The sequence below is a fragment of the Aedes albopictus genome, chromosome 2 (assembly GCF_035046485.1).
Source record: "Aedes albopictus strain Foshan chromosome 2, AalbF5, whole genome shotgun sequence".
Classification (NCBI taxonomy): Eukaryota; Metazoa; Arthropoda; class Insecta; order Diptera; family Culicidae; genus Aedes; species Aedes albopictus.
In genome coordinates, this window is record NC_085137.1 from 293,290,793 (window position 1) to 293,362,881 (window position 72,089).

Genomic DNA, 72,089 nt, shown 5'->3' on the forward strand with positions numbered 1-72,089 from the left:
ATTTTACCCGATTTACCAATCGGAAGAAATTGATTTGCCGGTTGGAATCTCTCGTTTGGATGGAGAGAAATACAAACAGAAAGCAACACTACAAAGTACGACAGGTCCCAAAGAATGAAACTATCCGGTTTGTCGGACCTTTTTTTCCATTTCCACTGAATGTGTTTCGTTGGACCAGCATTGCAAAAAATGTCTGGTGTTTGTTCATTTACCGGATGTGGATGCAATATCGGTGAACAAATTTTGTGACCCTATTTGCATACACGTTCAATCGGCATTGATTCCCAATGGGACAGTACTCGCATTAGCATAAATTATCACCACTTCAATCTTCTTTCTGTGCCACACCGAGGCTTTAAGGATACTCATCACTTCCCGAAAAACTTTCTCTATTTCGACGGCAATTTCAACTTCTCTCGCTAATGCGGGAGTCTGTCGCATCGGGGAACTGTCAGTACCAGGCGGTTGAACGGCCACTGCGGCACAGATATTTTAAGTTTTCAGCAAGCAGACACCAATCTAGTTTTTTTTTACTCAAATCAGCTTTGGATTTCATTGGGAATGAACTGTGCACGCTGAAGCTGTTAATGATAATTTGAAATATATAAAAAAAAGTTGAACATAAATAAAAATACATTCTAGAAATTCATTACTAAAAAAATATTGGATTTTGTAGAACCTATTGATCAAAAACAATGCAAAATGATTCCTAAACCATACACGGTGTGCCAAAAACCGTTATTAACAAATAAAAATGTCCACCCAAATGGCACCCGGCATTCGAAAGATATACTATTCGAGTACCTCCTCTGAAAATTTGAAAATGTTTCAACGAGGGAAGCTAAAGTTTTTGTTATTTAAATATTTTGAGCCATTTCTATAGAATTGTCTCATATGAGAAAATATGCTAGCACGGTGTGCCTGATACCGCTATTAACAAATAAAATCCTAATTAATCCACCTAGCGGGGATGGCGCCTTTCTCGTGCCTTTGAAATCCCATTTCAGCAAAATTCAAGGGACATGTTGATTGTTGATGAATATCGCACTTTGAAACGTTTAATCCATTTCATGGCACCAGATATGATTCGCTTAACTGGCTTCTGATGTTTGATCCTTAGTCTTAAAAAGCCACTATCTTGTATTTTGAGCCACTCTTTTGGATTTAAATCCGCAGTCTGGTCGCCATTTTTGGATCCTAGCCATCTTCCGCATTCCAAATATACCCATACTGCATGGCTTTAGAGCCTGAAACTCCATTAAACAACCGCCATCTTGAACTTGGAGCCGTTATTTTTTATTTTAGACCTCCATCTTGGATATTTCGGCCCCCATTTTTGGACTCCGGACCAAAATATATAAATATTTCATGATTTTGGAGCCTTTGACAGCCGCCATCTTGAATTTTGTGACGCCATATTGGATATTCTGGTCGCCATGTTTGAATCCAGACTTCTTCCCTATACCAAATACATCAATATTGTCTTCTGGAATTTTAGGCCGCCATGTTGGATTGATCGCCGCTATCTTGAAAATTCTAGTCGCATTTTTTGGACTTTGGACATCTTCCCCAAACCAAATATACCCATATGGCATGGCTTTAGAGCCCAAAACACTATTAAAAAGCCACCATCTTGAATTGGGAGCGGCCATCTTGGATTTTAGACCGCCATCTTGGATATTTTGGTTGCCACTTTAGGACTCCAGACATCTTCCCTATACCATACATACCCATACTGCATGGTTTTAGAGCCTAAAATGCTATTCAACAGCCGCTATCTTGGATTTAATACCGCCATCTTGGATAGTTTGGTTGTAATTGTTGGACTCCGGATATCTTCCTCACACCAAATATACTCATAAAGCATGGGTTTAGAGCCTAAAACACCATACAACAGCCGCTATCTTGAATTTAGAGACCCCATCTTGGATTTGAAGCCGCCATCTTGGATTTTATACCGTCACTTGGATATTTTGATCGTAATTTTTAACTCCGGACATCTTCCCCATACCAAATTGCATGGTTTTAGAACCTAAAACACCATTCAACAGCCGCCATCTTGAATTTGGAGGAGTCATATTGGATTTTACACCGTCATGCTGGATGTTTTAGTCGTATTATTAGACTCCGGACATCTTTCCCACACCAAATATACTCATATTGCATGGTTTTAGAACCTAAAACATCATTAAACAGCCACCATCTTGAATTTGGAGCAGCCATCTTGGATTTTATGCCGCTCTCTTGGATATTTTGTTCGTCATTTGTGGAAGCCGGAAATCTTCCCCATACCAAATAAACCCATATTGCATGGTTTTAGAGCCCAAAACACCGTTAGAAAGCCGCCATCTTGAATTTGGAGCCGCCATCTTGAATATTAGGCTGCCATTTTGAATTTTGGGTTGACATAGCGGATTTTGTAATTTCCATTGTTGATTTCCGCACAATATCCGTCAACCATGCTTCAGGTTTCAAAAATCACCGCAGTTTGATGTGTCGCATGATGGGGCTTGGTTCAGTTTTATACACGGCCAGTTCTACCGGCACTGGTCCGGATCACTGAAATGGCCATAACTCCGGAACGCCTTGGCCGATCCGGACCATTTTCAATAGCAAACAATGCGGAAAAAATCGGGTTCGATTCGAGCTATAATCCGAAAAATCGGCCAATGGGAAGTGCCTTAAAAGTGAGTGAACTTATTTTATTCACAGCCATACATACATACACACATACAGACATCATCTCAAATCATCGAACTGAGTCGATTGATATATGCGACTTGATCCTCCGAGCCTTTCTTCAAAAATCGTTTTTTGAGTGGACATATAGCCTTTCCAGTACACTTAGTGTACGAGAAAGGCAAAAATGTATTCCAAACTCACACCCGAAAGATATACTATTCCAGTATCTCCTCCGAAAATTTGAAATGTTTTATCAAGGGAAACGAAAGTTTTACTGCTTGAAGATGTTCCTCTATTTTCATAGAATTACATGATACATGTGAAAATTGCCATACGGTGCTTTTCATATCATAAACAAAAAATAACACAGCTCGACAAAATTTAAAAAAAAAAAGTTCGTATTATGGGATGAGAAAAAAAAGAACATGATTTTGGAAGTGAAAAAAATCTAAAAATAGTGGAACGGGATTTCGAAGTTTATGACCGAAGTTTGAATTGAGAACCTGCGGTGTTCAATTGATATACTCATTAAGGTTTCTGGGGTCCCAAACCCCTATTCTTTTTTTCTCATCTCATAACGCGAACTAGTGTTGAACGGTGTAACGAGTTTCACAAATTCCAAAAGTGCAATATTCAAACAACTTCTCTGAAAATTTAATAACATTTCATTGCATTGAATGTAAATTACCGTGGTTTTAGAATCTTATTAATATTCTATAGTCCTACCTGCTACTCGAATACAAATAAAAATGTGCACGTGAGCGTTGATTACATAAACTTTCTAAGAGTTTGGCACCTGTTTTTTTTTTTGTTTTTTTTTTGTTTGAGCACGATTTATGTAGGTATCAGCGTGGTTCAAAAAAAACGTTTTAACTCCACACCGCTTTTTCGATTCCTAACCAGAATGTATGTCTTCTCCCCAAAATTTGAGCTCATTTGGTTGAAAATTTAGACTGCACAAGCCCTTCAAAGTTTGTATGGGAATAACTATGGGAAAATGATGTTTTTCATTCAATTGGCCGTAGCATTTACCCAAGTGCCCTAGAGAGTTAGTTGTCCATTAGTATTCCTAGGCTATTCAATCAGCTACAACTTTGCCGGAGACTGAATTCAAACCGCTTGCCTCATTAATTAGTTAATCAGCTCAAATTTTGGGAGAAGGCATACAATCTGGTTACGAATCGAATTAGCGGTGTAGATCAAAAACGATTTTTTGAACCACGTTAGTAGGTATCTTGTCGGTGAATTTAAAAACGTTTCATGGTGAAACGAGAGTTAAAGTGAATTAACAGCCCAAGGTTTTGATGTTCCTAGGAAGCTTTGTAAATCGTTGGTATAATGTTTAAGATACTGAAGCTTTTGAAGTAAACCTAAATGCTAATCGTTTTACTAGCCAGCTTTTATATGTCATGTTACATACGTGCTCTCCTTGAATTTAGAAATATTTCATTTGAATGATCATCAGTAACAACAATTTTAAGCTTTGATTTCAATTTCATTGGAGATATGCAATGCATACTATCGCTTTGACTATAAATACGTTAAAAACACCTATTGGATTTTAAGTGTAGAATTGGCATGATGTTAAAATGCACATAAATAAAAAAAAAAAAAAACTATAGAGTTTTTTAACAATATCGCAAAAAATGTGATATAAAATCCAAGTTTTAGATGAGTTACAAAATATATATTCATTGCGAGGAATGATTAACATGAGAATAATATTCTATAAAGTTACTACATTTTCAATATACTTTATCATATCTTATATTTTCAAACCACTGTGATTTGCGATCGTTTCAATGAAATGCTGTAAAATTTTCAGAGAAGTTGTTCGAATGTTGTATCTTTGAAATTGTGCTTGTAAAACTTATTAATATTTTGTTATGATTTGAAGAACCAATAAAACATCCTATGACAATATTGCCATATACCGTGGATACACAGTTATGGATCACACACGGTTACGGATCAATTCGATGTTTACGGTCGTATGTTGCAGCTTAGCATGGCATGGCGTTCAATAGTATAGTGTTTATGCTATGAAGACTATGCTATGTTATGTCATGCTGTGCAGTGAGGCGACATTTGACCGTAAACATCAAATTCATCCGTAACCATGTGTGATCCATAACTGTGTATCCTCGGTATGAGCTAATACTATGAAAATAGAGGAACATCTTCAAACATTAAAAACTTTCGTTTCCCTCGATAAAACATTTTCAAATTTTTGGAGGAGATACTAGAAAAGTATATCTTTCGAATGCCGAGTGTAAGTTTGGAGTACATTTTTATTAGTTATAGCGGTATCAGGCACACCGTGCTAGCATATTTACTCATATAAGAAAATTCAATAGAAATGGTTCAAAATCTTCAAATCACAAAAACTTTAGTTTCCCTCGATGAAACATTTTCAAATTTTCAGAGGAGATACTAGAATTATATATCTTTCGAATGCCGGGTGCCGTTTGGGTGGACATTTTTATTTGTTAATAACGGTTTTTGGCATACCGTGAGCAACAAATTAAGATCTTCAGACTTGAACCAAAGAAAGAAAGTGAAAAATAATTTCCCGGTACTAGTCGATTGGAAATTTTCCGTTTCACTTGTGAACCTTGCGTCCATTTTCGGGCCAGTCAAGTTTGAGTTAGAGCGTGAAAAAAATAAGTGTGATTTTACCCGTAAAATGGAATGTACGAAGTTTTCTCCTATCTCGGGATGCTTTTTGGTGGTGAGGCAGAAATGGGCTGTACCCGTAACGACGGCGAATAACCAACCAATCTTCTGAGTAGCTACTAGGTCTCGCTGCCGGCTCCGTCGCTCCCAGAATATTGTATGGAATAGAGCAGGCAAATCAGTGTTGCTGTAAATTGGTCATTGATTTGATTTACATAAACGAGTTGGACTACAGTTTCGGATGGGTTAGCTCGAATCTAATTGCTACTGAATGCTACTGTACAAAACTGATTTGAATTTGAGGGAACCACCGCAAACAATTCTAGTCTGGAGTTAACGAACGGAATGATAAATCAAAAACAGGTAAAAAAATACAGCAAATCATTATCACTTTCTTTCCCTCCATCATAATGTTTCAGTATGTACACTGAAACCTCAATGTACACTGTCTTTATTTGAGAAAATTTATCTCATTTTTTTATTTCTTTCTATTACTGAAATTGAACTTGAGGCTCATTTATCAAACAATACCAAACATAATTTACTTAATTTATGTGATTTGACTGAAGACTTGGCACGGAGGGGGGAGATGGTGTTTGCTTCTGATAACCTGAGCGTCTGTTCTCCAGGAGGAGCGGTTCCTGGAATTCTTCCAGAAGTTTCTTTAAGATTTCTTCCAGATGTTTCTCCGGAATGTTCTAGAAGTTTCTGTGGAAATTTCTGTAGCATTTGCTCCAGGAAATCCTCCGTTAATTCCTCCACGAGTTCCTATGGGGATTCCTTACCGTTTTTTTTTTCGTGAATTACACAAAGAGTTTCACCGTGACTGTCCCTAGAAGTTCTTCCGGGAATTCGTCTGGGAGTGCTTGTGGGAATTCGAACATCTTCGGGAACACCTTTACGAGTTTCTCAGGCAAGTTCACTACGAGTTGCTCTATAAGTTTTATCTAGCAGTTGCACTGGGTATGCCGAAGTTTCCTCCGAGAATTCCTTTAAGAATTCCCCGGAAGCTCCTCTAGAAGTTCTTCCGGAAATTCCTGTAAAGCTCCTTCAGTAATTCCTTTTGGAGTTCCTTCGAGAACTCTTCTAAGGAGTTCCTTCAAGATATCTTCCGGGAATACATCCAGGAGTTTCCTCAAACGCTCCTCTAGAAGTTCTTCCAGCAGTTTCTTTAAAAGAATTTCGGGGAATTTCTCAAGAAGTTCTTCCGGGAATCCCTTTATGAGTTCTTCCGGGAATTTCTTCAAGAATATCCTCGGAATTCTTCTAGGAGTTCCATCGAGAATTTCTCTAAAACTTCTCTCAGGAATTTATGTGGGAATTCATCCGGGATATTTTTAGGAGTACCTCCGGGAACTCCTCCACGAGTTCCTCTACGACCTTCGGGAATTCCTCAAGGAATTCTTTCGAGAGTTCTTTTAAGAGTTCGTCCGGGAACTCATCTAGGAATACCTCTGCTAGTTTTTCTACGAGTTCTTCCTTGAATTCCTGTCCGAATTTCTTCGGAAATTTCTCTAGGAGTACCTCTAGCCTTTAGAGTTAATCATACCATCTACCACGGTGGCGCCAACACACGTGAGCTGGGAACAGCTTTTATCATTATGGGCGACATGTAGAGGTGCGTGATTGGTTGGTTGCCAATCGACAAAAAAATGTACAGGTTAGGATCAAGGGCTAATTCTTCAACTTCAGCATATTAAACGTGCACAGCCCTCACTCCGGAAGCACTGATGATGACAAGGACACATTTTACGCGTAGCTCAAACGCGAGTTCGACCACTGCCCAAGCCAGGTAAGCCAGAAGGAGCATTTCAGACTGACGATTGGAAAGTTCGGCGTCCACCAACTAACGAACTAAAACGGCCTACGACTCATTTAATTCGCCGCCTCCAAAAACATGTCCATACGTAGCACCTTTTCTAACACAGCCTCCCTTACCGTTACACTTGGAGATCCCAGCAGTTACAGCAGTTACATGAGTAACAGCAGACGGAATCGCAAATCGACCACGTTCTGATTGATGGACCGTACTTCTCCGACATTATCGACGTCAGAACCAAAACTTTCGTCATCAACAATGTACGGTACCGGCGACCGCCACGGAGCGACTGAAGCAACTGGATGTCGCCTCAGCATACGCGCAGAAGGAGGAAGCGTTGCCAGACGAGGACGAGCTCGATATGATCCCTCTAGAAGACTGCTGGAGAACAGTAAAAGCAGCTATCAACGACGCAGCCAAGAGCACCATCGGGTACGTGGAAAGGAGTCGACGGAATGAACGATTCAACGAGGAGTGCAGAGCAATTTTGGAGGAGAAGAACGCAGCACGGGCGGTAATGCTGCAGCAAGGGACCCGGCAGAACGTGGAATGTTACAAACAGAAGCGCGGAAACAGCAGGCCAGCCCGGGGATAAAGCGTAGTCCGGAAGAATCGGAGTGTGAGGAAATGGAACTGCTGTGCCGTACCCATGACACACGGAAGTTCTACGGAAGCTCAGCTCATCCCGCAACGGGTTTGTGCCGTGAGCCGAAATATGCTGACATAAGGACGGAGGCCTCTTGACAGACGGACGTGAGATGCGCTCTTGCGTCTGGGGATACCGGAGTACTTGTACATGATTCTCGGAAGCTACTTTCAGAATCGCGAACTAGTTTACGACACGGAGGTGGGTCGGAAGTGCTTTCACATAACCTCAGGAGTCCCGCAAGGTTCCATCCTGGGTCCGGTGTTATGGAATGTCATGTACGACGAGGTGTTGAGGTTAGAGTACCCAGTGGGAGTGGTGATTGTCGGATTTGCCGACGATACTACGCTCGAAGTCTACGGTGAAACGATCGAGGAGATAAAGTTGACTACCAACCACTCGATCAAGGTTGTGGAGGCGTGGATGCGGTCCAGGAAACTGGAGCTGGCTCACCACAAGACAGAGGTGACGGTTGTTAAAAACATGCAGTCGGCGCAGCAGACGGAGATCAGTGTAGGAGAGTGCACTATCCTTTCAAAGCGCTCTGTCAACACCTGGGCGTGATGCTCCTTCGATATCCACGTCGATTATGCCTGTAAAAGAGCCTCCACAGCTGTTGCGGCACTGTCCCGGATGATGTCCAATAGCTCTGCGGTGCACGCCAGTAAGCGCAAGCTTCTGGCTAGTGTTGCTACGTCCATATTTAGGTATGGCGGCCCGGCGTGGGGTACCGCGCTAAGTACTGAATGCTACCGACGGAAGCTGGAAAGTACTTACAGGATTATGTGTCTGAGGGTTGCGAGCGCGTACCGTACCGTGTCACACGACGCTCTCTGCGTCATTACTGGTATGGTGCCTATCAGCATTCTTATCAGTAAGGACATGGAGTGCTTCGAAATGCGCTGCACAAGAGGCATACGCAGGACTGCCAGGATGGCCTCTATGGTCAAATGGCAGCGCGCGTGGGACAGTTCCACCAAAGGAAGGTGGACCCATAGGTTGATACCGAGGGTAGATAGTTGGATTAATAGGCGCCATGGGGAAGTTACATTCCACCTGACACAGGTCCTTACAGGTCATGGTTGCTTCCGACAGTATCTACACCGTTTCGGGCATGCGGATTCTCCCGAATGCCCAGTGTGCAATGGTTTAGAGGAAACGGCGGAACTCGTTTTGTTCGTGTGCCCGCGTTTTCGCACAATGCGTGACCGCATGCTTGCCACATGCGGGGAGGACACAACTCCGGACAACTTGGTCCAGAGGATGTGTAGGGATGAGGTTAGCTGGAATGACGTTTCAACGGCTATCACGTATATCGTCTGGGAGCTACAGAGGAGGTGGCGCGTGGACTCGGAGAATGGCTAGTCCAGATGCAGTGCAAGAGGCGGTCCAGGGGTTCGAAGTCGGCTTCGTAGGTCATACCGGTGCCATGCGGTCGAGATCGACCCTTACAGCGATTAAGTGGCCGCGGAGAGGAAGTCCCGGTAGCGGTGCTGTCGTGGCGTCGGTCTACTGGGTTGGATCCGAGCCCGCGGTTGGAAAGGGGCCCCCGGCAAGGGTCGGGGTAGGTGAGACCCTGCTGTCTGCAACCTTTGGGTGCATCTGATAGGGCCTGAAGGGTAGTGATACCCTTGCCTTCAGCAGGTCAGATCGGGTTGCACGTGGGCATCAGTTCTTGATGTCTGCCAAGCAGTTGGGCGCGGGCGGGGTAGATCCTGCCCGCCTTCCGAGGACAAAGGGAGTGGTGAGGACCACTCGGGAAACTGGCTAAGCGCCAGCATGTTACCGTGATGGACTCTCCAGAGCGAGTCATCAATGTTCGTTGCTGCTAGGCTACGGCAGCTAACCTTGAGGGTGCGATATGCACTAGCCCCTCTCTGAAGCAATACCTTCTTGGTGGTTCCGGAGAAACGTAGGGTTTGGCGACCATAGGAATGTGTTTTAGTGGGTCGAGGAGAGAGTAGTCCTGACTTTTACTAGTGTTGTAGAAGACGGTCTTAACCCCATACTACCCTAACCTTCCTGTTAGGGTGTCTGTTGAGCAGATTTATCCCCCTATGGTTTAGAAGTAAAAAAAACGGACGTGAGATCATTGAAACTTCCACCTTTCACTAGCAGCACCAGCACTTTGACGAGCATCTGAATGGTGTGGAGGACGTACGCACGGGAGAACACGACAATGGAGGGAACGACTACGCCAATGCAGCAGAGGATGGGAATGAGCCAACTCCCACGCTGGGGGAAGTTAAGGATGCCATCCACCAGTCCAAAACCAACAAAGCAGCTGGTAAGGATGGTATCGCAGCTGAACTCATCAAGATGGGCTCAGAAAAGTTGGCCAGCTGTCTGCACCGGTTTGTAGTCAGGATTTGTGAACCGAACAGCTACCGGAAGAGTGGAAGGAATGGGTAATCTACCCCATTCACAAGAAAGGTGACCATTTGGAATGTGAAAACTTCCGAGCAATCACAATTCTGAATGCCGCCTACAAAGTGCTATCCCAGATCATATTCGGTCGCCTTTCGCCTAAAGTGAATGAGTTAGTGGGAAGTTATCATGCCGGCTTCCTCGATGGCCGCCTGACAACGGACCAGATCTTCACCGTGTGACAAATCCTCCAAAAATGCCGCAAGCACCAGGTCCCAACACACTACCTGTTCATCGACTTCAAGGTGACGAAGGACAGTATCGTCCGCACAGAACTATGCTGCCGGTTCTCCAGGAAACTCACTAGACTGATTAAAGCGACCATCTCCAGAAATTGTGACAAGGTGATGGACTCTCTTGCCTGCAGTTCAATATCGCCCCGAAGGGTGTTATGCGACAAGCCGTGCTCAACAGCAGGGGCACAATTTCCACAAAATCCGGCCAATTTGTCTGTTCCGTGTTTGACGTGGACATTATTGCAAGAACATTTTGAACGGTGGCAGAACTGCACACTCGCCTCAAACGTGAAGCAACAAAGTGGAGCGGACCTGGTGTGGTGGTTAGAACACTTGACTATCACGCCGAGGACCTGGGATCGAATCCCACTCCCGACATACTCACAAAATGTGGGTTCTTCCTTCGGAAGGGAAGTAAAAAGTGGGTCCCGAGATGAACTAGCCTAGGGTTAAAAATCTCGTTAATACAGACAAAAAAAAAAAAAAGGTCTGATTGATGATGAACGAAGTACATGTTGGCAGAGCCGTAGCGTGCGGTTGGCCCCCGCCAAGGGTGCCAGCCTCAGAGGGGCGCCGAAAAGGCATAAGGCCAGAAAAAAAATATAATGATATTTTATTTTTTAGATTTTGAGTATTTCTTCGCAATTTCTTGCTAGGTTTCCTTCAGAAAATCTTTCAAAAATTCTTTCTGAAATTCTTCTAGGGATTTCTTTCAAAAATTCTCAAACAATTCCTCCAGAAATTCTCACAGAAACTCAAAACAGAAAATCAAAAATTTTTCTGAAGATTCCTCTTGAAATTTTTCGAAGGATACCTATAAAAACTCCTCAAGGGAGACATTCAGAAGTTATCTAGTAATTTATTCAAAAAATAGTTAAAGGTTTTCTTCTAATATTTTTCTAAGGATTTTATTAGAGAAATTTCCATAGTTTCCTTAAAAAAATCTTTCAAAAAATCTTTCGTGGATACATTTGGAAATTTCCTTCAAGATAACTTTGGAAATTTCTCCACAGATAAATTTTCTGGGGGTTTAAGCTTCTGTTTCTCCATACTTCTATTTCATATTTTTTCTTTTTTCCTATAGAAAATCCTTTAGAGATTCCTTTAGGAATCCAACCCAGGATTTTTTCAGATATGCCTCAGAGAAGAAATCTCTCTTATCGCATAGAAAATCTACCATTGATTTCTTCCAAAATTATTCCATGTTCACTAAAGATTTCTGCATAAATTTCTGCTGGAGTCCCTCAATAAAACCATGAGTTTTCCCATAAACTCCTCCAGAAAATCATGAACTTGGATTTTTTTCATAAATTTCCCCAGGTATTCCGTTAGAAAATCCGCCATTGATTTCATCAAAAAAATTTCCAAAGGTTTTTTTTAAGCCTTACATGGATGTCTTCAGAAATTTCTCCAGGGATTTCTTCGTAAAACCTTCTGGGGATTTTTAGAATATCCTCCAGAGAATCCTTAAGTTTTTTTTAAACAGAAATTACTTTAAAAAATCTTTCAAAAATATTTCCAGTGGGTCTCCACAAATTCTGACAGGCAATTCTTCACAGGCTGTTTTAGAATGTCCAGGAATTGAACATTCTTGCTGAAATGTTTCCCGGGTTTTCATCAGGTATTCCTCCGAATATTCCTGCAGGAGCTCCTCCAGAGTTTCAGAAGTTCATTCATTGGTAAATTTATTTGGTAAAGAAAGTTTAAATTTAAATAACAATAAAGATAAATTCAAAATTAAAAAGGTCGTTTCGAACTCCTAAAGAAATACACAATTGAAAAAAAACTCTAAGAAAAACGAAAAATTCGGGGAAAATCTGTTTCTTCGGAACACCAAAATCCAACCTTTAAAGAAAGAGCACCTTTTTCTGAGCCACTATTGTTTTTTTTAGATTTTTAGAACTTTTTTTTGGTACCAAAATTCAATTTCAGACATTTTTTGAAATCACCTTTTGACAGCTGGGCAACTGCTTGACAGCTCCGCCCCTTACAAAATGCAACGAGGGGTGATTCGACAAATCGAGCCCATACAAACTTCGAACTGATTTTTAAATAGGTTCCCGGTCACCAAAATTCATGAAAATTTTGATTTCGGCTCAGTTTGACATGCAGATTCAGGAGTCATCCCAACACCGCTAAAGAAGCCAATTGTCGTGGGGCGCCAATCTGTATGCTTGCCAAGGGCGCCTAGGGACCACGCTACGGCTCTGCATGTTGGTAGGTTGTACCGGGAACGACAGGGCAAGCCTTGGCAACAGTGTTACGACATACGGGGACAAGCTCAAGGTTATGGAAGATTTCGTCTACCTCGAATCCTTATTAATGGCAGACAACAACGTTATCCGCGAAATACGAAGGCGCACGATCAGTGGAAGTCGGGCTTACTATAAGCTCCACAAGAACCTGCGGTCGAAAAAGATTCGACCCCAATAGAAATGTACCATGTATAAGACGCTGATTAGACCGGTGGTTCTCTACGGGCACGAGACCTGGACTATGTTCGAGGAGGACATGCAAGCACTCGAAGTGTTCGAGCCGCGGGTGCTAACTACAATCTTTGGCAGTGTGCAGGAGAACGGTGTGTGTGGCGGCGAAGAATGAACCACGAGCTTGCTGCCCTCTACGGCGAACCTAGCAACCGGAAGATGGCATAAGCTTGAAGAATACGATGTGCAGGACATGATAATGCTGAAAATCATGCAAGATGGGCGAACCAGGTACAGAACGATCTGGCAAATGTGGAAAGCGGCCGAGGATAGAGGACTACCAGCCACCAACCGAGTATTGTGGCGAGGCTTTATTGATTCAATTTTATTGAAATAACGATCACCGGCAAACAGACGTAACACTTCGGCCATGTTTCTATTCAAATCATAGTCACGGAAATATGTTCGCCCAATGATAAAACAAACATAAACCAGGTGGCGGTAGAGAGCAAACGTCAAACGCCACGGGTGGGCAGTTGGCCAACTATCAAATATTGAAATAGATCGTTAAATCGGTGTACGATGGGAATTCTAAAAATGTAACGTCTGTTTGTCTGTGCTAAATGAATTAAATGATTGAATGTGTAAGTAATAATGATTGTTATACGAGAAAGGCAATGTATCGATAAATGAAAAAAAAAGAATAAGGAAAAAATTGAACGAATATGAGGCATACAAAATGTGGAGATAATTGAAATCAAATTACGACTTTATCAATCGTTGATTAAGAATGTGATCATGATCAACTTCAGCGTTCTTTAAAAAACTAATACAGCATTACATCACGAACCAAGCACATGCTCATATCATATTCCATGTTAAAATTTACAAGTTATTTAACAATCAATTAGGCACTCCCCACAGCGGAAATTAATTGAAAAATACATGGATTGATCCATAATTACCTTCATGATGTGAGCGCATGATGAAATTATTATTATTATATAAATTATCTGCGCGCAGTGATTAAATGCTGTCAGTTTCATACCACTCTTCAATTTCATCACACATCATTGAACAATAAGTATGGAAGAGAAAATAAGTTCAGGTGCATTATGTGATTGATTGATTGATTGAAGTGCAATTTTAAACGTTTGCAATTAGTTCCAATATATTGAGAATCATTAGTAACAGGATACAACGAACTCTTCAGATATGGTTTTTCTTTCGTTTCCTAATTGAAAACGTTTATTGCAAAATATGTAAACATGTTTGAAAAAGAATGGACCGTTGTGGATGTTCCCTTTAAAGTTTAGTAGTTGCTTAGGCCTGAAGTACACAGGGTCAAATGTTTGACAAGGAAAGAACTCAGTTTGACGATGATGATGAACCTGGACTTGTTATTGGAATGCCTGTAAGTAAAAAGAAAATCGGGTGAATACTGTTCCTTTTAATTCCACTAAGGATTTGCATCTTTTGGCAGATACGTATTTAGACCTTACAGTTGAGGTCGAAATACGTATCTTTCAAAGGAAGCAAATCCTTATTGGAATTAAAAGGAACAGTACCTAATCCGATTTTCATTTTACTTATCAGTTTGACACTAATGTAAGTTCGATCGAGTCAAACAAGATGTTTGAGCATTGGTTTCTTTTTGGACAAATATTTGAATCTGTGTACTAACAGCTTATAATGCATTGAAAAAGGGTTAATATTTTGCTATGTTGGTAGATGCAAGAAAGTATAAGGCATAAGTTATTTTTGATTTGGTAGGTTGTTCGTCGGAACAGTGAACTAAGAAGACATCAGCATTCAGGATCGACAAACCGTACACATTTTCGGGTATATGCCAAAAAAAAAAAAAATAAAACAGAACTTCGAGTACCATATTTTTGTCAGCATGTGTTGATAACAGTTTGCCTTTTCCTCAACTTTGATTCTTTGGATTGATATAAAATCCCAAAAATCTTTTCAATTGGCTTTGACAACACATCACATTGGTCGTTTGTTTCGTCACATTCGCTGGCACGGAATGAAATATTTCGCTATAGAGCAAGACCTGCCTTGCGTTCGTCCCAGAAGATTGAGAACGTTGCTCAGACAGTCGTAAAATCCTGACAATAAATTCAAGGCACGTCTCTGATTCCTCTTGGGCGGATACTTTATTTTCCGTCGTCCTAGATCGGCCATGCCAACAGCCAACACAATCGAAAGCGAATAATGGAACGGCAAGCGTTAAAATATTTAAACGACCACGGTTTGCAATATTAGTAGCTGTACAGCTGGCGGTTGCATACCATGCGGTACGGGATGAAACAGCTTTTACCATTCTGGTCATCGTTGTCGTGGCTGTGTTCGGTTGGCAGAAACAATCATTCCACCATCGTGTTTGGGAGAAGATGATGCGTTGATGACAATCCCGTAAAATGTTTTGGCCACAAAGACACTGTCGGCATACGCAATGAACTGCTTTAAACGTGGTATAATAAAGTGACTAAAAATATGATCCGTGTATTTTTTAATAATTCAATATAATTTTTGAAATTTACTACTGCTTGAACAAAAATTATTGAGGTGGAAATTTCATTTTTCCAAATAGCTTAACAGATGAAAACAAATAAATGCCCATGTAGTGATTCTCCCAAGTATGTATAGGCTAATGATTTGTCCAAGACAGATTATTGGAGTTTGGTTTGGTAGGTCAGAATTTCATCAATTATCTTCAAGCAGAGGATTAGGAGGACCACTTGGCCAACCCAATACTCATGCAAGAGTTACACAAAAAAAAACATTATGAGCATTCATTGACACGGACATTGAAATCTAATGTAACGTCCCATCATGTAAACGCATTTTCAATTCCATATTCTGACATATGTAATGAAATTTACCAAAGCTTTGCATCATACTCATTATTCAATCCAAATTGCAGCACTGCAAAGTTTTCATCGTATAGAAGCGCTTCATTCAACGTGAAATTATGTTGAACATTGAGATTTGAAGAATTCAGTTTGACTTTGACCCTATGACGCCATCCATGTATGAATGCTCTACAACGCGGTGAACCTTTTTTGAAAATTCTCCATAGTTGTTCCCATATAAACCTATTTTGCTGTTGAGCCACCTTTAAATCACCACCAAAATGGGTGAAAAGTTGACCGGACTTTAGTTTTGCACCGAGGATTGTAATGAACATATCCCTTTCGGGACGGAGCGCAAAAAAAGTTAAATCTCCATACAAATTGCTCAACTTTGGCTCTGCAGAACTCTTAGATTTCCCAACAAAACAACAATTGTTTTCCCACATTTAGGCCGAAGGCCATTCGGCCGAAGGTCATTAGGCCGAATGGTCATTGGGTCTTATTTTTTGCCGTTATGTCCCCACTGGGATAAAACCTGCTCTCAACGGCCTGATGACCATTCGGCCTAATGACCCAGCATCATTTTTACCATGATTGAAATCTGAACTGCACTAGCCTACAGTTTACATGACAATGAAGTTTATGCGAAAGAAGCAGATGCCTACAATGAAAAATAAAACGACCTGTAATGTTACATTTGATTGATTGATTTGTCTTTATTAAAGAGACTGTAATGTTACAGCTTATGTCAACTAACGTACTCATTTGCTTAGGGTGTCCATTATGCTCCCAATCCCCCTAAGTTCTGTTCATTTTAGTTTTTTTTTATGAATTTTTATAAACAAATCTAGACGAACATGTGAAAAGGGCGTACTTCCAAAAACACGGAACTGAGAAAACAACCAACAAAGATTCGGAATACAAATTTAAATGCTATTTTAAGAGCAACGTCTTAACTAATATTTTTGAATTTTTAAATTGACGATAGGAAAGTAATTCAAAACTTTACGACGAAATATTTTGAAAAATATTGATTTAAGCTTAGAATTTAATGGAAAAGGAAATACACCCTATTGATATGTTAAGCGTCATTACGCCTAGTGAATTTGCCCGATAACATGCAGCACTGGAAATTCGCCGCGGAATTATGTCGTGTTGTGTTTATGTTTTGTTGTTCCGCCAAGGTTCTTCTGCCTCTCAAACGAATTGTAATGGAATTACGCCGGAGTTGTTTTTCATCATGTTTATTTGCAATTCAACGGTAAGTATTGATTTCTATAGCTTATCCAATTAACGAATGCTTGATTCCACCATATTATGCTATTTTCAGGATTGTAAAATGTACCTTGGTGTGATGATTGTGGATTGACTTCAACGATGTACGTGTCATATGTCAAAATGTGCAATTATGCTCAACGAACAATAACTGCATCATAATTACATTATGCTACATGTAACATGTTCCGGAAATGTTAGATTCTCCTACAAAAATATGTGTGGGATACGCGTATTGTTATGCAAAGGTATTGAAACTTAAAAACGTTTCAACTGAGCTATATACACATGAAAGTTTTGACCCTAAATGCTGACATTCTGTATCTACAACTGATGTATTATCTTACATTTTAAGCGAAGTTTGCTCAAGAAAATGATTTTACATAGCAAAATACAACAAAATTTATTGAACATGCTCTTGTATTTTATTGTATTATCTATACACTTACTTAAGTCCAGAGAATTTCTGAAACGGAATGATCTTAAACAATACTGTGAATGGAAGTCGGACAGTTTCAGCACAAGTTTACTGCAACCAATACCTCATTTCTCTGAGTCATACTTCAAGTCCAAGGAAGTCAAGAAAGTTCCCGTTACAAAAAGTTTCTGATCCTACCGGGAATCGAACCCGTCATCCCCAGCATGGTCATACTGGAACCCACGCTGTGGCTGTATATGCCCTTGCAGGCCTAATTTATTGAGCCTCTCCTTATTCTTGGCGTAGCGTGCCAACTAGTAAAAAGCATGTACTATGAACACTTCTACCACAGACAAACAGATTCTACTTCCTTCCCATCATTTATCTTTTTAGAGTATATTCCTAATAGTCAGAAGTTCGCTCTCAGTGATCGCATAGTGTTTGCTTCTGTTTAAAGCTAGCCTTCTAACGCCATCTTGTCTTTACGAAATACAGCGTGATTGGTGTTAGGCGATTATGCTTCTATGACGATAATTTAAACATATACTAAATGATGCGTCTGTTTGTATATGCTTCCATGGGAAGGTAATTTACTCTTGTAATGACCAATTTGCAAAAGTGGCATGCATGAAGATACTCAAAGCCCAAACAAGTAAAGAAATGAAAGACTCAAAATAGTCAATTGTTATTCTAACTGAGCATCTTCGTTTTTTTATTGGAATAACGTCCCAACTGGGACAAAGCTTGCTTCTCAGTTTGGTGTTCTATGAGCACTTCCACAGTTATAACTGAGACATTCTTCTGCCAATGGCCATTTTGCATGCCTTTGCAACTGTGACATTTTTTTAAAATCTAGTCGGACAATCAGCGAAAAATAATATTGTTTTAGTCAGTTTTATTTCATTTCTCTTTCTTTTTTCTCTCCATTTCTTTCCATTGCGTTCTTCTATTTATGTTACCATTTAATAGCAGCGTATACTCTATGAGCATATATTTTAGCGTCGTTTATTTGTTGACATTTATAGCTTAACTTGGTGCTTTTCTTCTGCAGCAAATTTCTGAAATAAAACATGCAATGAGTGAAACTGAGAACTTTGTATCCGAAGCTTATACTTACATATCAATCATCTTCGTTTTCGATATCGAGATCATCATCAAAATTTGTATCTTGGGCATCGGTTTTGGCCTTTCGTCCACGCTTTGGAACAACTAATGTCTTCAACATAGCTTCATAGTACGTTTTGTTACTAACAAATGGCATCAGCTTCTTTAAATCCATTAGCTTTTCGTACGGCAACGGGATAGGCTCAGTCTCCAAAGGGGCTAAAATCGGCAACGGTTCATCATTAACTACACCGTCATCGCAAATTCGAAAATGCTTGTAATCATTCGATGTCAAATCTGCTTTATAGGATACAACTCCAGGGCATTTGGAGCAGTACTCGAACATAGCTATGGTTTTGAATTTCAGAGGTTCGCCAGCGGTATTTAAACGAGGTTTTTTGTACCTGTTAGAGAGACTTTTTAACGACAAGATCTTTTGTTGGTTTAGCTCTATCACCACAAGCGGCACCTTCCTTTTGATTTGGGCAATAAACACTGCCCAGTCCCTGGGGGTTTCGATGTCTACTGTGGTGCTTTCCTAGCTCTCTCGATAGCTCCGTGTATGGTGTCGACTTCCATATGACTATGGCCACTTACTATAAACTTGTGTCTTATTGTGACGTCTCGATTGTTCTTGAAATTCTGTTCAGTTAGGTAGCTTAGCATCATACACACAACGAAATTTAAATTTTGCCCTCCACAGCGATCTGAATATAGATTGATTATCTTCACGTCCGGATTCTCGCTTAAGAATGTTTTCAAATCTTCTAGTAAACAAGAGCCGATTTCATTTGCCCCTCGTCTACCTTGCGACTCATCCCACATGTAGCAGAAACCCTTATTCTTGCCACTATAAGTTTCGAAAATCGTGAGATTGTAGGTGTATAGTTGTCGCTTGTAGAAGGCCACTCCATTTCGCAGGTGAGGCGTTGCTAAGCATTTCTGCAAGTCGAAGGATATAGTGCGAACTGCGGGATCGGTCCTTGCCGCCTGAACATCCTTCTTCTTTTCGGTATACACGAGCTGGGCCTGATTTTGATGGGAGGAACGTTTATCTTCGGCTTGATTTTTTTCATCTTCGTCACCCGATTTCAAAAGTATTTTCAAACGATCGCATTCATTACAAGTGTCCGCTTTCGGTTTCCGGAAGCCGAGATTGCATCCATTGAAAATAATGCGATATGAATTGTAGTGCACGAGACGCTGTGAATCTTCTTTGCACTTTGCAGTGTACAATTCATACATTTTTGTGATATTTAAATCACTCGATAAATATTTCTTACTACTTTTCTCTCTTGTGTAGTGAGAAAAATATGCGGGAAACGACTTGATATGCTCTTCAATGTAGGTTTTTTCTTCGCTGGAAATCGGGCAACGATTGGTATTCAGAAGACGCATATCGTCAGCGGAAATACCCAAGCCGGATACCTTTTTCGAGACCAGAATTCGGATTTTTTTCTCCGTAACGTCAAAAGTATTCAAGAACATCTGCACACACACTCGAACCTGGCCACCGTGTCCGGGAAGGTAATACTTGTATGTAAAAGCTCTCCTGGAATTAATGACCTAAAATTTGAAAAGACATTGATTTCCATATTTCTGAATTGATGGATTGAATAAAAGAATATTTAAACAACTGCAACTACAACTATAAAATGGCCACCATGTAAGAACATAGACAAAATGATCGGAAAATTCAAAGTATTCATTCAAAATAAGTTTAACTGGTGTAATAGTGCACATTTGATAGTACTGGTTAGATAAGGTATACATGAAGTTTTGGCGGTTCTAGTAAAATGTTTAAAAATCGTGAAGATATTATTTTCATATTGTTTCAAATAAATTTCAACCTTTTTTATAGGGTATTGTACCATTTAGGCAGATGTACAGTAGACGTTTTGCAACATGTTAACGTTTCACTTAGCGTAAAATTCATTCAACTGTTCATTTGGGCTAACTTGGCGCATCGATTTAACAGGTAGCGGTGCGATAACTGCAAATTTGTTGCACTTACCGGACTTGCAGTTAAAAAGCATTGCAGTTAAACCACTTGCACCGACCGAGCGTCTACTGTACTTATTTAGAGCTTTTGTCGCTATAACTAAGCCAATCCTATACAAATTTATTTGATTTTTCGTACAGGGTTAGATACTGCACGTATCTCACTATGTGCCAAAAATTGAGTTTTAAGGTAAAATTAACTTAGTTATAGCGACAAGTGCCAAAAATAGGTGCAACTGCCCAAATGGTGCAAGACCCTATGTATTTTGAACTGAAAAACTGTTTGACCCAACTTGAATTTGGACATGGAAACAGGTAAATTTGAGAGTTTCTGGGTAAACTTTTTTAATGAAAAGATTGCCTATCCCGATCCCTTTTGTCAGTCTTTTCCCTGTAAGTAGATTCTACCCACAATTAAATTTAACCCCAGAATGTATAATATTCAATAATCATATACTATTTTTGCGCCTAATTATATATATGTATACTTACACGATGACGTTCTACGAAGGTCACAGCAACATGTTGGCTGAGAAATTGATTCTGTCCCGAGCTTTTTAACTCAAGCAGATTACGCAACAATTTTTCTCGGAGTGCATCGTTAAATTTTTGATAACATTTACGCTTCATGCAGGTGCACGCCTTTCGCAGCTTTCGTGCCGCCACTTCTGTGCCATTTTTTCAAACATATGACAAGCCCTTCTCCTTGCCCAGCTTATTGGACAACTTTTTCGCCACATTGGTGGGAACCTCATCGCCCTCTCTGTCGAGATCAGCAAAACCCATTTCATCAAATTTTTCGTAATTGTTTGCAGCATCTGTAATCAAATCAATAATACGTTAATCTACAATGTTTCACAAAGCATCATTATTCTTATTTTTGTTCAACATCATATTTTTTTCATTATACACTGTGGTGCAAAAGTGTTCGGGTAAATGCCGATTTTCATACAAAATTGAGAGATTCCACACTACAACTATGGTTTACTTCAATGAAATAATTTCAAATTTGTACCCAAAACTACAAATATATTTATTTTGTATATACGAAGTATACGCAATGTTTTCGATCACAGGTCTGGGCTTGACAAGGCATTCCAAATCTGCAAAAGTAATCGGACAGCCGTAGGGTCTGGGACCATGTGGGCAGGGGGACCTGTTTTGGGGACTTGCTGCTATAACTCAGTCAATTTTAAACCGATTGACTTGATTTTCACGACACGATCAGAAACGTACAGTACCTAGCCTTGTTCAAAAATTTAAGTCAATCGGTTTGAAATTGACTGATTTATAGCAGCAAGTGCCTAAAATAGGTCCCATGCCCAAATGGTCCCAGAGCCTATCCCTTTGATTTACATGTGTGCCTCTATCCGAACAAGTTTGTACATTTTGGTTGCCTTGTCACGCTCAGCTCAGTCATCGGAAACATTTGTACTTAGTATGTATATACAAAATTCAGCATATTTGCAGCTCCGTGTCACAATTCGAGCACAAAGCAAAGCATAGTTGGTCTGGGACCATTTGGGCAGGGGGACCTATTTTGGACACTTGCTGTTATAACTCAGTCAATTTCAAAACGATTGACTTGAATTTTTGAACAAGGCTAGGTACTGTACGTTTCTGATCGTGTCGTGAAAATCAAGTCAATCGGTTTAAAATTGACTGAGTCATAGCAGCAAGTCCCCAAAATAGGTCCCCCTGCCCAAATGGTCCCAGACCCTATAGTTCGATGCGCAAGGAATACTTACCCGCCGGATTATCTTCGTTCTCGTCTTCGTCGATGATGGATTGATTCCGGAATGACTCGAAGTATTCGAAAATTGAAAAGTCGTCCAACAAGCTCGCATCTCCTTGTGGCACAAAGTCCTCATCATCTTCATCGTCGTCATCATATTCGTGAGTCACAAGCTCTGCCTCATCGAAAGTTGAGCGTTCCTTACTGTTAACGTTTTTCGCTGCACCAGAGACTACGTGGTGTACAGATGGTGACGGATTCAACTTATCGAAATCCACCTGTGAGTTCTCCTTATCGCTATCGTCCTTCAATTCACCGAATTTGTCGTGGCGCTGGTGATGTATTGGATTCGAGATGTTCAAATCGGCCTGCGACAGTACGAGTCTGCGCTTCGCACCAGGCCAGACGACTCCTACAGGTAAAAGTTCAATTTAAAATAGGTATCACGCAAAATCTGATTTCGAAAGTACCATGGTTTTCCTCGGTTCGCTTGTGGTATCCATACAGTGATTGTCTTGCAGACGATCTGACTGTAATTATGAGTACAAACCTTTTTCAGGAGTTCGTCTATCTATGACATACGAAGTTTAATGCACCGTATGTTGAAGGCAATGGTCGTGTTTCTCGTGGTATCTTCACTACCAAATTCATTGGCTCAATTTCTTCGTTGCGCAAGGAACAATCGAGAGGCGATTCCTCGGAGCAGGATACCGATAAGTCCAACGGTTGCATGTTCCTTGGATCGCCATAGCGCGAAAGAGGCGTCGACGAAACGATCTTGGAAAACGATATGCACGATGTGTTCATAAGCGACCAGTTCAATGGTGTTACATTGTGGGAGCGTAGTTCAGATGAAGCAAACGATAGTTTTCGCTTGGGAATCGAATGTTCGAATCGGCCAGCGTTCCTATTGGATACGGGGGGTTTCATTGCAACTTCATGTAGCTTGTATCTCGTAGCTCGTTCTGGTGGTGTATACAAGCGTACTCCAGGATTCGAAGAAGAACGATTGGCTGATTCTGGGTTCTTGCCTGCAAGAGAAGATTCGAGAAACAAATTGTGGTGCATACTCCATGCATGGAATGTATTAGTTAAAAATACCTGTCACATCTGAGCTGGAAGCGTCTCCAAATGAACGGCTGGATATTTCAAGCGCTGTATCCGTGCGGGAGGTGTCCATGGATGCACATGTTGAAACGGATTGACTTTCTGGAGAATTTTGGGCACTGGGGTTCGGACGCAGGTTTTTGATAATGCTGTTGTAAGCACTCAGCGTAAACTCGGTTCCATCGATGAATTCAACTATAAAAATGTATTCTTTGACAAATCCATTTCAAAAGCAGAATCAAAAGCAACTTACTTGGCACAATTCCTTCCGACATCGCGACATTGATTCGATAGAACTTGTAAATGAATGGAAATTTTGCTCCGCGATGCTACGGCGTAACAACACACGATGTAAATAAACAGTAATAATTGCACGGCGAAATTCCAGTTTTGACACTTTAGCGGGCGAAAACAATCGGCGAAATGGCAACCATTTATTTGAAAAGGGCGTTTTTTTTTTCTAATTTTTGTATTCACTGTACGCGTGTGTTTTATCGAAAATGAAACTAATAAAATAGTCGAAAATGAAAAAAAAAACTATTGAAAATATTTGCAAGCTTCTTTACTCTGCATTTTTATCAAAATTACATGGATTCAAAGGGTGGTAAATCTGAAGGTCATAACAACAAAATAATTGGTGCTTTTACAGATCTGGAAATACGTCATTATTTTAAATTCGTTTTTGAGTAATATAAAATCGTTTTTGGTGTGATTTTGAAAGTAACACAAGTTTACAAAATAAAACGAAAGTCGTGAACTTTTGTCAACGACCAAAATTTTTTAAGCACAATTTAGTGCTGATTTCGAAACCGACCTTCAAAAAATTTAAAGTAGAACAGTTTTTGAGTTTTAGCTCAATATCGAGTTTTGCAACTTTTCAAAATATGTAATTTACTGAAATTCAAATATATTGCGTTTTGTTCAACCAATTTTAAATCTTTTTCCATAAATTAAAAGCTAAATACAATACCATTCGATCATCTGAATACAGGGTTTGCGTCAGATTGATGAAATTCAAGATATTGGCGGGTTTTAGGGACGATCTTCTTAAATTTTGGCAAAATTCCCAAAAATTTTTGAAGAAATGTATTTTTTTCAATAAGAAAAAAACAACTAAAAAATTCTTTCTCGACGTTTATTTGACATTTCATATGTAGGTGAGTTACAGTAAAAATTTCAGCTCAATTGGAGCATTGATTACGGAGAATGAGATGTTTGAAGTGAGCGACTTTGCTTAAAAATAGAACAAAAATCGATTTCAAATCATCAAGCTTGTATGGAAAGTCGAAAAAATTTCCGCTCTACTGTAATTTTTTTCCTTAGCGTTTTCAAACTCAGGGCATGATTCTACACCAAAAATGATCATCAGCTTACCGAGTTCAAAAATGCTGTAAACTAGTGTAATTAGAAGGATTTAAATAGATTCTTTTCAAATATGAAGTAAACTGATTTGTTGACATTTTGGCTCTTCCGCCCTTTTCACATGTTTGTCTAGAAATTTTGAAATCAACAGTTCTCTGATACTTTTTCAAAACGACGTATAATACACGCAAATCCTATGTTGATACGTCGTTTTGAAAAAGTATCCGAGAGTTAAACAATACGTAAATACAAGGACATCGCATAATTTAAGGCGTTTATCGGTGTATGGAGATTTCTGTTCCAATTTACAAAATTGGTCAACAGAAAATGGTTAAACCAAATGTGCCAAGTGCACATAACCAATTTTGCTTAGGACTGTGTCCGATACGTTTCGTCTTCGACTCATCAGTACAGAGCAGTGCCACTTGCACCGCTAAGCAGACGTAATGTTTAGCAGAGCCTAGTACTCAGTGGTAGGCCAGAAAGCCGCCTCAAGCTTCGATCTCGTTTGATCTCATCAGAACGACATAGTGCATTTTGGAAGGCAACCCAGGCTGCGGCTTATTTTTCAAAAGTTGTTGAAACCTGGAATTCGTAAGCTCTTTTGGATTCAAATGACACAAAAAGAGAAACCTCTGAGTTTAAGCCAAAAATATTGAAATTTAGAGGTCGCGCAATCGCTTCAAAGCCGAATTTTCGAGTAATAAAAAGGTGTTTTCACTTCAAGTGCCATAACTTTCTCAATTTTCAACCGATTTTCAATCTTTTTTTATGAATTTCTCACAAATTGAATTTCGAATAAACTCGTAGACCATTGCAACAAACCGCTGAATTGAGATTCAGCTATTTATTGCCAAAACGATATTTTTTGCCATTACTCGGGAATGGGGCGTACGCCACCCTTTTCCCCGATCATTTGCAACAATTTTGCATTTTTCGCTCATGCCGAAATAAGATGATGAACAATGCACAATGGTCCGAATCCACGTTTTAGCAGGAAAAAAATCCGTATCTCTGTTTTCGTTAATTTTAGGCGTTTGGTGTCTTCAGAGAAGTTGTTTGTATTTGTTTGCTGCATCTTTTCCAAAAATTTTTGATTAGGGTGGTCCTCGTCCTAACTCAAATCTGGAGAAGATTTTTTTAATTTTAAGTCATACGCGATCGAGTTCTTCAGAAAAGTTGTAGGCAATGCTATTTCGAGCAACTTTGCTGAATACGCCGTTTATCTAGCTCTTGATTTGAACATAGTAGGTCAATTTTAAGTTTTGACTTAGGGTGAGCCACCCAAAAACGGTTTTTTCGCAATAACTTTTTTATTTGATTTTTTTCGACGATGAGAGCTTCGGAGCATTTGAAGAGCAAGTAATGACGCATATTTGTTCTGAACATTGCACGCTGCTAGGTCTTATCATTCAAATGTTATGGGCAATTTTGACTTAAAATCAACGATGTCTTCAAATGCTTATATCTCGAGGAGCTGGTAAAATAAAAAATGTTCTTTAAGCAGCATTTGGAAGGTCACATATAAAGCCAAATTTGGAGCAAATATTACAAGAACGTTATTTTTTAAATTGGAATAAATCGACTCCAAAAATCCCCTTAAAAATTGAAAAAAACTACTGATAACTCATACAATTTCAAAGATAGGGTCAAACTGTCTTCGGAAAAAATGTAGGTTTTTGCCATGCCTACAAGTTTCCCATACACGTTTTTTTTTTGCAAAAGGTGAAACAAAAGCTTGACATTGATAATTTGATTCTTAGGGGTACATGCTATGTTTTTCTAGGAAATCAGAACGATTATATTCTCTAAAAACAAATTATCAATTTCAAGCTTTTGTTTCACGTTTTACAAAAAAGTCGTGTATGGAAAACTTTTAGGTATGGTGAAAACCCACATTTTTCCCGAAGACAGTTTGACTCTATCTTTAAAATTGCATGAGTTACAAGTAGTTTTTCGATTTTTCAAGGGGATTTTTGGAGTCGATTTATTCCAATTTAAAAAATAACGTTCTTGTAATATTTGCTCCACATTTGGCTTTATATGTGACCTTCCAAATGCCGCTTAAAGAACTTTTTTTTATTTTACCAGCTCCATGAGATATAAGCATTTGAAGACATCGTCGTTTTTAAGTCAAAATTGCCCATAACATTTGAATGATAAGACCTAGCAGCGTGCAATGTTCAGAACAAATATGCGTCATTACTTGCTCTTCAAATGCTCCGAAGCTCTCATCGTCGAAAAAAATCAAATAAAAAAGTTATTGCGAAAAAACCGTTTTTGGGTGGCTCACCCTAAGTCAAAACTTAAAATTGACCTACTATGTTCAAATCAAGAGCTAGATAAACGGCGTATTCAGCAAAGTTGCTCGAAATAGCATTGCCTACAACTTTTCTGAAGAACTCGATCGCGTATGACTTAAAATTAAAAAAATCTTCTCCAGATTTGAGTTAGGACGAGGACCACCCTAATCAAAAATTTTTGGAAAAGATGCAGCAAACAAATACAAACAACTTCTCTGAAGACACCAAACGCCTAAAATTAACGAAAACAAAGATACGGATTTTTTTCTTGCTAAAACGTGGATTCGGACCATTGTGCAATGATATCAATTGTTGGGAATATTGAGAACTAGCGACAAAAAGGGAGAGAGTCAGGAGGTCAAGAATGACTCGAGAAAGGGAAACCAACATTTTGGGATCTCGGCTTATATTTTATGGCATAAACATTGGGCATGGTTTTCAACATATGTTGAAGCCTTCTGTGCCTGTATTCTGGGTGACGAAATTCAAGTACATACAGGGTCGTCTTGATGAAATAAACAATTGCTTGGAAATCCGATCGTAAAATGGGTTGAGAAGAATGATCTGATTGTTTTTGCAACAAGAAAAAACTTGGAAATGCATAACCTTCCCCGAAAAGAAAGGTAATCACAGACGACGATCATAATTGGACATTGGCGTAACTAGGATTTTTTCCTGGAGGGGGCCCAGGGGGGGCCTGACTTGAGATGAATTTTAAGCGGGATGGGCGCCTGATATGTGAATATGCAAATCAGTATTGTAGTGTTGAGTAATCAAAATGACTGTTTCAGATTTGTTCATAAACTATATGAGTACGAACAATTCCTCCAAGATTTTATTCCATAACTTAATTCATTGATTCCATCTTGGATTCTTCCAGAAATTCAATCAAGGATTCATCTAGGGATTCCACTAGACATTTTTTCGGGGATTTGTCCTGGGATATCTTTAGAGGTTCCACCAGTAATTGTTCCAGTGCTTTTTTCGAAGTTTCCTTCAGGAATTTCTCCAGAGATCCTTTAAGGTATTTCTGCAGGTATTCAGAGATTTCTACAGGGATATCTCCATATATGCCTTCCAAAATTCCACTAGAGATTGCTCCAATAATCACATCTGGATTGATTTGAAGTATTTCTGCAGGAATGTATTCCAGAAATTCTTTTAGAAAATTTTAGTAAGAGATTCTTAAAAAAAAACTCAAAAATTGCTTGAAAAATTTGTACAAAAAACCTTTGGGGATCCTAGTTTTTTTATGTGTATTAACGAGATTTTTAGCCCTAGGCTAGTTCATCTCGGGACCCACGCTTTATTTCCCTTCCGAAGGAAGAACTCACATTTTGCGAGTTTGTCGGGAGTGGGATTCGATCCCAGGTCCTCGGCGTGATAATCAACCATCCCACCAGGTCCGCCCCACTAGGGATCCTAGTATTCCTTCAACAATTACTGCAGACATTGATTTCTTCATTTTTTTATCCAGGAATATTCTTACAAAAATTCTTCCAGGTATTCGCTAAGAAAGCTCTTCTGAAATTCCATAAAGAGTTCCTAATGGGGCTTGCTTCCGGAATTCCTCATCGGGTTTCTTCAGAAATTACTTCAAGAGTTCCTCCAGGGATTCACCGGAAATTTCTTCTGTTATTCTTACAAAAAACGATTTCCGAGACTATTTTAAACATTTTTAGAAGAACTCTTATTGGGATTCCTTCAGAAACTCCCGCAGGAATTAATCCAGGATTTCAGAATTTCCTCAGGAATTTCAGCGGTTTCTTCAGTATTTCCCCAGAGAATTCTTCAGAAAATCCTCCTGGAGTTCCCTCAGAAATCGAACTTTGTATTTCATCAGGAATGAATCTTGAGATTCCTCCAGGAACTTCTTCGGAAATTCCTCCCGGATTTTTTTTCAAGAATTATTCCAGGTATTCCTCCTGGCATGCCTCTAGGATTTCATTCAGGCATTTCTCCAGAGGCTTCTGCAAGAGTTCTACCAAGAATTTCTCCAGGTATTACCCCAGGTATTTCCTCAGGAATTACTCCAGTAATTTATTCAAGTTTGGATCCAGGAATTCTTCCAGGAATTTTTTCTCTAGGGTTTCCTCTGCACATTCCTCCAGGATTTATTTCATGGATCCCTCCAGGAATTCCACCGATGATTCCTGCAATAATTCCTCCAAAAAATCCTCCTGGAACTCCACCAGAAATTCCTTTCTGAATTCCTCTAAAAATTTCTCCAGGAATTCTTTCAGAAATTTCTCCATGGATTCCTTCCAGAATTCCTCTAGAGATTCTTCCAGGAATTCATTCAGGGATTCTCAAGATATTCATTTAGGGATTCCTCCTGCAGTTCTTCCATGAATAGTTCCACGGATTTTCCCCAAGATTTCCTATAGAGATTTGTCCAGGAAACCCTCCTGAGGTTCTCCCAGAAATTGTTTCAGGGATTCCACCAGGTTTTTTTTTGCAAGAATTCCCCCAGGGATTCTTCCAAGTAATTCTCTAGAAAATCAGGAATTTGTCCAGAACTTTCCAGGCATTCCTCCTGAGGTTTCTCCAGAAATTGCTTCAGGGATTCCTCCAGGGATTTTTCAAAGAATTTTCCCAGGGATTCTTCCTAGAATTTCTCTAGAAATTTCTCTAAGGATTCCTCTAGGAATTTTTCAAGAGGTTTGTTTAGAAATTTCTCCTGGGAGTTTCTCCGTGGACTCATTCCGGGATTTCTCCAGCAATTCATCTAGAGATTGCTTCGGGAGTTCTTCTTAAAACTCCAAACTCCACTAGATTGCTCCCAAAGTTCTTCTGAAAACTCCACCAGGAACTCATCTTGAAATGTATCCAGAGATTACTTCAGGCATTAGTCCAGGAATTTCTCCAGGGATTTTTCAAGGAAATTCCCCAGGGTATACTCCAGGGTTTTTCTTAAGGAATTTCTCGAGAGATTCCTCCAAGAATTGATACAGGCATGTCTGCAGGAATTTATCCAGGGGTTACTCCAGGCATTCCTCCAGAAGTTCCTCCAGAGATTTCTATAGGGATTCCTCCAGGTAACATTCCAGGATTCCTTCAGAAATTACTACCGCAATTTCTCCAAGAATTTATCTGGAAAATCCTCCAGGGATTCATTTAGAAAGTACCCCAAGAATTCCTCCCGGAGTTTATCCAAGAAATATTCCAATCATTCTTCCTGGGATTCCTGAATGATTTCCTCCTGAGATATCTCTAGGAATTCCTTCAAATATTTTTTCAGGAATCCTCCAGGAAATCCTCAACGGATTCTTTTAAAAATTTCCCCACAAATTCTTTCTAGAATTTATTCAAGAATTATTCCAGGTATTCCTCCTGGCATTCTTCCAGGATTTCATCCAGGCATTTCTTCAGGGACTCGACTCCTCCAGGAGTTCTACCACGAATTTCACAAAAAATTACCCCAGGTATTTCTTCAGGAATACTTTCGGTAATTTATTCAGGAATGGATCCAGGAATTCCTCCAGGAATTTCTTCGGAAATTCGCACAGCAATTCCTTCAGGAATTGTTCCGGGAATTCCTCCAGAAATCCTTCCAGGGTTTCCCCCAAGAATTAATCCAGGAATTTCTTCTCCGAGGTTTCCTCTACACATTCCTCCTGGAATTATTTCATGGATTCCTCCAGAAATTCCTCCGATGATTTCTCCAGTACTTCTTCCAGAAATTCCTTCTGAAATTGCTCCTGTAAGTCCTCCAGAAATTCATCTGGAAATTTCTCCTGGAACTCCATTAGAAATTCCTCTCAGAATTCCTCTAGGAATTTCTCTAGGAATTTCTTTAGGAATTTCTCTATGAATATATTCAGAAATTTCTCCATGGATTCCTTCCAGAATTCCTCTAGAGATTCTTCCAGGAATTCATTGAAGGATTCCTGAAAGAATTGATTAAGGGATTCCTCCTGGAATTCATCCATGAATAGTTCCATGGAATTTCCCCAAGATTTCCTATAAAGATTTGTCCAGAAATTCCTCCTGAAATTCCACCTGGAACTTGTCCGGAAGTTCCTCCAGGAATCCCTGCTAAGGTTCCTCCAGAAATTTGTTTCAGGGATTTCTCCAGGGTTCTTTCCAAGAATATCTTCAGGGATTCTTTAAAGAATTTTTGTAGAAATTTCTCTAAGAAAGTATTTCTTCAGAAATACTCCAGGAATTCCTTCAGAAAGTCCTTCAGGAATTCATATAGGAATTCCTTCAGGAATTCCTCTGGGAATTCCTCAGAAATTACTACCGCAGTGTCTCCAGGGCCTCCTCAAGAAATTCCACCTCAAGATTTACCGTAGGTATTTCTTCAGAAATTCCTACAAGAATTTCTTCAGAAATTGATCCAAGAATCCCTCCAGGAGTTTCTTCGGAAATTCCTACAGCTTTCCTCCAGGAATTTCTGTAGGAAATCCTTTAGAGATTGCTTTCGATATTCTTTCAGGAGATTCTTCAGGAAATTCTATAGGAATTTTTCCAAGGGATTCCTCCGGAAATTCTTTCAGGTTTCCTCTAGGAATAAATCCATGAATTTCAACTCCAGGGATTCCTCAAGAAATCCGTCCAGGAGTTATTTCTCGGGTTCTTCTAGAAATTCCACCAGGAATTCCTCCAAGAATATACCAGAAATTCCTGCAGAGATTCCTCTAAGGATTCTTCCGTGAGATTCCTCCAAGAATTCCTCCAGGAATTCCTCCAGAAATTCCTCTGTGAATTCTTCTAGAAATTTATCTTGGAATTTCATCAGAAATTTCTCTAATGCTCCAGGCATTACTCCAGGAACTTCTCCAGGGATGCCTCCTTCAGAAATTTATCCATTAACTTTGGAGCCAAGGGCGGAAAGTCTCTTTAAAAAAGACAAATCAATCAATCAATCCATTAACTTTCCAGGGAATCCGCCAGGAATTTGTCCAAAAAATTTTCTAGGATTTCCTCCAGAAATCCATCTTGGAATTGCTGAGAAAATTTGCTTATGATTTCACAAAAAAAAAAAATGAGCCTATGATGCTTCGTTCTATGATTTTTCAAAGTAGATGGTGTCTGTGGAAAATGTTTGATTTTCACTGGAGTTTTCCGGAAAAAAGGCGACCCTGATTTTTTTCAATTTAGTTTTTCAAATATATATGATCCCTACCTAATTTCATTAACCTTCACAAACTTCATACCAATTTGAACGATAATAAAAAAAAATCCCCTAATGCTCCAGGCATTAGTCCAGGAACTTTTCCAGAGATTCCGCATGGAATTTTTCCAGAAGTTTCTCCCGTATATCCTCCAGAAATTCATATAGGAACTCCTCCTGTGATTTCTTGAAGAATTCCTATAAGGATTCCTCCAGGAATGCATCCAGAAATTCCTCCAAGGATTCATCTAAAAAAAATTCTAGTAATTTCTACAGGGATTTCTGATGCGGATTCTTCAGATTTTTTTTTCCTGAAATTCCTAGCATAATTGCTTTTTGGATTCCTCCAGGAATTCATCCAGGGATTCCTCCAGGTATACTTTCACAAATTACTCCAGGGATTCCTGCAGGTATTGCTCCCATAATGTTTTTCAGGGATTCATCCCAGAGTTTTTTTTTAGGATTACTTGTAGATTTTTTGAATAATTTGAAGAATTTCTAGAGGAATTCCTCCAGCGATTTGTATTGAAATTCTTTTAGATAATTTTAGAGGGACAAAGAAGTCAAGAAATTCTCCAAGAAGTCATCCAGGAATTCTTTCACAATTATCTCATGAATACCAAGTCTTTTACAAGTCCAATCATGAATACCTTCAAACTTACAATTACATCTTGCAGCACCAGCTTTTAAATATATTAAAACTTCCTCAATGACCATTTGAATTTGTGCGTTGTTTGATAGACGCAAAAATACCCCTGGCCCACGAAATAAAAGAAATTAATAGTGACCGACTAGAAATCACCTCCAGCATGGTTTTAATGAATACCCTTGCGTTTACGCTTCAGCTACGTAACATCTATTCTCACTAGGAATTCACAAACTTTTGCTGGAATTCCATTGCAAATTCAACCAGAGTTTTTTCCCACATGATACTTGATTTCCATAAAGAAGCACTTAACCATATTTTGCAGTAATGCTGCTAGAAAATTAAAAGATTCTTAAAGATACCTATCCAGAAACTCCTGGAAATTATCATTTAGATTCAATTTCTCAGCGATTTAAAAAAGAAGATGTACAAAGTATTGCTTTTTATATAATTCTGATTATATAATATTTCCAAACAAAACTAACTAATTACATAGACCATTTTGGACAATGATCTTGTAAAGAGTGACAAGTTGAGAATTGTCTTCAATAACTGTCAATTTAAACACATATTATGCCAAATAAATTTCTATTACTGTACGTGCAGTTGAAACCCGGAATTTTCGACTAGCGAAGTCCAACTTCGCTAGTCGAAAACTCCGATTTTCAACTAAATTGAGAATATAGATTTGTTACCACGACAGTGGTTTTTAGATTTTTTCTAATTTCCATATATAAAGTCATGAAAAATTTCTGGGGGGGGCCTGGCGGATTCTGGGGGGGGCCTGGCCCCCCTAGCCCCCCCTCTAGTTACGCCAATGTAATTGGATCGTAAAATTATGTTTTGAATCGATCGGACGACCGTCCACACATCCATGCTTAGAAGGCGTGAAAATTCTAACGCATGAGTGATCGTAAAACTGAGACGGGCGACGAAGAAAAGTAATAAACACTATAAATTTATGATCGCCCGGTGCGTTCATGAAAAATCAAGTTCGGGGATGATGATGATTGGTGTGGCCCTTGATGACTCAGCCACTAAGGCAAGAAATTTTGAGATTGAATTCGCGAGTACTTTCGCTCCCCTCAAAATTTTGATATGATCTCACAGATGTGAGAATGTGGAGGGGGGATGCTATGATGCATCGGAGATTTAGCCTTTCTGTTTTTTTTTTGGGAGAGTTTTTGGGAGGTCCGAATCTCAGAGGTGAGAAAAAATTGGCCTTTCGTTTCTGGAGGCTCAATTAATCTCGCGGATGTGAGATGGCGAAATGGGAGGCATAGGGAAAATTGATCATCCGTGTAGGGAAGAGTTTAGAATTGCTCCCACGGATGTGTGAGATGCAATGATTAGACAAGAGCGTAATTAATAATCAATTATGCATGGGGCATCGAGAAATTAATTTCTCTTTGGTCTCGGAGAGAGTCCTGGAGAATTTTTGATCGGATCATAATTATGATCAGGAGAATAAGAGTTGATGGTTAGGGAGAGGGCCCTTATATAAGGCCTAGCAGATCCAAGGATCGAGGTCAGTCAGTTTGTGTTTAGAATTTTTCCATTGTTAAGTTTGGGTCTTGAGCTCGACGCCAGTTCTGGCTAATCGACAACTCTTGTACTCCATCTTAACTTGGAAAAAATAGTTGAGACCAGTGTGCTTAGGTTTTTCCCATTTAAACTTGATAAAAAGTAGTTCAGTTCAGGCAGTTAGTGATTCAGTTTAGTGGTTTAGATAGTCTGTTAGTGTGTTTCATTTGTAGATGTTCATTTCTAATTCAGTGCACTGTGGAAATTAAAATATTTATATTCGGAAAATAAAGTAGTGTAGTTTTAAGAAGTGGTGGTCAATTTTTATAGATGATGACATATCTTTAAGTAAACGCGTTCGGTTGCAATTTGGAAAGTGAGTGGGGTCGTGGTCCCGTTACACCATCATTTTTTTCCAAAGTCACGCAAAATATGGGTTTTTGAAGATTTAATTCATTTTTTTCTTCTTTTTACAAAAATTTTTAACTTCAGAGTCCTGTAACTATTTAACCGTTTGACCAATTTTTAATTTTTTAGCTTGCTTTTGTAGATATTTTTGTTGCCTATCTTTGTCCTAAACAAACTTTTCATCAAAGTAGTCATTTTTATGATACTTTTCATCAAAAACTACCAGAACATGCCTTATAACTTGACTTTTCCATGCATAATTGGAGTTTTTGACAATTATTTGCAATTTTTTACTCCAAACCAGATACTTAGCATCATATTTAGTGATATGGAACACATCGGAGGATTTTTTTTTTCAAATTTTTTTTTCTCGCATTTCGAACATGAAAATATTTTTTGATTCAGAACACTCCAAAAACTGAATTTTAAGGCTTCCTAATGATTATTTAGTATAAATTTTTCACTTTGAGCTCGAAACTAAGCATGAAAACTATTAAAATTTTGCCAAAATTCTGATTTTTCCAATAAAATACGTGTTTCTGAACATTTTTGGTATTTATCTATTTTGAAACGTTGTTTTAAAGGTACAGGGGATAGACAAAATGATCGGGACAGGCAACATTTTCCCTTCTCAAAAAATATTCAAATAGCTGTAACTTTTCGAAAAGTGCATCAAATATTTTCAAATTTTTGCTGAAAGTGGATCAACTAGTTGTGTATCAGTGGTCCAAATTTGGAAATGATCGGGCGATTCTGCACGAAGTTATAAAAATTCTAGAAAAAGGTAAATTTATCCGAAAGTCAACTTTGAGCTGTTATATCTCCGGATTCAATAAACTGAATGCAATGAAATTTTGACCATATATGACTTATATAATGAGCTTTGAAAAACTTTTGACTTAACTTAAAATTCTTAACACGGAAGAAAATTATAACGATTAGAGTATTTTTCTAATAAATCATCAAATTTTCTTAAAGTTCAACATCGTTTCAAAATTCAAGATGCAAATTATAGTTCATTTATATTCCCTCTAATTGTCTGGAATACAAATATGATTTAAAAGAAGTAACAACATAGCCGGCAATTCATTGAATAAGTAATGGGATGCATATTAAAAATTGATCAATTTACTAAAATATCATAAAATAAATGAAATCGCTATAACTTTTTCTCCTGTGAATAATTTCAAGTTGAATCAGAGCTTGATTTTCAGAGCTCATTATATAAGTCGTAAATGGTTAAAATTTCATTGCATTCGGTTCATTGAATCCGGAGATATAACAGCTCAAAGTTGGCTATCGGATAAATTTACCTTTTTCTAGAATTTTTATAACTTCGAGCAGAATCGCCCGATCATTTCCAAATTTTGTCCACTGATACAAAGCTAGTTTGTCCACTTTCAGTAAAAGTTTGAGAATATTTGATGCACTTTTTGAACAGATTTTTGAATATTTGAATATTTTTTGAGAAGGCAACATTTTGCCTGTCCCGATCATTTTGTCTATCCCCTGTATAGTTTATTCATAGCATTCTTAGGCAACAAAAATATCTACAAAAGCAAGCTAAAAAATTTAAAATTGGTCAAACGGTTAAAAAGTTTTAGGACTCTAAAGTTAAAAATTTTTGTTAAAAGAAGAAAAATGAATTAATTTCTCAAAAGCTCATATTTTGCGTGACTTTGGAAAAAAAATGATGTTCTACGAGTTTATTCGAAATTTAATTTGTGAGAAATTCATATAAAAAAGATTGAAAATCGGTTGAAAATTGAGAAAGTTATGGCACTTGAAGTGAAAACATTTTTTTATTACTCGAAAATTCGACTTTGAAGCGATTGCGCAACCTCTAAATCTCAATATTTTTGGCTTAAACTCAGAGGTTTCCCTTTTTGTGTCATTTGAATCCAAAAGAACTTACGAATTCCAGGTTTCAACAACTTTTGAAAAATAAACCGCAGCCTACAACCCATCTTCCGCACAGTCGTTTACTTGAGCTAAGAGAGTACTAAATGAGTACTAGGCTCTGCTAGACATTACGTCTGCTTAGCGGTGCAAGTGGCACTGCTCTGTACTGATGAGTCGAATACGAAACGTATTGGACACAGTCCCAAGTTACAAAATTGATTTTAATTCGTAAAAACATGCTTTGTTAAAATAATCCAGATTTTAAATCTTCAATGATCGATTTATCAAAAAGTATTTGTTTGCCATTTGTTGAAAAAAAAAATCAATACAATGTTGTAGAGCAGATTGTGTGAAGGCGTTGACAAATGATGAAAATACCGACAATTTCTATGATTTGCCCAAAAAATTTTATATTAGCTTGGTTGTAATGAAAAAACCTGTGAATTGACTTTCATATGTATAGTTTTGGGGGTCTCCAGCTAGCCTAGTGGTTAAGGCTATGGATCGCCAATCCGGAGACGGCGGGTTCGATTCCCGTTCCGGTCGGAAAAATTTTCTCGACTCCCTGGGCGTAGTGTATCATTGTACTTGCCACACAATATACAAATTCATACAATGGCAGGCAAAGAAAGCCCTTTAATTGATAACTGTGGAAGGCAGGAGACGTGGAGCCCCAGTGAAGACGTAGAGCCATAAAGAAGAAGAAGAAGATGTATAGTTTTTATCTACGTCTTTCTTTTTTCTTATTTTTTTTTAACTGATCGAATGAATTAAAGTTATAAGATAAAATATCGTTGCCTGCCGCAGTATCAAAGCTACCCCATTTAACGGTATTTACATTACACTTGCAACTACATGCCTTATAAACGGGCTGGAGACATGAGTTTTCTATGGTGCCACCAACTTTTATCTAAGTAACAGATAAATTTGAAGAAGTAAGCTCGTTTGTCCACTAGGACACTACCTGAGCGATTCCAATCGGCAGCTGCACTAAATGTATCATATTCTAATCCTACTGTATTGAACTGGTGCCTTTACGCTGTTGCCACTTTGCTACACTGTACACTGTGATGAACACGAGGATGTCGATGTGTGGTTTTTGTTCCTTTTCCAGTCCGATTGGGGGTCAATTATGAGTTGCCGATAGCCGATATCCAAGTTTCCGAGTCCGTTTGAGTATATGCTCAGAAGAGGAAAAAAAAAGAAAAAAATTGCAAGTGCCGGAGCATGGATCGAACCCATGAACATCCACTTATGAAGTGAACGTGTGACCTCTGCACTACGGGCCCCGACTTCAATTTGATTTTGTATGAGAACTCATTGGACACAGTGTATATAAAATTTAGCTCTTTGTTCATCAACTCGCCAATAACACGAGTTTCATCACTCTGATGTAAGAATTGTTTTCAAATGATCGAAAAATATTGTATTCGGATTTTAAATCATGCTAAGAGATTTTTAAAGCGGTTTTCTACAATGCAAACTATTTGAATTTTAGTAATTTTCATATGTTTAACCCTTATGTGGCCGACAGGGTACCCAGGTACCCAGCGCCCATTTAAAAAGCACGGTGTAGAAAAAAGCAAAAAGTTTGTCAGACACATAACGGTTAAACAATATCTTTAAAAGTTTTGTCCATATACAGCTAGAAGGTACTTAAGTAAGAAATAATTTTACAAGTATCTCCAAAGGAGCGTGCATAAATGACGAAGCTTTTTGAGGGGAGGGGGGAGGGTGGAGGTTTGTGTTTGTGATTTTGTGACAAAGTGTATGAGGGGGTAGGAGTTTATGATATGCTACGTAGCTTTCTATTGAGCCCATTGAAAAAAAAATCGTAAATTATTTAATTTTCGCCATTCACATAAGAAGTATTCACTAAACAGATTAAATAACTGTCTTAGCCATGATTATCTGATTATTGAAATGTTTCATGAAATTTCGAAAGAAATAATCAAAGATTGCCTTTGTGGTTGCGACGTTTAAGTAATCAGTTTAATCGGTTCACGCTGTTCAGTGAATCCCCTAAATGTAAATAAAGAATAATGTTAAAAAATGCTGGCTTCTTTTCATAAGACATGCGGCTATCGGATGCAACATATGCATCTTAGAAAATGGTTTTGAAATGCTCCTTGCAGAATAATTAGGGGGTTCACTAAACAGATTTGAATGACTGCGTAAGCCACGATTTTCTGATTATTGAAATGTTTCATGAAATTTCGAATAAAATAATCATAGATTGCCTTGGTGATCACGACGTTTAATCAGGATAACAACACGGGGGTGAATCTTCATCGCGAAAAGAACCGCTCGTTTGATTGCTGGACACTAGCGAACCTGGTGGTGAAAAGCAAGCTTTTTTGTACAGCGAGCATAGGGCGGGAGCGAGGCACGCTTTGATGATTTTTTATTTCTTCAAGGAAATTCATTCCAATCTAGTTTTCCAAGTGAAAATTTTACGACATCCACCTCAAAACTTCAAATATATTCTAAGATACACATCTGTTCTGTGATAACAATCAATCAGCGGTTAAGTAACGCTGTTAAGTGAATTCCCCCAATGTATTGTGTATGCAGACAATAATCAATTTCACTCAAATGCGCCACACGACAATAGAGCCAATAGCTCGCTTCTTGCTATAAACTTTAATGTTAACGATTCGAACTTTCTTTAAGAATTTTAATGGGATTCCTATGGTATGACTTTAAAAAATTTGGTGTGAATGTGAGTAAAAAAAACTCTATAGGAATTCTAGGAGAGATCCGATTCAAACCAGATCACTATTTGTCGAGATATTTGGTGGGTTCCGGCGAGTTTCCGACTAGGATAATGAATAGAGGTTTTTGTGATTCATATAGCTCAAGAAGGAATGCTAAGAGACTCTCAAAAGGCTTATGGTGGGATTCCTATGCGAAGCTGAAATCTGGTGAAATTGAGGTTAAATTAGGGATTTTTTTTCAGAAACTACTCATCGGTATCCTCTAGGAACTCCCCAAGATTTTAGGAGAAACTCCTTCCAGAATTCTTTCAGATGTTCTCTAAGAAAATCTTCCTAGAGCTTTATTTCTAAAGGATTTTTTTATGGTATTCCTTATGACATTATTCCAGGAGTTCATTATATGATTTCTACAAGGCTACCCTGAAGAATTTTTTAAACAATTTCATGTGGTAATTTTGAAAGGATTTTTTCACGATGTTTCTTCTTAGTTTCCTTAAGCAGTTCCTAATAGGAGAAGGATAGCGTTTCCACAGAAATTGTTTCTGTGAATCACAGAAAAAAATCTGAAAACATTATCAAGAGGAAGCCCTCAAGGAACTTCCAAAGAAATTCAAATGGAACTCCTAGAGGAATCTTAAAATTAAATCATAGAAAAATCCCAAAAAAAACTTAAAAGATACCTGGAGCAATTCCAGATGGAATTTTTGGAGAAATCTTGGAAAAATTTCTGTAAGTATCTCAGAAGGAGCTATTTGTTAAGCCTTAGAAGGAACTCCTGGAGAAATCCTGGTTCAATTTCGGAAGAGAATACGGAAGAAATTTCAGTAAGAAACCAGAAAATAACGTTTGGTACATCCCGGAAGATACCCAGACAGTACTCCTGGTGAAATCTAAGAAAGAAAATCCTGGAGGAATTCCAAAAGGAGCTATGGGAGAAACTTGTGAAGGGATTCCTCGCGAGGTTCTAAAAGATCCTGGAGGAATCCTGGTATGAGTGAGTAGAGGGATCCCGGAAGAAATACTTGGTGGTGTCCCGAGAAAAAATCCTGGATAAATCCCTGAAGGAACTCCTAGAGGATTCCGAGAAGAATCCAGGAAGGATTTTCTTAAAAAAAATGTCGGAATACCAGAAGCAACTCCTGAAGGATTTTAGAAAGAATACCGGAATAAATTCTTGCAGAATTCTCGGAATAATTATCTGAGTGAATTCCAGCTGAAATTCCTGAAGGAGTCCCGGAATCCCAGAAAAAGTTCCGAAGGGATCTCAGGTTGAAATCCCTGGAGATTGTGTGGGTGTGAAAGAACTCCCAATGCTTATAGTCTAATAAGAGCTGAACAAGGGCTAACTTCCCTGCTGCGTTTCCATCCCTAGAGTTGCCCTACGGGTGAACCCTCATCTACAGCTGCCGTCATGCTGTTGCCTCCTTCTGCATCTTTCGGTCAACGAGGTAAGACGTGTGATGGCTTTCGTTGGCTGGGTGATTCCTCTTCCGGATTATTGCTTTGAATTGCACAGAGATATGTCCGAAGAAACTCTCAATGGAAGAGAGGAGAAGAAAACCAGAAAACCTTCAAGGAGCTTTTGAAGGAAACCATGGATTAACTCCTATAAGAACGCTAGAAAAAAAAAACTCCAGGGGAAATCTCAGAAGGGGCCGTCCATATACCACGTGGACAGAAAATTCATGGTTTTTGACCCCCTCCCCGTGGACAAGTGTGGACTTTTCATTGACCCCTACCCCCCCCCCCCCCCTCCCCCAATGTCCACGTGGACATCCGAAAAAAAGATTTTTTTTCATATTTATAAAATAAATGAAAAAAAAAAATGTTTTTGAAAAGTTTATTTTTAATATTGGGTTTTTTCTTCGTAAACAATGTCTTAAATATAATTGAAAACCTTATAAAATACAAATATTCTATAGCTTTACATAGAATACAAACAAGTAGCACAAGTTTTCAACATTGTTTTTAATTCAGCTTAATGTTTGTGAGAGTGTGGGTTCGACTCCCGCTCCAGTTGGTGAAATTTTTTCGTCAAACGGAAAATTCTTCACTGGGTGTGTTTCGTGTGATGTCCATTGCGTAATGTTAGTGATTGTTCAATGTTCAGTCTGTACAGCCTCTGGTTGAAGACGGAGTTTTTTAGAATTTTTGTTCAATCTATAATTTTTTGATTGTTTTGTTGAGATAAGCTTATTTTAAATCTTAGATTTTTGTTGAGATAAGATTATATTTCTTAGATTCTTACAAAAAAAACAAGATTTACAGCATCTTAATTGTATTGCTGAGGTTTAGACTTTAATATCCATTAGAAACATCTTAAATTTCAAAGGGACATACAAAAAAAATGTTTATAAGATAAGCCTGGAAATCCCGAAACTTTGAAGTAGTTTGAAAATTTGATATGAAACTTCGAGAAATCCATACAGCACTTCAATGAAAATTTTCTGACTGAAACACCAACATTTGCATTTTAAATCTCCAGAATATTCCTCGATGAAGGAAAGTAATTAGAAATACTGATGGTAATTTAAAACAAATTAGTCTGTGAATCAATACCATGATTTTTTTCCTTGAAGGAGTAATTTACAACTAAAAGACAATGTAGGGAATCGCGCCACTTGGGCGGTGGCTTCTATATTCGTCTGTTTTCCACTATAACTCAGTCAAATTTGAACCAATTGACACAACTTTTAGAATATGGTAAGATAGGTATAGTATCTACCCGTGTACAACATTTCAAGTCAATTGGTTCAAAATTGACTGAGTTATACTGGAAAACAGACGAATATAGAAGCCACCGCCCAAGTGGCGCGATACCCTATAATAAAACAAAATGTATGAAAGAATTGTTGAAGAGAATCTCATCAATAATGCGACATAATTTGTTTTGTTTGTAGATTATTGTTTCTTAATTTGTATGTCAATTATGTTGTCCACGTGGACATTTAACGAACCCCCACCCCCCTCTCCGTGGACAAGCGTGGACTTTTCGCTAACCCCCTCCCCCCTCCAAGCTGTCCACGTGGTATATGGACGGCCCCGAAGGAACTTTTGGAGGAATCTTAGGAGGAACTCTGGAAGGAATTCTTGAAAAGATCTCTGAAACCAATTTAATATTGTTATCAGATTTATTAGTGAGCAAACAAAAAAAAACAACTTATACCGAACTTCTTTTTTGGTTTACGCATAACGCTCACTACACTGGTTGCACCTATGGTCTTGATGTTGGCGATCTGAATCTGGCAGACGGCGAGAGTTGATGAATACGGACGAAATTAGCAGCGAAGAATGCTGTTCGGTACTCAACTCACGCTAGATACACGAATGAAGATGGTGCGGTCTAGCAAAACCAATTGAAAGTGAACGGTAGAAAAAAACTTGTTATTGATGGTTTTTCAAAACATTCGTTGAAAACATCAGTTAAAATTGAAATCAAAACTAAGCTTCGTTTCTTTTTTTACTTTCTGGCATGAAAATTTTGTTTAGGTGGGGGGGGGGGGCGTGTGGGTGTTTAGCAAGCTACGTCATTTGGGGTATCTAAATTTGTGACGAAATGCTACGAAGGGGAAGGGGTGTTAAAAACTACGTCCTTAATGGACGATCCCCAAGAATTTTGTTTTGCGTTTAATGTGTTGTGATCATAAAATTGGTTGCAGTGAGTTACCCAACAGAAAAAAGTGTTTTATCCATGTTCCATGCATTTTGGGGAAATTTTACTTTTTTTTATACTTTAAAACTGGCAACAGACAATTTTATAAGTATCCGCAAAAATGTGCGCGGGTATACTGGTATCAGGGAATTTCACATTTCATCGACAAGCAGATCTGGCCACCCTATGCACCCCATTGAAATCTCGTGATTAGTAATGATTTGTAACTCTCTTGCCAGCTTTTCCAGCAGGGATCCATGTGCCTTTTTGCCAAGCATTATATCAGTTTAAAAAGCAGCCCGTCCACGCTCTCCGCCCAGTTCCTGGAAGCAATCAGCATGGTTTCGTTCGTTGGCTCTGAATCGTGTTCTCCTCAGGGCAAGCCTCGCTCGGAAAACCAAATTGCCTGGTTCAGCAAAGCACCACCCGTCCGATTCGATTGAGAAATCTCTGCCTGCCTGCCTACGACTGTTATCCGCATTGTCATCCCACCGATTTTCGTTCCTCTCATACAACAAGTAAACACAGCCACGCAAATTCAAGTGGAAGCCAATTTTGGAAACAGTGGAAAATTGGGATAATCCCGTTCGTTTTGTGTCGCAAGTCACCGCTGTGTACCGCCCTCAGTTATTATTTATGAGGAGGACTTATGGCAATCAAAATCGCAGACTGATGGATCAATTGCTGTTTACACTCCCGGCGATGAGGATGAGCCTCTATTTAGGAGCGGAATAGAAGGTGATTAGCATTTCTCGATACATACTAAGTTTATATGCAAATCATTGGCGTTGTTGATTCTTGGTACCGTTTGAATGGAATAAATTGTATCGTAACACTTTGTTCACGGAATTGTTGTGGTTGATTATGATACAATACATGTGTGTTGAACTGCATGATTGAGGTTACGCCAATGTGGGAGTACAACACGTGGGAAATACAAAGCATAAACATGCGTACAATACAGATCGATGAAAACAATTTAGCTCCACCTAATGTATCCAAGATTATAGTTCTTAGTTGAAAACTTATTTTACTCCAGGGGGACAACACAAGTTTTCACAACCCAAAAAAGACGGAATATCCACTGAGAAACGGCAATGCTTTTGCGGGTTTTACCAATTTTTTCTTTGGTCTTTTTTTTCAGCTTTCTTGGGATATTTCGGCTTCTGAAAGCTAATATCTGGAGCCATTGTGCAGTATGACAGCTGATCACTTCCATCTCACAAGACACGTTTATGTTGTTTATGATAACTTTAAGCTTTTCGTTCATTTATGTGATGTTGTAGCCCTGCTGGTTAGAGCACAGGGTACTGGGAAATTCTCGATTCGGTTCCCACCTCCACCTGTACTTTTAAACGTGCTTTGGTTAATCGCCACAACTATCAAATGAAAAAAGAACAAATAATGAGAGACCAGCACTACAAGATTTACTTTTGCCAGATTCCAGAAAGCCAATACGATTTGAAACCTTTCCATCCATTTTCTGTATGAGACCTATACAGCATTGTATTAGAATCTGCCATACTCTATTGCGTGCACGGCTGGTCCGATGGTGACTACCGTAATCCGGGGTATCATTGTCAGCGGGGTAACATTGATCGGATTGACCCACCTCATGAAATCTTCAAATAACTAGTTTCAATTGAACCAGTTTCTGCTCATGAATGGTGTTTCGTAAGCTGCTATTATTTAGCTATTAAATGACATGGAATTCTTGAAAATTGAATTTCATAAACATTGATATAAATCGATTTTTCCTTAACTGTGTTTCGTAACGCAATGAGATACATTGTAAAACATTCATGCTTCAATTTAGTAAGTAGGGGTATTTTCAACACAAACAAACAAATATTGGTTTAAACATGCTTGAAAATTTCACAATACTTTTTCAAACAGCTCAACATATACAGAGAAGGTCAGTACTTGTTTTAAAAATATATAACATCTAACGATTGTTTTAACAAGGAAGTTAATCAAGAAACATCGAAAATTTTGATCAATGTTACCCCGGATTACACCAGCAATCATGTACTTGGCCTTTGTAGTGTTAACACCCAAAAGGCCAACGTCATTTTTGGCATCAAATTTTTACATTGAAAAATTCATAACTCTGTTGAATTTCAACCAATCGTAATGAAATTTTGTGACAAGATCCAGTTTTTATTCTAGTTTTGATAAAATGGGACAAACAATTAAAAATCCGGATTGTGCCGGAATTATTCCGGATTCCCTTGGGGTACCAACGTTATGCCATTTGGGGTATTTGTATCAAAACTATTTTTTTCTCTATGAAACTACTTTCAAACATTGAGAAAAATGAAAACCTTATCAAGGCTGATTCGATCAGTACATTTTTTGAACATTTGGAGTTGCTCTGGATGTTCCTGGACTCTCTAGAAGATCCCCGGGGGAACCTGTAGTAGAGGCCACTTGCAATTTCACTCCAAACCATATCATGCGACAGCTCTTTCTTCATGATTTTCCGTGAATAGGCTACTCATGGCTATAAAAAAGGATCATCGACCACTTTGGCCACTTCCGGAACCTCCGGGGTGCCCTGGCGGAACCTGTAGTAGAGGACACATGCAATTTTACTCAGAAATATACCGTGCGACAGCTTTTTCTTCATGATTTTCCGTGAATAGAATACCCATGGCTATAGAAAGGGTCATCGACCACTTAGGCCACTTCCGGAACCTCCGGGATGCCCTGACGGAACCTGTAGTAGAGGACACATACATTTTTACTGCGAAATATACCGTGCGACAGCTCTTTCTTCATGATTTTCCGCGAATAGGACATCCATGGCTATAAAAAGGGTCATCGACCACTTAGGCCACTTCCGGAACCTCCGAGGTGCCCTGGCGGAACCTGTTGTGGAGGGCACATGCATTTTTTCTGCAAAATATACCGTGCGACAGCTCTTTCTTCACGATTTTCGGTGATTGAGATTCTCATATCTATGAAAAGGGTCAACGACTACGTTGGCCACTTCCGGAACCTCCAGAGTGCCCTGGCGGAACCTGTAGTAGAGGACACATGCGTTTACACCTAAACATACCGTGTGGCAGCTCTTTCTTCATGTATTTCCGTGAATAGGATTCTCATGACTATAACAAGGACCATTGGGCACATTGGCCACTTCCGGAATCTCCGGGGTGTCCAGGCGTAGGCTCCGGTAGAGGGCACTTGCATTTTTACTTCAAAATATACCGTTCGACAGCTCTTTCATCCTCATTTTCGGTGATTGGGATTCTCATAGCTATAGAGTAGTCTACTGCTCTGGCGAAATCTGTAGTAGAGGACACATGTATGTAATCTTCAAGATATACCGTACAACAGCTCTTTCATCATGGTTTTCTGTGAATATAATTTCCATAGCTATGGGAAAAGTCAAATGGTACCACTTCCGTCATTTCCTAGATGTTCTGGTGGAACATGTTGTAGAGGACATTTGTTTTTGTTTTTGCTTCAATATATACCGTGCAACAACTCTTTCTTCCAGTTTTTTTGTGCATAGGATTCACATGACTATAAAAAGCATCATTGATCACTTAGACCACCTTCAGAACCTCCAGGGTGCCCAGGCGTATCCTGTAGTAGAGAACACTATAGTGTCTTCTGGAGTCTATAATAGGCACGACTTCCACTGATGATGATACCGTAAATATTTAGCGATCACATGTAAACCAAAGAACATTGTGAGTCTGACTCTCCACATCTTTAATTTGAAGGAACCTACGAGATAGGGAGATATTGAAATGGAGAACGACTTTGTTATGTACACTAGAATGAAAACGCCTCCAACACCAGGAAAATCCGTTAGCAAATATATGTAAATACATTCCACAAATCGATAGAGAAAACCCTAATTAATCCACCTAGCGGTGATGGTGCCTTTCTCGTGCTTTCAAATATCCTGTCAACAAAACTCAAGCGACATGTTGACGACATTGACATAAATACAAAATGAAAACTGCTTGCTAAATCTACTTAATATGAATACATTTTATATTAGCATAACATCCAATATTCAGAAATTATAAAACAAAATTCATACCATATAAGTGTCATGAAGCCGCAAAATTTTGAAACGTCATTTTAGATTTTCCGGTCATCATTTTATGACTCCGGATATCTACCCCAACTAAACTAACCGCCATCTTGAACATTGAGACACCATCTTGGATGTCCTGGTATTCATTTTTGGATCTAATAGTCGCCGTATTGAATTTTGGCATGTCGTTTATGATTTTCTGGTTACCAGTTTTGGGCGAAGACCGGCATTCTTCCCTACACTGAGGATACTGTTCGTATGCTTTTCATAGTTTGCATCTTATGAATCAGTTATTTTTATTTTTTTCATCATTTCATAGTTCTCGTATGCTTTTCATATATTGAAAAGCGAAATCCATAAGACTTGTCGTATGAAAAATCTCATAAGAAGCATCGTATGAAAATCATAAGATGTGTTATGAAACACCATTGCTAAAAACAACAAAACCTTTTATTGGCTTCTAACCACTTCAACTTCCGAAGCGGCGATGGGCGTATGAGTAAAGCACGCACTCGCCAACCTTGACGTTCCTGGTTCAATTCCAGGTTGCGATTTTTTTTAATGTGTGCAAAATGTTTCATAAAAGCATGTATGATAGTCATACGACATAATTTCAGATTTTATACGTTATCGGTATGGTTTTCATACGTGAGTGTTATGAAATTTATAAGTAACAGTATGACAATAATAGTTGGCGCTTTGAGACCAAAATCATAGTTCGTAACTATGATTTTCGAAAGAAATTCTTGTGGCAAAAAATTATAGTTGATTCGTATGATTTTCGGAGTTGCAGTATCCTCAGTGTATTCAAACATAGTCGTATTGCAGACCTTGTGAAACAGCGGACAGCTTGGGTTTTCTGATTACAAATTTTGAATTCTGAACATATTTCCATACAAAATATGCCCATAATGCAAGAATCAAAAATCCTATAAAATAGGTACTTACTTGAATACTGGGCCATTATCTTGGATTTTGGACTGCTATCTTGGATACTCTGGTGGACTCCGAACATATTTCCCACACCAAACACACTTATTTTACATGGTTTTAGAGCTCAAAATTCCTTAAAACAGCCGCCATCTTCTGTTGACGTTCTTATTTCCCATTCAACGTTGACCCATCCTGCTATAAATTTACACCTTAGGAATCTGAATCTGTTCATACCTAACGTTTATCTGGCCATTAACCCTAAAAGGGATACCTTCATGGCCTCAGTTTCATCACTTCGCTGAGTGTGTTCCATCAAAGACGAGCTCTGAAAGGCGCCTGGGGTCCAATGGACCCCAGGTATCCCTTTTAGGGTTAAACAAAGCCACGATTTAATTATTCGAATGAACGTTGGTTCTGCTACACAAAAGCTGGTCTCTAATGTGATCTAAGGCTATTTTCTTGCTAACCGTTCATAAGATTATCAAAAAATCTGCGATCTGATGTGTCGTATATATGGGTTTGGTTCATTTTTATACTTGGTAATATCCGGTGGGATAGCCGAATCTGATTCCATGAGTTATGGACCATGACACTACCGGTTGTCCCAATTATGGTCTGAGATGATTTTATTGCTTATTATTCACCTTTACCTAATCACCGCGATTTGATATATCGCATGTATGAGTTTGATTCACTTTTACTTTTAATCATTTTCGAAGCCACAGCTGAACCCGCAACACTACCGGATCTGACCCTATTTTTCCATCAGGATGTCGATAAGTCGTGATCAGTCTTGTTAGAGATCACAGTCATTTGAACCTTTTCGTCGATATTCGGCCTCCTTTGTCTCCGGTATTCGCAACACAATCAATCAAACTACTGTTCGAAACAAAAATGTTAAACGAATGCACTTCACCACGATAGCGGCTTCGGAAGACGGTTCGGCTTTTGTTATTCCTGTCTTCTTCCATAACAAGAGCTATGTTGCCCATCTGTGTGCCGTATTCAATGCAACATGCAAGAATAAACACATATTAACATTCATAATCGGAATTGGCTGAGAATCTATGCGTAATGCTAGAATTACACACGTGTCATCGTGTCAGATGACATTGATTTGACTCTTTCTTATGTTTATTGATATTCATTCTACTGCTCGTGTTGTGTGTAGGTTAGAGGTAACGGTAGCGCACGAATGTAACAAAGCAAGCTGACACCCGACTGCGGCAACGAAATGAAGGTAGTGAAAAGTGTCGAATGTTTACAAGACTGGTCGTGATTTGATACACCGCATCCATGGGTTTGGTTAAATTTTACATTTTACTACCCGTATCTGATTCTGGGTAACTACCGGCTGAACCAAATATGGTCTGACATTATTGTCTTGTTAACTGATCATCGGTTAACCAAAAACGCTGCAAATTGAAGGTGTCACATGCAGAGTTTGACAATTTAGACGGGACTTTCTGAACCCATTCCGGAACACTACCAGTTCTCTTTAGTGTGACCTAAGGCTATTTTCTAGCTAACTGTTCATCAGGTTATCGCAAAAGCCACGGTTTGATGTGTCACATTCCTGGATTTAGTTTACTTTTATATTTGGCCTCTCCCGGCCACTCAAAACCGATTCCGAAACACTTGCTGACCGTTCATTAGGTAATCTAAAAAGCCGCTATTTGATGTGACGCATGTACGGGTTTGTTTCTCTTTCAGATTTAACCACTTCGGCGGGAACCCCGGAACCGGTTCCGGAACACTACTGGTTCAAATATGGTCTGAGATGATTTTCCTGCTCATTGTCCATCAGGTCATCGAAAATGCCGTGGTTTGATGTGTCGCATGTATGGGTTTGGTTCAATTGTATATTTGGCCACCTCCAGCGGGACGCCTAGAACCGGTTCCGGAACACTACCGGTTCAGATATGGTCTGAGATGGTTTTCCTGCTCATTATCCATCAGGTCATCGAAAATGCCGTGGTTTGATGTGCCGCATGCATGGGTTTGGTTCAATTCTCATGGTTTAATTCAACCGGTTCAATTCAACCGGTTTCGGAACACTACCGGTTCAGATATGATCTGAGACTCTTTTCCTACTTACCGCTCATCAGGTCATCTAAAATGCCGTGGTTTGATGTGTCACATGCATGGGTTTGGTTCAATTGTATTTTTGGCCACTTTCAGTGGAACGCCTAGAACCGGTTCCGGAACACTACCGGTTTAGATATGGTCTGGGATGATTTTCCTGCTCATTGTCCATCCATCAAGTCATCGAAAATGCCGTGGTTTGATGTGTCGCATGCATGGGTTTGGTTCAATTGAATATTCGGCCACTTCCAGCGGGATGCCCAGAACCGGTTCGGGATCACTACCGGTTCAGATATGGTCTGAGACTATTTTCCTGCTTACCGCTCATCAGGTTATTGAAAATGCCGTGGTCTGATGTGTCGCATGCATAGGTTTGATGCATTTTCATATCTGGTCCCTTCCTGGGGTACCGTTCCGGAACACGTAAATGGCCATATCTCCGGAACGGCTGGACCGATTCCAACCATTTTCAATAGGAAACAATGGGACCAGATTCCGCGTCGAATGAACCGTCGGTCATTGAAATCGGATGAGGTTTACTGCCAAAAAGTGATGTGAGTTTTTTTGTACACACACATACACACATACATACACACACACATACATACACACAGACATCACCTCAATTCGTCGAGCTGAGTTGATTGGTATATGTAACTCGACCCTCCGGGCCTTCTATCGAAAAGTCATTTTTGGAGTGAACATATAGCCTTTCCAGTACACTTAGTGTACGAGAAAGGCAAAAAGATAAATTGGAAGGGTATCACGTTGCTGTGTATCGTTCTCAAAGTGTTCAACATAGTTATGTAGATGTAGATAGATGTAGATGAATTCCAAGATCTCTCTACCTGGTGTTCATTGATTACGAAAAAGCTTTCGACTATCTTAATCATGTAAACATGTGGGAAGCCCTCAGGCGTAAAAGTGTCTCTTAGAAAATCATCGGCCTCATTGAAGCACCGTACAGGGCATTTTCTCGCAGAGTACTGTTAAACGATGTCTTGTCCGATCCCATAGGGGCTGTCCATAAACCACGTGGTCATTTTTTTGGGACTTTTCAACCCCCCCCCCCCCCCCCGCGTGGTCATAAGTCCATACAAAAATTTTTATTTGTCCATACAAAATGGTCATTTGCCGAAATCCCCCCCCTCCCCCCAATGACCACGTGGTTTATGGACAGCCCCATACGGGTCGTTGTTGGAGTGAGGCAAAGATGTATCCTATCACCGCTGCTGTTCCTCATCGTTATCAACGAGAACCTGATAGGTGCATTACCATGGAGCACCTAGATACAGGCTTGATAAGCCTCCTCGAAATCGAAAGAGTTTTGCAACATGCGGTGAGCGGTGTTTTGCTTCTGCCTCGTCGCGAGGGAGCTAATGAACCCCAAACAGAGAGGCAATAAAAACTGAGCGAGGAAGAGGGGAACGAAAAAAGAGCCGATGATAATTTCGGGTTTTTGAGTGCGATTTTCGCCTCGAGAGTCATTCTATGTATGGGAGTGGAACTCTCGAGTGCTTTTTGAGTGTGAGTGGACGTGAGAAACACAACATGCAATTATGAGTGTTGGACGAACTCCTCGCTGCGCGGCAAACTCACGCTCGGTGCTGTTGAGGATTTGCGTTGTGGTTTCTGAGTTCTATTTTCACTCCTCAGAAAATCGCCGAAATCGCTTCCTCATTTTCTCACGAAGGAGTTTCTGTCAAACCTGCCTAAATTACTCCGAACTGGCTGATGAAGTTGCTCTCTAAGCTCAACGGCGCTCTGATATGCAGAGTAAGCTCAATGATCTTGCCAATCGCTCCTCGGCTGCAGGTCTCACCATCAACGTCAACAAGACCAAATCGTTAGATGTAAATACGGTCAACAATTCTCGGATTTTTCAAAACGACGTATAATACACGTAAATCCTATGTTGATACGTCGTTTTGAATAAGCATCCGAGAATTCCAGCTTCACTTCACGGTAGTTGGGCAAGCAATGGCCAATTTTGGAAGCTTCCAATATCTTCGTAGCCAAATGGCGGCCGATAGTGGCACCGATATCGATATAGGAACACGGATCAAGAAGGCGAGAGCTGCCTTTGCGAGTTTAAGAAAGGTATGGAAAAATAACCAGATTAGTCGTCGCACCAAAATACTAATTTTCAACTCGAACGTGAAATCTGTGCTGCTATACGCCTGTGATGTATCAATGGGACACACTCAACGGCTGCAGGTCTTCATCAATAGATGCCTGCGGTACATAATTCGTGCATGGTGGCCTGACAATTGGATCTCCGCCGTCGTTGTCATCAAAAGCCGATAGCGACAGAAATTCGGGAGCGAAAGTGGAGGCGGGTCGGCCATACTCTACGCAAGGGCGGGAGCAAAATCTGCAAGCAAGCGTTAGATTGAAACCCAGCAGGACATCGCAGCAGCGCCAGAGGCCACAGGTCACAGGTCAAGGCGATGGCTGGTAATCGCCCAGGATGGAGATCTTTCAATTCGGCCCTCTGCACCGTCCATTGGTCGATGAGGCGAACAGCAATGAAATGTCTGTGGCTGTCTTTTGGTGTAACGGCTACTATTTCCTACCGTGAGCTGGTGTCTTTGCTTCGGTGGAACACCGTTACGAGATTATCGGTGTCGGTGGGTTGACATGAAGTGTCCTTGGGATAGCGGGTACTGAAGTCTGTCCACAAAACAAATTGCAGTTAATCATCCACGAAGTTGGAACAATTGCACAGATCGAAGGCCCAAACGTGGAAACTCTGATTTAGAAAACTTTGCACCTTCTACCTTCAAGCACGAGCAGCGGTTTACTTTTTTTGTTTTTAACGTGTATTTTAACACTAAGCTAATTCTACACTTGAAGCGGTTTACTGATCTCGATCACCTGTCGTTACCTCGTCACCTATGTCGGTGCGATCATCCAATTTTCTTTCTGGTTTATCTTCATTCTCTGTGTTTCCACTCATCACCCACTTCAGGCGGCTTCCTAAACAAATCTACATTGCGCGTTGGTGTACACAGTTAAAATTTTCGTGTAATTTTGCGTTAATTTCGATGCACATAGGGTGACAATGGGTATTATCGGCAGGTTTGTTCTCTTCGTCATGGAGGGTTTTTGTCAGCCAAATGGTCTGAAACTTGGCCATATAATTCAGCTTAGTTGGGAAGGATTGTAGACCAAGTCTGGATTCAAAAGGTTTCAAAAAACCCCCAAAGACGAAGAGAACAAAACGGCCGAGAATAGGTAATTTCCCCTATTTGGAGCATCGAAATAAACGCAAAATTGCGTTAGATTTTAAAATTACACGAGCTAAAAAGCGAGTCGTGTAAAATTCAGTTTCGTTGAAATTTAAACGATTTGCTCAATTTATATGCTGCAGCATTTTTCATAGAAGTTTTGTTTTAATTTTCATGCTACCTATCTAATCGAACCAAAATCGATGGACTAGTCCCTTACGTGAAGGAGCAAGCATCCTTCGCCCTGTTTTGCCATAAACTGTGCCATCATTCCTGTCCACGATGCAAGCGAATTTCAAAATAAAGCACCGGGAGACGCGCAGTGACTGCAGTTGAAAGTGCCGCTAGTGTGGGTGAATTTTTGCCATGATTTTTGCCGCATTCGATGGAATTCTTCGCAATCTGCACTTGCCTGAACAGCCATTAGTCAGTGTACACTCACCAGCCATCCTAAACCACAGAAATCGCGGCACAAAACTTGCAAACAACGCGTCTTCCAGTGCTTTCCATGAAATGAACATTCTCGGTCGCTGGCAAAACAAAACTGAAACAGGAGACGCCATTTGCATTGACTCCAAACCAAAAGTTGTAAATTTACACGACTTGAAATTTATAGCTTTGTTGACAGAAAATCGGATGCTTTTCAATGTATTTATTAATACAAAGTTGAAAATACACTCAAATGAAATTTTGAGTTGATTCAAGAGTAAAATTGCATGTTTTTCAATGCTCCAGGTATGTGCATTAGGGCAGTTCAGAGTTTAAACATGTCAAAAATTCAAAGCTCCCATATGTTTATTACAATCCTTGGTGCAAAACTAGAGTCCTGTCAATTTTTTAGCTATTTTGGTGGTGATTTAATGGTGGCCCAAAAGCAAAATAGGTTTATATGGGAATTCCTATGGAGAATTTTCGAAAAAGGTTCTCCGCGTTGTAGAGCATTACCACATGGATAAAGTCATAGGGTCAAAGCCGAATTGAATTCTTCAGATCTCAATGATGAATGTTGCCGAAGACCAAAACATATTTCAACAATCGGATAAAAAGTTATTAAACAAATTCTCACTCGCATGCGTATCTTTATACAAGATGTCCTGCAAGGTGTGCAAGAAGCTAACACGCATACTATGATTGCGTGTCAAGCGTGTCGGTCGAGCTGCGGTCTTCTGTTCAAGCATGCATAGATGAATATTGATTAATAACCTCTGTCTCGTGAGTCGAAACGAGTTGCGGTCTTCGGCAACATTCATCGTTGAGGTCTGAAGAATTCAATTTGACTTTTACCCTATGACTTCATCCATGTGTTAGTGCTCTACAGCGCGGAGAACCTTTTTCGAAATTTCTCTATAGTAATTCCCATATAAACCTATTTTGCTTTTGGGCCACCATTAAATCACCACCAATATGGCTGAAAATTTGACAGGACTCTAGTTTTGCACCAAGGATTGTTATGAACATATGGGAGCTTTGAATTTTTGACATGTTTAAAGTCTGAACTGCCCTAATGTGCATCAAATTAAACTCAATTTTCAATCATTTTTTCGATTAAATTCGTTGAAATTCACAACAACAACGATTTACATATCGTTTAAATTTAAATATTATTTTCTGTGTACAGTAGCGCGCATTGGGCCGACATGCAGGACGTATACTCTTCAAAGCGAACGTATAACCGTTTCCCTACATTCCCCCACCATAAGTGCAAAGGTACCTTTCGATAACACTATTGATCTATAAATGTATACATTTTGAAAAAAATTTCAATTCCATTGTTTAAAACATTCATTTCATTGTATAATTCACATTAGTATGTAGCATTGCATTAAAACAACACTTCTCGAAAGATAAAATACGTATTTGCCATTTTTATAATTGCTGTCCCTTACAGTACAACTGAAGAAACAAAGAAAACTGCACTGGAATGGTCCGATGTCAATGTCTTAAATAGCACTGGGACTGTCGTCGTCCGCATAAGCTGACACCATTGTAAATGCAGCATTTCATCGCTTCTTATTTAATCCTCTGCGAGCTAGCAACCAACAGCAGTTGTGCAGAAATAGCAAAAGCAAAAAAGGCTTCATGCTCTTCTCAGATGCCAGCCCGGGTATTAACATGGCAGCAGCTGCTCGATAGGAGATGGAAGAATAAACAAAGAAAAATTCCCAATGGTGACGTTCATTAATCAAACAGTGAGATTTACCAACAAGCGAAGCAAAACTTCTTTCTCATTGCTTTGCTGTGTGGAACCAAGCTTGCGGAGAGCTTTCCCCGGAGGCCATAGCCCTCGAGAAGCTGATTGTTGAAGTGACTTTGTTAGCATGAATTAGTAGAGAAGTGTTTGAAATGTGATACCTTCTCTCGAATTTTTTCGTACACTTTTGTAAATTTGAGCAATTAATCGAGCAAAGTGTGCTCCAATTCTTGAACCAGATCCATTCTCCACATCAATACTTATTGAGTTGGCCCAACCGGATGGTGTCCAACCATCGCATCGATGGAGAGATAAACTTCGCGCAAAAGTTTAAAGTAGTGCTGGGAATTGGGACTTGATCTGGAAGTGGGTAACGATTGATTTGCGGAGAACTTGAGAAAAACTTTTTCCGCGGGAACTATACCGTAGCCTGGCCATTTGTTAGGCAGGCAAATTGAACTTTTGGGAGATGTTAGCGCTTCAATTTATTTTTTTCATTTGATGAAATTGCTGTTTCCCGACATCCTTAGCTGAATCGTGTTTTTTTTTACGAGATGAATGTTTGCAAATGATGGAAGTAACGAATGAACTTTGAAGCATTGGAGAAATTGGAAATCAAATAGAGTAAATGTCTTAAAATAATGCAAAGTATGCAGTAGGGTGGACCAACCTTTTCGAAATCTTTTATCGTACGAAAAATGTGTGGGTGCGAATTATTTTCAGTGTTCAGTTATCCACTCAGTGAGGACTGAGTGGATAGTGACACTGTGGAAGATTACAAGTGGTAATCGAAATATGCGTATTTGTCAATGGATAAGCAAAAGATGGCGGAAATAAATGGTAAGGAACTGATTACACCCATTCGAAAAGGGTATTCTGCTTAGAGGGTTCGAAAAGTCGATACAAGATCATTTGTAACTTGCTTTTGTTTTGGGAGCAAGGCTGAAAATGGTCACATTTCTCTAATAAGCTGACCAACTCATACGTCGTCACTGCACTCGTCTCCATAAATGGCAGATCGGAAGAATCGAGGCACTGCGAAATAGAACGAATTTAAAAAAGCGCCATCTAGGCTCGACTGCGAAGCGAGGGCCTTTTTTGCCTTGAACGGTGTGGTGATACTGAGCAAGTCATTGTTGTGTTGTTTCCGGCTTACTATAGCACAACGGATGACCTGTTCCGATGGCAGGAGTCCACCAAACAGGGTAACCCCAGTTCAAAGTATCAAGCAACCCGTGCCTATGAATGAGTGATTGAGGAGGTGCAAAAGATGCTCGATCGTTAATTAAGCCTGTGCGGCGCCTGGATACCCCTCATAGCGATCTGACCCTTACTGCGTTAATTCAGGGCTTGCACGGCGGATCTCTTAGGCAACTCGTAGGTTTCAAATATAATCCCAACCAATACTGATCAGAAAACAAGTAATAGCGGTAATGGCGAGCCTAACTTCTTCGCAAGAAATTGGCTAGCTAGGTCTGCTGGAGAGCGGAGACAATAAGAGACAGTTGCGCATAAATTGCCAGCGTTGTTATATCTCATTTCCTGATCAAAAGACTTCATGGATGGCGCGTGGCTGAGAGCAATCGAGCTGAGAAGGGTGGGCCTCAAAAATCCGGCCCGTCCTGGATGAAGGGAACAGGAAGTTGTGACCATTAATAGGTCCTCACTTCTCAGCAATCAGTGTTAGGGGGAGGACAACCCCTGGAACTAAATGGACAGGAAAAAGAAGAGGAAGAAGAAAGTAGAGCAACAGGAGCGTAAGGAAACCAGGATAAAAGAAGGTACCGTAAACCGGGGTCAAATTGATCTTCGGGTCGAAATTGATCACACGTTTTTCGGATAGATTCAGCATATTTTAAATAATTTCCATTCAAGTATCGTGCAGTTGGGAACCGATACTACACGATATTTACTTGGAAACTATTTGAAGTATGCTTCATCTAACGAAAAATCGTCCGATCAATTTCGACCCGGAGATCAATTTGACCCCGGTTTACGGTAGTAGGGCAGGTGCGAGAAGGATGGCGCGCTCGTCATCAAGCCGGAAAAGTCCAAGTGCTTGGAAATTTCGATAGCGATGAGGAGCGACACCAAGCTCGTGGATCTGATAGTCGTTGTACGCAGTGGTAGACGTACTCGACCAAAGAAAATTATCTTCGAACCCAAGCGCAACAAAGAGCTGTCTACAAATATTTGATGGAAGAGGTCCTTGTTGCGCAAGCTTCTGGCTAGTGTTGCTACGTCCATACTTAGGTATGGCGGCCCGGCGTGGGGTACTGCGCTAAGAACTAAATGCTACCGACGGAAGCTGGAAAGTACTTACAGGCTTATGTGCCTGCGTGTTGCGAGCGCGTACCGTACCGTGTCACACGACGCTCTCTGCGTCATTACTGGTATGGTGCCTATCGGCATCCTTATCAGCGATTCCGAGGGTAGATAGTTAGATTAATAGGCGCCATGGGGAAGTTAGATTCCACTTGACACAAGTCTTTTCAGGTCATGGTTGCTTCCGACAGTATCTACATACACCGTTTCGGGCATGCGGATTCTCCCGAATGCCCAGTGTGCAATTGTTTAGAGGAAACGGCGGAACACGTTTTGTTCGTGTGCCCGCGTTTTCACACAATGCGTGACCGCATGCTTGCCACATGCGGGGAGGATACAACTCCGGACAATTTGGTCCAGAGGATGTGTAGGGATGAGTTTGGCTGGAACGCTGTTTCAACGGCTATCACCCATATCGTCTGGGAGCTACAGAGGAGGTGGCACGTGGACTCGGAGAATGGCTAGTTCAGATGCAGTACAAGAGGTGGTCCAGAAGTTCGGAGTCGGCTTCGTAGGTCATACCGGTGCCCTGCGGTCGGGATCGACCCTTACAGCGATTAAGTGACCGCGAAAAGGAAGTCTCGGTAGTAGTGCTGTCGTGGCGTCAGTCTACTGGGTTGCCCCTCTCCGAAGCAATGCCTTCTTGGTGGTTCCGGAGAGACAAAGGGTTTGGCGACCATAGGAATGTGTTTTAGTGGGTCAAGAAGAGAGTAGTTCTGGCTTTTACTACTGTTGTAGAAGACGGCCTTAACCCCACACTACCCTAACCTGCCTGTTAGGGAGTTTGTTGAGCAGATTTTCCCCCTATGGTTTAGAAGGAAAAAAAAGAGGTCCTTGTTGAGGGTGCCAATCTGAAGGAGTAAACTAAGACGAGATCCCTAAAGCGGAAGAGTTTGTTACGGAGATACGGCAAAAGTAGGAGGTACAGGTGGCATACCCGGTTGAGACACGAGCGGTCTTAATACAGCTGTTGCGGGCGCTGAAACGTCCATTAAAGTAGGGAAGGGGAAGCTCATGGTGGGCTGGTCGGTAGGCTAACTGAACATACACGAGCCACCAGAGACCCAAGTAACACACTTGTCACCGAAGAGTCACGGCGGCGCAGGTTTTTGTTGCGCAGAAGTCACTGTGACTAACTTCTAACAAATAAACACTTACTTGCTATAAGTAAGTCACAGTGACTTCTGCGCAACAAAAACCTGCGCCGCCGTGACTCTTCGGTGACAAGTGTGTTACTTGGGGACTTGCTTCAGGTGTCTGGAATCAGGACACAAGTCATGACACTACAAAGGCCCTGACAGGAGCAAGCTGTGCGATGTGGAGGTGAAGGTGAAGTGCTTGAATTCTTTTGCGGAAAGCCGCCAACAGCAAGCACTCAACGGGGGGGCAAAAGGTGTCCGGCTTTCAGAAGAGCCACAGCTGATAAGTCACAGACAGGTAACGCAGTTGAACCTGAACTACCTTGACACAGCTCAGCAACTGCTGTGTCAGGCAATCGCTGAATGAGGAAGGGATATCGCCGTCATAGCGGACCCATACACAGTACCCGCCGGTAACAGCAATTGGGTTGCGGATGGGTCTGCTGTAGATGCCAGGCGCCTCCGTGGTGATCGATCGAACAGTTCAAGTAGATGCTGGACTGTTTGACGATCGTGCTGACAGCCCAGCATATGATGTTGAAAAGGATGCAAAAGTGGAGGCGATATACGCACACTTTACACGCGGTCAAATGGAAGCATGTACGCATATGGCCTCCACTTTAGCATCCTATTCATCATCATATAAGATTTTGTGTTAGCTGGGAGGGGCCGGTGGTAATAGCTGATGACTTCAATGCACTGACGTTCAGGTGGATTCAAACGATTAAAAACCTACGCCGCGGCCGCCTGCGGGCTTAAAGGAAGATGCACGTACTGATGGAAAGCGAAATGAGCGACGGTTGGTATTCACCGCTGCCAAAGTCGCGTTAAAGATTGAGATACGTGCAAACAAAAATGCCTGCTTTGAGGGTCTCTGTCAGAGTGACAATGCGACTTCGTGGAGTAATGCCTACAGAATCTTGATGACCAATACAAGAGATGTAATGACTTCTACAGAGCAGTTACCAGAGATGTTGGAGGAGATCATCGAGGGGATCATCGAGCCTCCCCTGGGGCCTGGCATGGGCTTGGGCTGGCAATGAGGGTGGGATTCCTATTGCGTAGGTAATGTCCCACGTCTGGATGTAATTCTAAACCAGGCCATAGAAGTAGCTATAGGAGACTCTCCCAGGATGATCAGATTTGTTATGCAGAAATACCAGGACGAGAGAGTCTCCCAAAAGGTTTGGAAGCGGCCGTGCCTGGTGCTATTGCTAAAGGCGGGAAAACCACCCGGAGACCCGTCGACATAGACCAATGGTCGATACGGCGGGGAAGGTGCTCGAGAAGATTAGCCTCAACAGACTGTTGAGGTACACCAGGGTGTACATGGTCTCTGGAGTCAGTCCGGGTTCCACCCTGGATCCGGTGCTATGGAATGTCATGTACGACGAGGTGTTAACGATATTACGCTGGAAGTCTATGGTGAATCGATCGAAGAACCGGAATTGACTGCACCCCACTGTGGTGGTTGAGCTCCAGAAAACTAGAATTGGCTCACCATAAAACTGAGGTGGTGGTTGTTAACAATCGTGAGTTTGGAAATGCGTGGCACATGGGACGCCAGGGTGGCCTCTATGATCAAATGACAGCGTGCGTGGGTCAATTCCGTCAAAGAAAGGTGGACCCAATGTAGATTCCGAGAGTAAATATTTGGATCAATAGGTGTCATGGGGAAGTAACATTCCACCCGACACAGGTCCTTTCATTCCATGGTTGCATTAAACAGTATCTACACCGTTTCGGCCATGCTGGTTTTCCCGCATGTCCGGTTTGTGCTGGTTTAGAGGAAATGGTGCAGCATTATTTCAACATAAACGAGTTTGTATGCACAGCACACTTGCTTTGGCTTCTCACCGAAGCAATGCCTTCTTGGTCATCTTGGAGACACTTGGAGTTGGCAATAGGAATGTGTTTAGTTTGTCGAGGTGTAGCACCGCCTCTTCTTTTGCATGTAGGAGACGGTCTCCAACGCTATACTACCCGAGGCTTCCGTCCAGGTGTCTGTTGAGCAGATTATCCCCCCAATACCTTAGATAAGAGAGAAAATATCTCACTATGGAATGGACACAGCGTGCGGCAGGATCCGTCAAGGAAGAAGTGTGACACCTTCGACTTATTGTTCTACGTTTTTTTTTAAATCGGTCTAGAAAGATTCACTGCTCACAAAATAAAATATGTATAAAACGCTTTTAAGTCCAGCGGTCATAAGACCTGGAGTCTGTTCGAGGAAGATCTGCAAGCACTTTAGCCTATTAGATAGACGCATTCCAAAAACCAATATTTGGTGGTGTGCAGGTGAATGCTTTGAAGGATGAACCACCAGCTCCCTGCGCTCTACGGCCAACCTAATATCCAGTAAGTTGTCAAATTTGAAAGAATACAGTGGGCAGTGCATGTTGCTAGAATGACACAGAACTTTGCAGAGTTTGACACAAATCTGGCTCATCAATAAATTAACAATAACTGCATTCGGCTGCGCTTCTCGTTATAAGGAATGATTTCATCGAGAAAGATTTCAATTACCTGCTGAATGGGATAAAGAACTCAAACCTAAAAATAACGTCCCATAAAATAGAGCACTAAAACAAATGCTCTATATTTGTGCTACACTCAAATTACTCAACTCGTTTCTTCCGAAGGATCTTAATTCCGAATATTAGTCCTGTTAATTTTTCCTGGTAATATCCCCTCCGGTGCAATTCTAATCCCAAACGTGGCTGATAATGATTATGCTTATGGAAGTGAATGTCCGCCTGGGCCACCCCGGCACAGTGTCCCATTTACTTTCAGGCAATCCTTTTTTTCGCACCCGACCGGAGTCCGGAACGATGACTGCCCCATCCGGAGAAAGAAGCATTTATTCATTATTACCAACTCCGGCAACTGCGGCCAATTTTTCATTCCAGACCCACACTGACAAAGAGACAAAATTTTACGTTCCATGATAAATGAGGTTTTGTGTTTTTTGCTGCTGGCGCCGAGTGGCGAGTAAAAAAGGTTTCATCACTCGTCAAAGCTTTTCCGGTTTTGGGTCCAGGAAGGATTTATGGGCCACGACAACAACGGTTGCCAAATAGGACCTACTACCGCATGTGTGGACCGGGTTTAGGAGAGAAAAAAAACGGCACAACTCGGTCTCGTTTATCGGGTTAACAATTCTGTTACCATTATAGTTTTGTTTTTAGTGAGATACGCTTAGAACAATATGTTACCCAGGTACTTATGGCAAGCAGTGCATGATGTATTAGTATTTCAAGACATATATTCTAAACTCGTTGCAGTCTGCACGTGTTGCTATATAAGGATTTATCAAGTAGTTTCTGAATTATTTGAAGAATGAAAATGAAAGGTATAATTTTCAAAATCGAGAATAACAAGAACATTAGACCGGTCCACATTTGTATGACGCGAAAAAAAAAGTTTCAAAATTTACGGGGCACCCTCTAGAATCATGCCTTTGGATGAGAAGAACAATCTGTGAAAGATTCAGCTCAATCGGTTGAAACCCGATCTGGCGCAAATGAGTTGAAGGTTTGTATGGGATGTTCAGTCCAAATATATGGGATATTGGATGACCTCCAGTCTCTCATACAGCACGCCGCACAGTGGCTGGAAGCCGGACAAAACCTCAAAAATCGACTTCAATTTTTTATTTTTCTAATATTTTTTTTCCATTACAGATACTTCAACTAAGAAAATCCCAAATTTTCTAGTCAAAGTTGAGGTTTTGTGTGGTACTTTACTAGTGTTATTTGCCTTTATTTTATGAGCTTTCTTTATGAGCTCGTTGTAAAATTCAGGAAGATATGGATAATGTGACAATGATGCTTTTTGGTATAAATAACCATTACATTTCAGGGTTTGTTTGGAATCTAATCACAAAATTATTATGTTTTTACAATATACAAAAATAATGACTTTTATGAAATTTTGAAGAAAAACTTCGTATTAAAGAGATCCAGTACTTGTTTAGGAAACATCAGAAAACAACGTTGTATCCCGAATCTGACGTGCAATTTTGTCTAGTTTTTGGCTATATAGGTCACTGTTTAGCACGAAAAAAAATTTTTTTTTCTATCAGGTCACAATGGAACCGAATGGTTGCGGAGAAAGTGATATTGTTTGAAGTTTTTATTTTATCTTCACTTAATTCAATTTTACTTCAGGTAATCCTCATTCTAGTAAGAGGCCTTCACTAGGGCATGTGATGATAGGGGAAGGGGAGCGGAATATGGGGAGGGAGGGGGGCCCAGCCAGCAATTTGGTGCTATATCGAAATTGCAACTGAAATAGTCACACATATATAGCACCAAAGAAATCGCATTCAATGCACAAAACAGACATATACATACTAAAGTGGAGGCCATATCGAAACATATATACGATTACTGCGATTCCATCCAACATAATTTACGATTTCTCGAAAAATATATACGATTTCGCCGATTTTATCCGTCTAAATATACGATTATGCATGATCTTGTTACGATTGAGAGTACCAATATGCGACTCAAGATTTCCAAATTAAAAAAAAAAACAATTGGTGTTCAATGGGAATCGAACATAGGTCCTTTGATTGAGAACTGCGCGTCATCTCTATTGGCTATATTGCCAAGTTAAAAATTGAGAGTTCAAAGTGAATGGCATGAAACGAATAAAAATTAGCATGACACGGTGCGAGACTTGTGGTGGGAGCGTTGTTATTTTGCATTGAGTGGCACCAAAAGTGGTGCCGTGCGAGAGACCCGGAATTCACATCGTTGTTGGAATCTATACACCACTTATTGGAAATCATCTGCTAGTATGAAAACCTATATATTCGGTTGAAATTATTGCTACCATGGTTGGAATGTGTCAACAACAACAAAAATACAAATTTGCGATGAATACCTTTTTTTCTTTTTCTCCATCATACAAATATGTAAACAAAACCATTTACGATTTTCAAGATTAAGATTCGACTATTAAAAGTGCAATAACTATCATATGCGACTATAAAAATGAATATACGATTTCTACGATTTCATTTATTTCGTATACGACACAAGTGTGACGCAAACGATCAATATACAACATTGTTATAGTTGTATGTATGTGAAGCGACGAATTCCACGATTCAATGAAATCATATATACGATGCTAGCGTACTTGCAGCTTGACACTTAGAATGTATATTTTTTTTTCACGATTCTATCCGATTTTGTACGATCCTACCGATAGTATCTCGCACCTTTTATGATCGGAGACGACTATATGAAACAAAATCGCAACGTCAATCGGTTCGGATTGATACCGTGATGGTCACAGTTTGACACTTTTTTTAATTTTTTTTTTCAATATTATTTTATTTTTGGACAGAAAATCACAACAAGATGAGTGTTTCAGTTAAAAAACATTGAGTTGGAGGAGAGGGGAGTGATGATTAAGCCTTTATTTACTTAGACACTATCTACATCCCGATTGTTAAAGATGGTGTTGCTTCACCAAATACAGCTAACTCTTTTTTAACCATAAAAATAAGGCTGATACAAATTATATTTTGACTTTTTGTCTCCCCCCCCCCCTACAAAAATTTTTAGCTGGATTTTGCATTTTGAGGGGGCAGATGAAAAAATATTTATCATAATTTCGGGGTTTGGAGAAAATTCTTTAACAAATCCGAAGAGTAAATATTTTTCAGATTAAATGCTTTATTATTTTTATCCCCCCCCCCCTCGACCAGCCAAAGAGTAGTGGGACAAAAAGTGAAATAAATATTTGTAACGGCCTAAGTGCAAAAAAAAAACATTTTTTTTATTATAGAGAAAAGCTTGTTTCAACATATGGTAACACAAATTCATCCACAAGTACGCGTTTCTCCTTTACACGCACAATGCACATCGCTACAGTTCAAAGCGGCTTTAGGACATTTAGTCGAATGACATTTGGTCGAATGACGTTTGGTCGAATGACATTTGGTCGAAAGCACGTTTGGTCGAAAGGACATTTGGTCGAATGGACATTTGGTCAAAACCCATTTTGTGGAAGACGAAGCATATGACATTTAGTCGAATGGACATCTGGTCGAAAGGCACTAACCCATGAATAGAGATTTAAGTGCAAAAAAATATTATAGATTTCGGTATCTGAACTCATTTGTTACTGAGCTTATTTGGTTGAAAGTGTGTTTGGTCGAATGAACGTTAAGTCGTATAGTAATATAATCGTGTTAAATAACATCAAACATGAAAAAGCAAATATTTCATTCATGGGTGTTTATTATTATGGTAACTTGTTTCGCAATGTAGTTGTCGTTGGCATTGGTGAAGTGTTGATTTTTCATCGAAGATTTCTCCTTATTTTTTAATCTTGGCTATTCTTTCAAGTTTCATCAATTCATTGCGTTTTTGTGTAGCACATACTGGCTTTTCCATCAAAGGTTTCTCCTTCTTTTCAACATATGCTGTTCTTTCAACCTTGTTTTTTGTGCTGACAGTGGACATTATGGTTGTGATTTTTTTTTATCGATGATTTTACCTTCTTTTGAACATAGGCTATTCTTTCAAGTTTCGTATTTGTATTATGTTTGAATGTTATAGCTGCTGTCTTTTTTCTCATGTATTTTTCCTTCTTTGAAATATAGGCTATTCTTTCAAGTTTATCAACCCTCCTAGGATGTTAGGTTTTACGCACCACGATGGCGTAATGCACGTTCAGCGTGCCTGTCATATTGGCCCCAACTTCGTTTTCCTTTACCAACAGCTGAATGTTTCAGAAGAAATTTTTCCTTAGCTTATGTAGCTGTTCTTTATGAGCTGATGCCTTTTTTTAGATATTTTTCCTTCTTTCAAATAGGGCTCGTCTTTCAAGCAGTGTCGGCAAGTGTCAAATTACGGTCGTCTGCACCGACGCCCAGCGGCGCCAGCGTCGTTGATTTGTTTTTGTTTTGATAGTCGTCTTGACAACCCAAGCGGCATTCTCAGAAATGTATGCTTTCGAAATTCTTTTGACCGCTGTCTACTGAACTTCAACCACCTACTGATACTCAAAGTCAGTATTTTCAATTTCAACTGATTCGTTTTAATTAATCACGATGCAGAAGCAAAAAATGCAGTTGTTTTGCATAACTCATCAAAAGTAACTATAATGCATCGAATTAAGGTAACATATCGGTATTTACATGCCTAAAACCATAATAAATCAATTCCAAATTGAAATACATATTCATATTCGAACTCATCGAGCTGAAGTTCAGCTTAACTGAACTTCAACTACAGTGGATGACACCACAAGACGCCGCTTTCATTGTCTCGTCTCTTCTTTGTCATGTTCATTCTCGGCCTCGCGTCTATGGGTAACTGTGTTTGTTTATTTGTGTTCGTTTTCGCACAAATTGAACATCATTGTGCTGATTTTTTTCGTCACTGCTTTCAAGTTTACTAATTTCATTGAGTTTTCATGTACCACCTGTTTTTTTATCAGTGGTTTTCCTTCTGTTTTTTTTTCACGTTTCCTGAGTTTACCATGTTCACATGTTGAAGCTGCAGATTTTTCATCTGATATTTTCCTTCTTTTAAACATAGGCTGTTCTTTCATTTAGTAATTCACTTGAACTGAACACGAGTCGAACATAATATAAATGCTTTCAATGTTTTGATTGAAACGCAATAGTCATTTAACTTGCGTGTCAGAGCTTTTACTGCTCAAGAACGCCCGTTCAGATACCGATTCAGCTCCGAACTCATATGTGTTTACTCTATCGACATGTTATGCGGTCCGGTCACCCGGAGTTTCAGAAAATCCGTAAATATAAATATGTGAGATTGAGGTGTAAGAAAGTGTTATTGATTGCCATGACTGTTTGAGTTTTTTTTTCTGTTATAGCCAGCTAATGGATTGATGGACTGATTGGACAAACTATTGGTTTATGATCTTTGATGGTTATTATAGCTGACATGCCGAACATGTTCCAGAAAATCTGGATTTTCCGAAAACCACGGTAATCAATCCGGTTCACTCGGAAATGCTCCCAATAAAAGATAAGTTTCTGAATCGAATCCCAAAATTATTCAAATCTTTGAAAAAATGACGGATATATAACTGTTTTAGTTTTGAGGATACCAGGGTATCATGCAGGCATTTTGCGAATGTAGTTATGTAGAGCTCGCTCGCGTTCCAACTGAAGAATTTTCAAATATTTCTGATCGCAGCGTGCCGAGTTTAAACTTGAACGCGTTTAAATGCGTCACTATTTTCATGTTATCCTCTTACGGTAGTATCAATCTGCAAGCAAGTATCATCACTCGGGTATCGCTAGGTGTGTTTTTGAACATTCTCACCTACGAAGTAAATAGGTACTGCTGCTGATTTGCATTGCTCTAGCAGCGGATGCTACAAGCCGCAGAGCAATATTGTTGGCAACGGAATGAAAGTTTTCCAATGACAGGTTCAACGGAAGTTTTTTGCGCTGATCTGCGAATAGTAGCCTCATTAACGTCGGCATTCTGCAGTTCACGAGCCATGTGCGCAAGACGTGTGAGTGGAATTAAAGTTCTCACGTTCCAAGATTTGATTTTCTAAACGTTATCCATAAATCGTTGCCTGGTCTGTTGCCGTTAAATCAATCTGTTTTCTCTAGTTTTGCTGGTAGTTGAAGGTATTAAGTAGGCTTCCTTACCGGGGCTGCTCTGCCTACATGGCGCTCAAGGGTCTACTACCTTGGGTATGCACCTCCCTATTGAGTATTCGGAACACACCTCCTCAAGCTGAAGGAAAGACAACAGTGCGCGGACTGCACTACCTGCTAAGTACGTAACTCTTATCTAGCGGTTTTAGTCATCGACTGATCTAGTGTCTTTTCATCAGTTCGACCAGATGTCCATTCGACGAATTGTCGGTTCGACTTAATGTCATATGTTTCCTACTCCCTAATATGGGTTTCGACCAAATGTCCATTCGACCAAACGTCCGTTCGACCAAATGTACTTTCGACCAAATGTCATTCGACCAAACGTCATTCGACCAAATGTCTTTCGACGAAATGTCATAGATTCGTTCAAAGCAGCTGTCATCTTTAAAATATAAAAAGAATTCACTAAACGGCGAAAACGCTACGTTACATATTTTTCGCGTTAACAACGCGATAACCAAGGCAATCTTTGGTTATTTTAATCGCAATTTTATAAAAACGAACATCTTACGCTCTTGAGCAGGGATTTGAAAAAAGTCTTTTTTCTCTTTTCCGTTCATCGATACTGGTAGTCAAATAAAAACAAAACAACGGCAGCACCAATACCATCAGACGCCGCGCCGACGGCAGTCAAGCAGACGCTTGATGGTTTTCGCTTCCCCACGAAAATATTTATGAGCAGTCATGCTGAGGCGGGTGATTGCGAAAAATGTCAAATATTTTCAACTGCTAATAACTCACCTGTTTTAAGGCCGCACGGGACGACGTGTAATTTTTCCTATCTTCCCTCTCTTTCTGACAATTTGCCTCGCGATTTTGAAGATGAAAATATTAATTTCCACTGCACTGACGTAGCTGAAATTTTAGTCGATTGTTCACCACAAGTGAGCAAATGAACGATCAAATTTCTAGCCAATAATATGAAGTTGAAGTTGAGATTTGCTTCTTACTAACAACAGAGCAATGGCGGACGATTCAACACCGTCCCGTCCGGCCTTAATAAATAATTTAAATCGATTTGCACAAATAGCTAGAGCACACTCCTAGCTTTGCGATGCATGTAACGAAGTTTGTCTAGAAGCGGTTTGAAACGCAGAAAAATGCGAAAACGGGAGAGACAGAAATTTTTGTCGTCGTTGTGCTCGAGTACTGGCGCTCTCGCGCTTGGAAACCGTTTCGAGGAGGACGGCTGCAGGAAAAAAATGTTATGACATTTACTTTTCGAACAGTTTGAGTTTGGCTGGGCCTATGATGTTTGTGTGGAAAAATGTCAAATGTACAGCCAGTAACCGTTTTTTCCAGTACATTTCTCATCCCTGCTCTTGAATGAAACACCTTATACATATATTTTTTTTTTCAAAAGCTTATGTTTTATTGTATGTTATTCATGCGATTTCGTGGACCACATTTCTACTTAACGACACACAGAGTTATTAAGATTTTGAAAATATTTGTTGAAACTCTACTGTTCATCAATATGATTTTCGATCTCTGATGATCGTTATCAACAACTCCATTAAATACGGCGAATATGTATTGATATTTCTTTATAGATATGGCTGTTTTGGTTGCTTCGACAAGTGATAACAGAGATCAATGTACACTACAACCCAAACTCGGACGAGCACATATGAAATCGTTGAAACGAGATTGATAAAAAGAAGTTCAATTTTTACGCAGTTCACTATATGAGGCCATTTGACCCCATTTTAAATCGTTAACTTACTTCCATAGCTGCCTATGATGTAGTGCGCAAGCTACGACCGAAAAACACGTGCTGCATATAACAACCGAGAGTAAACGGGGGTAGATGTTCTCATCCTGCTTTCGTTGGCCGAAACCGCAACTAAATTAAGTTTCATCATGATATGATCTTTCACAAAGTTGTTCTTTAGGATATCAACTACACCACAACCAACAACAAAAAAACAGACAAGCAGCTGTTGGCTATTGCCAAAACTAAATTTTCCGGACCACCCTCTACCACCGACCATCCTATTCCCGGTCTCTCGGTTCCAAAACCCATCACCTTTAAAAGGGGTGAAACCATCAACCCATATCGGACAGAAAAACAAGGACCTACACCAACTAACCAGCAAGAACAACAACAAGCGATGGACAGTCAAACAACCACGATGAACAGTCAGCAATATCAACTACAGCAACAACAACAAAATCAACCACATCACGACATTCAACTCGACCCAATGCATCCACCCATCGTACGTCTCACAGAGCAATCCGCCGAGGGTGACGGTCGATTTCTGAAAGCGAGACTCCGCGATCCTAACATTATGAGGGTTGTTCGGTTATTCCTCGCTTACATGAAGGATCAACCCGAAACCGTTTGTATTGATGGGATGACAATCACCAGCATACGAGTTCTTCTTGCGTCTGAAGGCCTGCCTACCGATCCTGCACATCTTCTACGAATTTTTAACGCCGTTCATCAGGAGTATGGAGTAAGCCCTGCTGAAGCTGCGTCGGACTTATCTTCTTACCGCCAATATCTCAAAAGCGAACGCACGAACCGACTGCAACAACTGCGGGAAAGTTCGAATAAATTCTACTCGCCCCTTCCGGAACGAAATTTTATGAAGTAAGGACGCCTTCTTCCTTGGAAGAAATAGAAGTGGAGCCGGTAACTATTAATATTTCTTTAACCGGTAATCTTCAATCTGACTGTAATTTAAATATTTCAAAAACCGACACACTTCCAACTATTTCTTCGACTGAAAACAATTCGACCGAAATTTTGATTTATTGTCAGAATTTCAATCGAATGAAAAGTCCAGCCAAAATAAAAGAAATCTATAAAAATTTATTAAGCACATCCTTCTCGGTAGTTTTGGCAACTGAGACAAGCTGGGATGAAAGTGTTCGAAGCGAAGAAATTTTTGGAAGTGATTTCAATGTATTCCGAAACGACCGAAATTTTCATGAGTCCCAGAGGAAATCAGGAGGAGGAGTTCTTGTAGCTATTTCGGCCAATTTTAATTCAGAAATCATTAACACATCTAAATTTAAAGAATTCGAGCATGTCTGGGTGAAATCTCACATAGCAGGTGAAACACATATTTTCGCCTCAGTGTATTTTCCACCAGATCATGCGAATAAAAATACATATGAAAAGTTCTTTCAATGTGCTGAACAAATCATGTCTCAACTTCCTCCCGAAGTTAAGGTCCACATATATGGGGACTTTAATCAACGTAATGCTGATTTCATTCTGGACTCTGAAAATGAAAGTATTTTACTCCCAGTCGTTGGGGAGAATGAAACCTTGCAATTTATTTTTGACAAAACAGCAAATTTAGGTCTAAACCAAATTAATCACATAAAAAACCGCCAAAATTGCTACCTTGACTTTTTATTAACGAATATCTTTGACGACTTCTGTGTTAGCGAATCATTGTCTCCGTTATGGAAAAATGAAGCTTTCCACACAGCAATCGAATATTCTTTGTTCATACATGAGCACAAAATCCCCAACGACTGCGAATATGAGGAAGTGTTTGAATACAAATTAGCGAAGTACGAAAACATTAAATGTAAATTAAGTAGTGTAGATTGGCAAGCTATTCTTAGGAATGAAGGAAATGTCGAATCTGCCGTAGAAGAGTTCTACAAAATTTTAAATGAAATTATTGGGCAAGAAACTCCAATAAAAACGAAACGTCGTCATATAAATTCAAAATATCCAATCTGGTATAATCAACAAATCAAAAATCTGAAAAATCGCAAACAAAAAGCACATAAAATTTACAAAAAATATAAAACTGATGAAAATTTAGCTAAATATTTCAACCTATGCGACCAATTAAATTTTGAAATTAATAATGCATTTGAAGAATATAATACGAAAACTGAACTCGAAATAAAGTCCTGCCCAAAGAACTTCTTTAATTACGTAAAAACCAAATTAAAATCTGACAATTTTCCATCCGTAATGCATCTTGACGAAAAAGTTGGGGACACCCCGGAAAAAAATTGTAATCTATTTGCTGATTTTTTCCAGGAAATCTATACAACTTTTTCGGAAGCAGATCGTGACCGCGATTACTTTGCTTTCTACCCTGAATTTATTAGGAATGTTGGTGTAAATCAAATTCAACCAAATGAAATTTGTGAAGCACTTTTGAACTTGGACGCCTCTAAGGGACATGGTCCTGACAAAATTCCTCCAATATTTCTGAAAACTTTAGCTAAGGAGCTCACTGTTCCTTTATTTTGGCTTTTTAAAATATCACTCGACAGTGCAAACTTCCCAAAAATATGGAAAAGCTCTTTTTTAGTGCCTATTTTTAAATCTGGTCGTAAATCAGACGTACGTAATTATCGCGGAATAGCCATTATCTCTTGCATTCCAAAACTATTTGAGGCAATTGTCAACAAAAAGTTATTTCTACAAA

The 72,089-nt window shown here is 39.7% G+C and overlaps 1 protein-coding gene and 1 long non-coding RNA gene across 2 annotated transcripts; one reads left to right on the forward strand and one right to left on the reverse strand.

Annotated features, from left to right (window-relative positions):
- Positions 1–16,971: 16,971 nt before the first annotated feature.
- Positions 16,972–17,251, forward strand: LOC134287134 (uncharacterized). The gene is made up of 2 exons (XR_009997054.1): positions 16,972–17,034; positions 17,104–17,251. It is a non-coding gene; the product is annotated as an uncharacterized LOC134287134 (long non-coding RNA).
- A 5,609-nt stretch (positions 17,252–22,860) lies between these two features.
- Positions 22,861–23,892, reverse strand: LOC109421962 (uncharacterized). Its single transcript, XM_029869340.2, has 3 exons — positions 23,667–23,892; positions 23,408–23,608; positions 22,861–23,337 (listed from the first exon to the last, which is right to left on the reverse strand). The coding sequence occupies exons 1-3, from the start codon at positions 23,686–23,688 to the stop codon at positions 22,874–22,876; spliced, it is 687 nt and encodes a 228-aa protein (XP_029725200.2). The 5' UTR covers positions 23,689–23,892; the 3' UTR covers positions 22,861–22,873.
- Between the last annotated feature and the right edge of the window lie 48,197 nt (positions 23,893–72,089).

What these genes read in the sequence shown, in the direction of transcription:
- LOC109421962 (XM_029869340.2), bottom strand. Translation starts at nt 23,688, where the DNA reads ATGTCGGAAGGAATTGTGCCAA. An exon ending in GTCGGAAGGAATTGTGCCAA is followed by an intron (nt 23,609 to 23,666) that starts GTAAGTTGCTTT and finishes ACATTTTTATAG; the next exon opens with TTGAATTCATCGATGGAACC. An exon ending in TTCCAGCTCAGATGTGACAG is followed by an intron (nt 23,338 to 23,407) that starts GTATTTTTAACT and finishes CTTCTCTTGCAG; the next exon opens with GCAAGAACCCAGAATCAGCC.